Genomic DNA, 60,948 nt, shown 5'->3' on the forward strand with positions numbered 1-60,948 from the left:
AATTTAGTGATTTTTAATATTGAGTTGTTCGGTTGCTATATTTGCTGCTTCAATGCAGCTACAAGGTGTCGCTGACTGGATGACTCTTTGAGTCTTTCGCGATCCCTCGTCTATTGCAACAAGCCGATATCCGTCTCCGTAATTTGTTATAAGTCTTTTTTATTTTTTCATATCGTATATTGGTTTTGCATGACGAAAATAAAATCTGAATCTGATATTTATTGTAGTAAAAGCGTCTTTTCTGTAAAACGTGCAACTTTGGGAAGTGGGAACAAGGCAATATTTGTTACTAAATTTCTAAGGAACATTTTAAAATCATATTCAGGTAGTTACCTTATGTGCGCTACGAAACTGAAAGATAAATGGCCTCGGCTCGCGGCCTAGTTGAACTGCTGGGCAGAACAGGGGTGACGAAACAGTGCCCGCTTGCTGTTCACATAGCGACCCACCAATATTCTTCGCCGACACGCAATGTTACGAATTAATGCATTGATACTAACATTTTAGCGATGAAAAACCCTAATTCAATCTAACAATAAGTGAAATAGTTTAGTATACTGAAATGCAGCTAATGAAATTACTCCAGTTACATCATTTATGTTTAAAACATTAACTTTGAATTTGTTACGCATTTTCTCCACCTCGTGCCGGTAAGAAATTGATTTTATAGTCGTTCGCCTCTATAGAGTATACCATTTTATCATAAAATGTTGTATGCTTTTTATGCAACAGTATGTGACTTGATGGGTCCCCAAAAACACGCTAGGTCACTTAATGGCCCACGGGTCAGTGGGTCGCCATTCCCGACCTGAGGCCTCTCATAAGCTAAATCCGCCGTGGGTATCCGCCCCCTTAGGTATTTGTTGTTTCAGATACATGGACCTGATAGTGGAGGAAGCCGTACCGGCAACGTTACGTGAACCAGCCAACAATCCTCTTGCACTAGTTTAACCCCACCCCCACGGGATTCAAACTAGAGACGAATAATAAATAATATCGAGTATTGGGTTTATCTGCCATATTGCCGACGTCAGTGATTGTATCGTTATCGACTGAAAACAGCTCGTTACTTAGGATAGGATAGGATTTACATATTTATCCCGGGGGAGAGGAAAGCCGATAAGACGGCTTATCCATATGGCGAACCACGGCCCCTCGTCCGGTTACCATTCCAAGTCGGGTATGGAATTAGTTTTACTGTATTGTTTGTTTTGGAAGCATGGACTCGGTGGTGGAGGAAGCCGTAACCGACCAGCGGTTACGTGAACCACCCAACGACGGCGAGGAGTCCAGCAATCCTCTCGCACATAACCATCCCTGCATGGGATTCGAACCTGCGAACCCACGCAGAGTAATTAGAGGTGTGGTGGCGAGCGTATTCCTAACGCTTAGCCCGTTGAGCCACACCGCCGCGCCACTTCCGATATATTCAACTCTTTGATCTGATCTAGAATGTTTTAAAATCAGAAGTCAGTATACGCGGATGACACATGTGCGCAGTATCTACCGCCTCAAGGATTGTTACTGAATGAATGGGCATGTATATATATATTTGTATTTCACTCAACATGTATTTAGTAGATAACTTGCTTTGAGGGTTCTAAGCTAGCTCAGCGAATCCTAGCACTTGTTTACAACGAAATGTTGGCAAGTGCTGAGCGTCTCTGCATACGTACATAAAAAGTTAAAATGCAGTTAATTCAGATTTTTTAATAAAACCATGGTGATAAGTCATGTGACTCGCCATTTATGCATTTGAATCGCAAATACGAATTTGAAGTTGCGCGTTACCGTGTTTTTGGATATCTTTTCTTTTAGTTGAAATGTTCAGGCCGCAGGTGATTAGAAAACCAGCAATTTCACATAGCTGCGTATCGGTATCAGCGCTTTTTATTAGTATCAATACCAAATTTTTGAAATTACTGTTATATCAGACAAAGCAACAAACAGAGAAAGTCTTGGACAAATTCAGATATCTCATTTAAGTTTGATAAAGGCATCTGAATCAAGAACCTGTCGTTTATTCTTCAAAGAAAATTGCCCCATAATAACTCGCGAAGGATCCCGTTCAATGGACAAATATCATCTCTTTTTGTACACACATGGTTTCAGGATTTCCGAGCTTGGTTTTATATGAGATTGTGGAGATTTTATCTTACGAAAATCAAACATTGAAAAATGAGAATTTTCTCGATCCTGTAAAAAATAAAAATTCCGTAAATTAGAAATGAACGTACAAGAAAATACAGAAACCCAAGTCTCTAGTTCAGTTTAGGATAAATAGCGATAGCTAACCAGTTAATTGTTCCAGATGCATGAACATGGTTAGTGACGGAATAGGACCATGAGGGCGAATTGGAGCTCAGCAATAGCTGTGTCGTTAGATATTTGAAGCATCATTAGAATCGCAGAATAGATAATAGAATCGCAGTAACCCCAATGCTTGGAATCTGAAATTTATCTATTCATGTGCCATGAGCCATGTGCATCTGCAAGAATTAGTACTTTCGCTAGTAGATTACAATTGGGGAAATAGGGCATGACTATTCCCTCAAATTTAGACAGAAAATCCTGCATACTCAAGACATAATAAGCCAGCACATAAACATAATTAGATTTTTGTACCCCTTGTATGAAAATTTTATAATTTCCAAATAGAGCATCATGGAATAGCATAAGGTCACATGCCCATTTTTGATAATGCTTGCATTATTATACAGTGGTTGGTTAGATCAAAATAAATATAATATGGCTTGGTAGTTTTCTATTTTGAGTAAGTGTGTCATGTAACTCACGTTTACCAAAATGTCCTATAAAACATACCTGACGTTCCAACTCAAATCCTAATTTTTTCATCAACATAACAAATTTAGAAATATTTGTAAATCGACTTGCCACCTCTGCAATCTTTAAAACCCCCCTAAAACAAATAACAGTTACACACAAAGTTGACAATAAAAGCTGTTATGATATTATCTGTAATGCATGGTAATATCTTGCTGTGGGTTAAAAATAGTCAAAAAAGGCTGTAGTCTGTAATCCCCAGGTAAAAGTTTACTAATATGTCTGAAAGGTTTTTCCAATCTTTTCATATTCGTTTATTTGCATTCATATCCTCTTGATGCAATGATGACTGCTGATCTGAGTTATTGAACCCGGCAATAAAAAGTTGGACAAATGGATAATGAATTAGATCAATTCTTCTACTAGAACATTGAATTTCTCTCATTAGAAAATGACACAATCAATGTGAATAAGTGAACAGAAATGCCGAAGTTGATAAAAACACAGATGTTAATAGGTGAGGTTACTACATGTTCGAAATATATAGTAATCTGTAATACGTAGAAAAGAAGATATAAATACTTGTGACGAAGTGTTCTATTTGCTTCCATGAGGAATTCTACATAATTTGTTCCCATAAGTGACAAACATAAAACAGCAACATCAATGCTTCCATTAGGTAGTGGAACCTAGAGTGAAAAAAAACACAATAATCTATGTTTCTAAAAAATTATTATCAGAAGCAAGGTGCCAAAAATGGGGTCGATGGAAATCTATCACTGGTGGAACAAAATGGGGTACCAATTTTCTGTAACCTATTTCTGACAAGGAAATCTTTTAATATGCTAGAAATAGTCATTTCAGTACTGCTATGTCAAAGTTAAATTTTCAATGACCTGAGATATATCCGCAACAGTGACTCTAGTATTGACAGCAACCAAATCAAACGAGTAAACTTTGTTTTTAATGCTTGCAGCAAGTCTTGCATCACCACATCCGAAGTCCCCAATGACCCAATCTGAAGGTCTTATAAAATAAGAAATACCATTTAGCTTTGCAGCGAATTGATAAGATAAAAACATTGGCAAAAGCAAAGTAAGTTTTCAAGAATAATTATACAAACAATTGATGAAGGAAAAAATAAGATTCAGTCTTTGATCAACAATTGTTGCAATAAAAACGCTAAAATAAAGTCATTGTCTTTATAGCTTACATATTTTTTATTTAAATATAATTACAAATACAAATTTTAAAAAGGTTTATGTTCTGCAAAATGTTATTATTGTACTGACAGGCAATAAATGCCAATTATGATAGATGTTTCACAATATAACATGCCTCATCGCAAGGATGTTTAGAAATGTGACTTTCAATTTTCTATTAATAATAAAAAGCAATATAAAACATGAATTGAAATTTTACCTTTTTTTCAAATAATTTATGATAAGATCCAGAGGATTCACAGGCCACTTCGATACTTGCTTTTTGAAACCAGCATGATATGACTGAAATGATTTTACATCGCTTGTAAACAGTTGTTTTGCATCCTTGCTTGTTCGAGTATATAACTGAAAATTAAAATATATTCAGCAAGATTTGGTTGGGGCATATATAATTCAAAATTTTCGACAATGCATAAAACACCCTGTTTGAAATAATCATGATACTCAAAATAAAACGAAAACCAATTTCAAAAAACCAAACCCATATGATTATTTATTGTAAGTGAATTTTAAAGGAAAAAAGACAAGAGTATTGATTTCATAGTTTTATTCTAAATTGTTAGATAAGAAAATCAAACTCCAATCAAAGCCATGTGAAAATATCACAAATGAAGCAAAAATACCAATATTTGGCAATTTTTGGTGCATTTTATTTGTTACCACATATTATACACAATTTGTATTTTGTCTCAAAAAAGAATTTTTTTTTGTGTTTCCAAATATTGAAGTTTTTCATTAATAAACAGAAATTTTGTCAAGGTTAGATCAGACACATGTTCGTTTACGCTTATGTTTATTGCATGCCAGTGTTTATGTTTTCGCTTCATTTACTGCATTGATACAGCTGAGTATGAATCAGGCGAACAAAAGAAAAAGTGCAGAGATTTATCTTCTGCCATCAAAATTTAGCAGTGTTTTATCTCCGAGTATACTTTTTACTTTTTGCTAATTCAAACACTTGATGACAAATAAGAAAAAAACCTGTTCATTTATAAATCTAAATTGCGAAGATTCCAGCTTAGATGTAACAGTATTTCTCAAATCATCAGATCTTTTATCGATGGCAGTAGAATGTGGTTCACTTTTTGTATTGCTAGTGACTGGTTTCAGCTGATTTTGTTGAAACCTTGACGAACTTCTTTCTTTACAAGGTTTTTCGAACTTAACAAGGCCAATACCCAGCATTTCAGATAATTTTCTTCTTTTCCGATCCATTTTATCAGGTACGATTAGTGGAGTGGTAGTTCTCAGTGTGTCTTTTTTGTTTGAAGATTCTTCATCAACATCTTTCAAGTTGTTTAGTAGCAAATTCTGATTCTGTAATGTATTACATGGATCTCTCTTCTTACGTTTTCTGCTTTTCACTTTTCTTACATGGTGTATTTCTGGAGGCGATTTGCTTAATTCTACATTTTTTGGGCTGAATTCACTGCATTCTGTTGTTGGTATAACTGACTTGACACTACAACTTGACTTTTTAACTTTTTTTCGTTTTCTTCTATTAGGAACTGTATTAATTTGTTTTAAATCTATAGCGGTATCATGTCGCCCATCAAAGAGTGAGGTCTTCAAGTCTATCCCTCTGTTATCATCTTTCCAGTCTTCTTCATCAAACAGCATTTTTTACTGTTTCAGTATTCTTTTATTGCTCTAGGATTTAGTTCAATAAAATTTCTTATTTCAGTATTTACCGTAACTAGAAAAAAGTATATATATAACTTATATTTACCAGTAAATGCTGTACGCGTCCTAACACAAAAATATAACCACTAGTCTTACTTAAACAATATATATTATCATCATATTAGCAATTTTCTCTGCTTTGAACATGTTACTGTTTGGAGATTATTTTTTTAAGGTCAATTCAACACTGAAAGGGAGAGCTGTTGATTATTTGGATTGAATGAACTATCAGGAAACTGTCCTCCTCTTCAGTCACCATAGACCAGCTGACAATTCCAATAACTCCACAGGATACTTCACCCGGACTCAATATAGAACAATGGACTGAATTAATAACTAGCACACCATTCTAATTTCATTATCATGAGTAATTAGACAACAACAAAAGCACAGCAATTTAGGTTATAGATAGTACAATTCAATAGAACTTCAATGCTCAAATAGTAGGGAGTGGGGACAATGGTTTTTGTTTGAGTAGCATGCTGTTCAATTTATTTCCATTGTTGCTACCTATCACCGAATCACACTTTTTCTTCTGCTCATCCCAGGATACCATATAATTTTATTATTTTAATTTACATTGGAAAATCCATGACATGGTAAAATGGCTTCTCTTTATAGGCTACCTTATCATTCCCTATCCCCCTGTACCTTTATACCTTTCTAATCTTCTGGCTGAAATGCAACCATAATAGGTTTTGTGGAAATGCTGTTTACTAATTTTTTTTATTTTTGAAACTTCATCGTTTTTGGCTGAATCCAGAATTCCAAAAAAAAACTTACAATAGTGAGTCATTTGATACATACCTTTATCATATTTCACCAAAACCTGTAGGGTCACATTTTGGCCAGAACAGCCATAGACCACTTATAACACTGTCGCCCTTGAGTGGTGCATACCATATATGTACACACCCTTTAAACTTGACCATTCCCGCGTTTTATAGTATGTGGTATCATCACTCAATGGTGTTGTACATTCATCCAAATTCTTAATTTTATTATTATTATTACTATATTCATATGCAGTGTGTTTCATGTTGTGTAGTGTCTCTATTTATAGATGTTGTTTTGTCTAACAAACTCCTTTGTACAAACAGTTTTGTACACTCCACCCTTATCCCTGTTACCGCATCCACCCACCCTCCTTGCACAACCAAAGGACCATATTGTACATATTTGATTTACCCTATTATAATTTATATATATCAAAAGGGGTGTATGCCGCACATTTGTGTTTTAGGCCAATACGGTCTTGTGCATACATCCCATCTTCAGCATTTATAATTACTTACTCTTTTATATTGATTTTACGAGACGAATAAACATACATACATACATAGTCTCAAGTCATTGCAACTGGGATAGCTAGAGAAGTACCAATTTACGAAAACCAGCCTATGTATAGGTACTTTCCCCTTTTACCACGCGTGCGCACTGCGCAACCGCTTGACCTCTCCCCGACCCCTGAAAGATTTTCCCCATACTTTATCATTGCAAAATTTTTGAACAATGATTTTGAGATTGTTTTGGTGAGTTGGCGCTTACGAACTAGCTCACATGTTCAAAACTAATATTTTCATTCAAAACAAAAATTCACGTGCCCCCAACGACTAACATACCCCTTTCTCGATACTGATAGCTAATTTTAGGCTAGTCTATCGCAGCGTTTGCGATATGAATTTGTGATCATTGCTGTTAAACTAAAGATTCTTGGAATACACAATGACAATCAATTTGTTTGATCACTAACTATTTCCTGGAAACACAACTGAAAACTGACAAATAACACGCAAAACTACCAAAAAGAGGCAATGTTTACACCACGCCCAAATATCTGTACAGAGACAAAAATGTAATAACTATGATCTGTCTGAGCGAAAAAAGTGCCTAAGCGTAGGTATAAATTTGAGTTATTACGTCATTGTTAACCCTTTGCTGATTTGTAATTGTTACGGGAATAAACAAGGAAATCGGTGGTCGGGGAAACATCCATAACTTTAGAAGTGGGAATTTTTTTCATGAATTTGATTCTATTTATTTCTTCAGAATTTTTGACGCTCAGTATTTACCATAGAGTCAACAGGGATGCATATATATCTCAAGTAATGTATGGAATAACTCAGATAAGACAGAAAACAAGTTGTGCAATATGACAATTTCTTTTCTACTGATATGTGTGTCATGCAGCACAGAGTATCTCATATAATTTTACTTGGCCTATTATTCTTGCATAAATGACATGACTAGGTGTCAAATATCCTCTGAGTCGATCATGTTTGCCGACGGAACCAGTGGCGTAGCCAGCCCGAAATTTGGGGGACGGGCCGAATTTGAAAATTTCAGAAATTATATTGGGTTTAAGACACCCCTTCTTCAAGCGCAAAACAACAACAGTGTATCAATAAGCAAACTGATTCAACAACTCAGCTGGCTTTTTGTGAATACAAAATCCATTTTAATAAACAACTTTTTATTATGTTACCAGAAGCACAGAACATGACAGTCTTGACATTGGAAGTCAATATTCGTCTGTTTTCTTTTGTTTGCGTTTTTCGCAGCTATAGCCTAGTTGATTCTCGGGGTCTGGTATAGTTTAGTACCACAAGCATAACCGTAGCATAACGAACTTTGCATATGCTATTCCTGACCCCCACCTGACTATGCCATCCAAAAATTACGTCACTACCACGTCACCATCACGTCATAGGGATTGCCAAAGTATAATTACGATCGCCCGAAATGTCATCTGCGCCGCCGTTAACGAACTTGCTAAAGCCGGCGATCTCTCTCCCATCGTGATCGTTGTGACGAGAAAACGAGAGAAATTGCTTGCTCGATTTCGAGTGATCGTCTGCGCGTTTTGGACGACCATTCGCATACTTCGGTGGACCCTATGACGCCACTGTGACGTCGAAATGACGTATTTTTTCGGTGACGTAGTCAGGTGGGGGTTAACCAACTGCAAAATCTGGGGACGGACTAAAAGTAGGCACTTGCAAATTAGGCTCTTTGGAAAAAAAGTAAAAAGGGCGTAATACCTTTTAAAAACATAATTAATTAGTTAAAAATGGTCAAATTAAATGTTGAAAATGCAAATTGCAACGGGCAAACTCAATAACAATATTTAAAACGTAGTATTAAAGGCAGTCGCACGCGCTTGGTCACCACATATGCTAGGCACATATTTAGGCACTGCGAAAAATAAAGAAAATGGCAATTATCACTAATAAAAGACAGAGACATAAACATATTACCCACACTGATTAGCCTAGGTAAATATCCAATAGATGCACTTGAGTCTAGTACTGGAATTTAGAAATAATAAATTGTTACCGGTAGGCACTTATTTAGGCACTTCGGAAAAAAGGTGAAATGGACGTAGTAACTCCTAGAAAGGTAATGAATTAGTTCAAAATATTTAAATTAAATGTTGAACGCAAAAATTGCAACAGTTAAACCCAATAATGATTTTTAAAACTTAGTACTAACTTTTAAAATGATAATTAATTAGTTAAAAATGGTCAAATTAAATGTTGAAAACGCAAATTGCAACGGGCAAACTCAATAACAATATTTAAAACGTAGTATTAAAGTTAGTCGCACCAATGACATTAAACAACATGATAGGCAACTCTGACGTCACTCCATAAGACTACATGCGAAAGATTGTATTTCATGATACGCTCCAATGCACATATTTCTCGTCGCCTTTCGCGACGGTTTTCCGCTTGCTTTTGCTACTCGGCGTCTTCTTTACTTGTAGTACCTGCCTTTTTGCGCCTGTAACGAAAGAAAATAATCTCTATATCTGAGAAGTTTTGCTCATTTGGAAAGCTGGAATGGCAGACAAGCTGTAAAGAGTAATTCTGAACATCATAGACGTTTTTTTATCAGAGAATATTACAAACGCGATAGCGTAAAGATTTGTGTGAAACATTTTGCAGATAATGACAAAGTTCAAAGTTAGTAATTTTAATGTTTGCGCTTAAACATTGAAATTTCATTTAAAGAGGGTGTCATACAAAACAGCAAAACTGTTTTTACTTCTCTTAAAGGTGCTGTGATACAATTCCATAACACAAAGTTTGCACCTATCGAACTTGTTTTAGTAGGTGAATTTATTAGACATATCACATATTCAGTTAATCGTAGGTAACATTACTGGTACATAATGCCTCGTAGATAGGTTTGTGTCTAAATTTAGGAATTTAGCTCATAGCCCGCTAATTAATATTATCTTCTATGCAGGAGATTGCAGGGCTGATTCAACTTGCAGCCTTACCAATCACCTGACGATGCTCATTTAGTTTGTCTCGAGCAAGTCTTCTTGAAAGACTTGTGTGAATGGAAACTACCTATATGTTTTGCCTTCCTCGGATTTTAGAAGACAAATTCAATCTGAGGAATTTTGCATATAATTCTCATTGATTGTTGGCTGTTTATAATTCCTATTAAATGTGAATTCTGATTATATCAAAGAGTTAAACATTTTTTACGTAATTTACGGGCACTTTTTTCTTGTCAATACTCCAAGCTGAGGTAATAAGCAAGACAATACATTCATGTCATCTGCAAGCAAAATATACACACTAATTAAAAGTTTGACACATTGAGATAATACATCATGACAGAAAATACAAAGATACAGTATGTATGACCATCACATGGTAATTAAAATTAAAAAAAAATTAATAGAGGCTGTGGAGTATGAAAAGTTCAAGACAAAGAAAAGAACAAAAGTTCATAGCTCATGAACTCTCAATTCTGCCTCCATTGCTTTGTGAAGGCCAATATATTCCGAGTGGCTGAATTGGTTTACCTTTATGATAGCAACGGTTTTGTATTTAATATAGCGAGATTTTTTTTCAATTTAATTGAAGTTATATTATTTCCCAAAGCAATGCTTGAATCGTCTAGAATAGATCAGTGGTGTCAAACTCATGGGTTTCGAGAGCCGCATTGCATGTTGGAAATTGTAAAAAGGGCCGCAAACAGTTTTTGATAATGTATACTCGCGAGATATTTTTCAGATAGTTTTAGTTTGTGACATATATTGTGTTGCAACTAATCAGTTGGATTAAGTTTTATTATTTTCTTTAATTTCAAATGCAATTACATATTAATATTTGCATTCCACTATTATTGCAAGTTACTGTATTTATTACAAAAAATCATAAAATTCCATGTACAACCATCAAAATCATTTTTGAACAAGCCTTGGTTAAGGAAAGAATAATATATACACTAAAAATGACTTAATCTAAATATATGAACCTAAAATTAACAAAAATACTACAGTATAAACTCAATGTTTTTTTAATTACATTTGTCCTGACGTTTGGCATCTTCTTTGTGTCACCAGCATACTAGGGCCAGGCTGAAATGATTTTATAGTACCAACTCTAACTAACGAGGTCACATGATCATGGGTTAATCTGTATCTTTGCAAAAGTTTAATTAATTCCAGTAATGCAAAAAAGTTACTTTTATCATTTCATGTATAGATCAGTAAAAAAACAAATGACAGATTTTTTTGTCAAGACATTTCACGCTACATTGCATGGCATAGGATTGCTTGAATTATTATTGATATTGATTTTTAGTAACTAAGTCGTTGTATATTTATATTAATATACAAACACATGGAAATTTTCTGTTCGGAGTTGGTCTTCGAATTTGTCATATTGACTGCTGAGCTTATTGTGTTTTTCATTGTACTGATGGAAATATGACAAATTAAACAATGTGCTTCAGAATTTTGTGAAATGCAGAAATATTGCAACTCCCATTTTCTTCGAAAATGCCACCTTCTTCGTGTACTTTAATTTAATCACTCAAGTGTTTTATTCAGTATTCTTTTGCTAGCTTGATGTGTATTCTTAATTGAGTCAAAATGTGAACAAAAAAAAATTAACTTTCTACAACTACTTTCAGTAAATTGTTTTCTGTGTGAATATTCAATTTCACTTTAAAAGGTTTGAAAAATCTTTTACATTTAAATAAAAAAAATTCCAAAATACTATTACAATTATTGTTAAGCGTTCGAGGGCCGCACTGAAAGTCTCTGGGGCCGCGAGTTTGACATCCCTGGTCTAGATTGAAGTTGTCCAAAATATATAACATTATTTTATCATGAATTATGATTATACCCTTTTCTGAATTTCTTCTATAGTACTACCAAAATTTGATGAACCAAATATAACACAGGTGTAGTCAGTGAACCGTAATCCTCACTTTTCAAAGCTGTTTTAAGTATGTCTGGCATATTTTGTGCCTTTTTACAAAGAAGACCGCTTATGCAATCTTACGCTTTGGAATTTTTAGTTATTTCCCTCAAGCCCTGCAGGATGTAGGGGCCATACACAACTTTACCGGAGGGTCAAATGTCTTTGCATTCCTCCATAGGTTGTTCTTCTATTGCAAACATTTATGGAGTATTCTAATCATATTTCTTGGAATCAAACTGTCACTGATATGTCGCCAGACTTCTGATATCTCCCCTTCAGCTACAGTTGTCCTGTGAATAAATAATAGGAAATTGAGGTTAGACGAATAGTTGAAAGTTTTGTTTTATGTCCGCCTAATTTCTTGATTGATATACTCACTATTATTGCTATTGCCTCTTGTGCTGCAGGAGTTTCACAATGCCTAGACAGGTCTGTCCACAACTTTCACATCTGTAGGAGAGGAGATGTATTAATTTTCGTCAAGAATATATAAAGCAGTCTATATGATTCAGAATGAAAAAGCTAATAAATCCAATATCTCATGTTTTTTGTAAAAAATGTTTTACTGAATTTGGTATATAAACCAACTAATAAAGGGGTTTAGTCAGAAAATTATAAGCATTCGTGGCTCCAAATACTTGAGAGATCAGACTATACAATATGGACCGGTATGAGTGAAATTTTAGGTGAACTTGTTAACCCGTTGATTCAATACGCAAATAAAAGTGAATGAGCAATAGTATGTTACAGCAATAAGTATATATCCTCACTGATTAAAAAAATCTAAATGGAGGTGCATGAACTATTTGAAACCATAAGGGGTAAGTAAATATGCAATTTCGGCAAATGGGCAACTACGTACCGTACTGAATTAATAACTTCGTAGTATTTGACAAAAGCTGGCTTTCCCGCATGTACTTAACAGTGCGATGCCCGGGTGTGATAAACAACAATAGTATTTAACTTACTTTTTTCCGATTTATTTTTACCTTCAATTTTCCACATATCATTAAAAACCACAACAATTGTCGAAGCAGGCTCGAACACCATTTGTGCTATGCCTTGAAAGCAAGACACATCCGCTCGTTTTCGTCTTGTCAAGTATGTGCATTGGAGCGTGCTATCGAATACGATCTTCGGCCAAAAATGCCGGAGTTGCGCATCATGTTGTTTAATGTCATCGGTCGCACGCGCTCTGTTACCACATATGCTAAGCACATATTTGGGCACATCGAAAAAGAAAATGGGAATAATCACCAATAAAAAAAATAATATAAAAATATTAGTCAAAATGATTAGCCTGGGACTGGGTGAATATCCAATAGATGCACTTGAGTCTAGTATTGGAGAATAATAAATTGTTACCGGTAGACACCTTTTACCGTGTTCCCCCGAAATTAAGACAGTGTCTTACTTCAAATTTCTTCCTAAAATTACCACTAGGGCTTATTTTCGGGGGATGTCTTATATTTTAATTTATCAAAAACAAAATTACAAAGTAAAGAATTAAGATATTTTCAAATATGCAAAATATGAAAACCGATATCAATTTACTTATGAATAACACGTTTTTATTGAAAATATCTGTTAAACGTAGATTATTAGGTATTTAAAACGTGTAGGAGAGATTTCTTGCTATCCACTAGGTCAATTAATTCGCGTTTTTGACTAGGTCTTACTTTAATGGGAGGGCTTATATTATATATAATTCTTAAAATCTAAGCTAGGTCTTATTTTCAGGGTAGGTCCTATTTTCGGGAAAAATCGTTATTGGGGATACCTGTTGCAATTTCCGCGTTCAACATTTAATTTAAATATTTTGAACTAATTCATTATCTTTTAAGGAGTTACTACGTCCATTTCACTTTTTTTCGAAGTGCATACCGGTAACGATTCATTATTCCTAAATTCCAGTACTAGACTCAAGTGCATCCATTCGATATTTGCCCAGGCTAATCAGTGTGGGTAATATGTTTATTTCTTAGTCTTTTATTAGTGATAACTGCCATTTTCTTTATTTTTCGAAGTGCCTAAATATGTGCCTAGCATACGCGGTGACAGAGCGCGTGCGCGTCCCTTCAATACTACGTTTTAAAAATCGTTATTGGGTTTAACTGTTGCAATTTTTGCGTTCAACATTTAATTTAAACATTTTGAACTAATTCATTATCTTTCTAGGAGTTACCACGTCCATTTCACCTTTTTTTCGAAGTGCCTAAATATGTGCCTAGAAAAGTGCCTACCGGTAACAATTTATTATTTCTAAATTCCAGTACTAGACTCAAGTGCATCTATTGGATATTTGCCCAGGCCTAGAAAAGTGCCTACCGGTAACAATTTATTATTTCTAAATTCCAGTACTAGACTCAAGTGCATCTATTGGATAAAATTGTGGGTAAAATTTTTAATACTCTGTCTTTTATTGGTGATAATTCCGATTTTCTTCTTTTTTCAAAGTGCCTAAATATGTGCCTAGCATATGTGGTGACCAAGCGCGTGTGACTCCTTTTAATACTACGTTTTAAATATTGTTATTCGGTTCACCCATTGCAATTTGCGTGGTATACATTTATTTCACAATTTTTAACTAATTAATCATCATTTTAAAAGTTATTACGCCCATTTCACCTTTTTTTTTCGATGTGCCTAAATAAGTGCCTAAAAAAGTGCTTACCGGTAACAATTTATTATTTCTAAATTCCAGTACTAGACTCAAGTGCATCTATTGGATATTTACCCAGGCTAATCAGTGTGGGTAATATTTTTATTTCCCTGTCTTTTATTAGTAATAATTGCCATTTTCCTTATTTTTCGAAGTGCCTAAATATGTGCCTAGCATATGTGGTGACAGAGCGCGTGCGTCTCCCTTCAGTACTACGTTTTAAAAATCATTACAGTATTGGGTTTAACTGTTGTAATTTTCGCGTTCAACATTTAATTTAAATATTTTGAACTAATTCATTATCTTTCTAGGAGTTACTACGTCCATTTCACCTTTTTTTCGATGTGCCCAATGGGCATATATACAATGAGTGGAAACTTGCAAAGATTTGCTCATTTTGGTATTGTTCCCTGCATTTTTACGTCGTCCAGCTAAATGGTTCGTTGCATATTAAGAAAACGCATTCTTCAGCCGAGTCGGGTGCGAAATTGGCCGTATTGAGGTCTGTAATTCTTCAATACATATTTGGTTTTGGGTTTCGAAGTATGGTACGCTGAAAGCATACAACTATGCATGAATGCATACCGGTATCTATTAGGCAGAAAACGTCTACAGAACAGAATATGAACCAGTCGCCGAGAGGGGTGCGGTTATTTATGTATTTATTCATTGATATAACATGGGATTTACATATTTATCCATGGGAGAGGAAAGCCGAGAAGAATGCCTAAATATACCACGGCCTCTCACAATCATAGCTCTGTCCTCCATATGAATCACATGGCTCTGCGAGCTATTCGTTTACTTATTAAAAATACTGATTTTAACTATAAATTACTCTGGGATATCTTGCCTTTGAAAACAAAAGCCAGAAATTGGAAGAAAATCAGGGAATGAAATGTGTGTATTAGAACCTGAGTTTGTTTCACATATTTTCATGTATTGTAAATTACAAAAAATATTTATGAAGAATTTGTTTTAGATATATTAAAATTGATTAGAATACATTTTGTTATCAATATGATTCTTGCATATCATTTTATTTTAACGATCCTTTATATAGTCTGATACTGTTGATTTGGATGCAATTATACTTTTGTTATCAATAGTGAGAAATATTTCAGGACTGCTTTTAACTATGTGAGCTATTTTTTCTGCAATGCAAAATACATCTTGCTACGTCTGCTATTTACTATGTGAATTAATTTTTCTGTAATGTAAAGTATATCCATAACTGCTTTTACTATGTGGGCTGTTTTTTCGGTACTCTTGTAGTATGTGTACCAGGTTAGGTTACGATTCTCCTTATTTTTGTTCTATTAAAAGTTCGGGAATTGTCTGTGTTACACAAGTGAATATCCCCTACCGATAGAATTTAGTCCATTTACACAACTTGATATAAAATAGGCGAACAAAATTAGTTACCTTCATATTGGTACACATACTTCTGGAGCACCATTTTTTTTGTAATGTAAAATATTTAATATGTGAACTAATTTTTTTGGAATGCAAAATATTTTCTACAGCTTCTGTATTTTTTATATGTCACTTTTCATTTCATCGATAATACACATGGTCTGGCACATTGTTCATTCTTTGTGGAGATTTTGGTAAATTTACAGATGGAATAAGACCGACATTCAGCTTTTTTCTGTTTTACCACTGTAATTCAAATTGAAGTATGTAAACCCAGTTGGTAGACACCGGAACCACGTGTACCAGGTTAGGGTCTACTACATACAAACATTCCCAAACTTTTCAAGCCGCACCCCCTTTTTAGAATTTGTGAAGTCTTGCGCCCCACCTCAAAATAGTTAGCTAACAATAATAAGCTACAAATAACAGTAGTAACAGTAAGGCATAAGTACGTTTTATTGGAAAAACAGTTGAAAATACATGGATGGAACGAAATAAATGACAAGTTTTGATATGCAAATATTTACAAGTTTTGATATGTATAAAATTAGCCAAGTCCAGAAGACAGTATTTTAAACTAATAGAGAGAGAGAGTTTATTTCGTTCGTCAAACCATGAACATATATAAATTATAATAAAAAAAAACAGATGCTCAGGTGTTTGACTGGGAGACAACGTTACAACATTTGGGGTCATTTAACAGGTTCGGCGTTAAATTCTTCAATAGCTCTCATATACCGTATTCACTATATACATTATTCACAAGAATTTTTGATTTGGAAAGTACTAAATAATCATGTTTTGTCCTAAGATCATCATTTATTCAGCTGATAAGTTGACATGTATTGCATATCAACTGCATAAAAATGGGTTAGCAAGGATACCTATTATTTGGAAAATTTGTCTACTAAAAATGAATGTGATAGGACATGGGTTTTTTATGAGCAAAGATGAGGAAAATTCTATTATTATAGCACTTTAATTATAAACATTCGATAATAGTAATGAAATCATGAGTATATTTCTTTATACACTATAATTTGAACACATCAAATTATAATACTTGATTATGACTGGCAAGTGATTTGGAGGATAGTGACAAACAATAATACATGATCAGGATTTGACCCTTCTCCAGCAGATATATATATGAAATAAAGTGCTCATGTACCTATCTATATTCGGCTACAGAGCACGTATCATAGAATGAATTTTTAGGCGAAATATTGATAATATACTGAAATAGCAATGATAAACAATAGGTTATTTTTAAATAAGTATTACCGGTACTAAAAAATAAATAAAGTGCTCATATACATATAGATATTTGGCTACAGAGCAAGTATCATAGAATAAAATTCAAGGCAAAAAACTGATTAAATACCAGAATAGCAAGTATAATAAACATTAAGATACTTTTAAATGAAGTATTACTAAAAAATAAATAATGTGGTCATGTACATATTTATTTGGATACAGAGAAAGTGTCATAGAATTTAGGGCGAAATATGGATGCAAGTATGATAAACAATTTGATATTTTTATAAAAGGTGTTACTAACAAATAAAATAATAGATTATGGAGTTCCAGCAAGTGTGCTCATAACAAATAAAAAGATAGCAATTCATTTACCACAGTGAATTAAATTCATTACACATTACTACTTGCTATAACACGGCGGGCACATGATACTCATCGTGTTTTAAACTTTTTTAAAGGTTTTGCTCGCTCTCCAGAACTTTCCATTTTTTATTTGTTTGTATTGTCAGATTGTGGACTTTTCAAAATAAACTATCTCTATCTATATCAATGAATACAATATCCCAGGTCACCACTTGGCTGGTTCATATTCTGTTCTGTAGTTAAGTTTTCTGCCTAATAGATGGTATGTATTCCCAATAAGCATTACAGTATGCTCATTCGTTCACTCAATGAGTGATTTTGATTACGGTTAATATAAAAAATTATATATAATATAAATAAGTTCATATTCCATTTTGCATCCATGATTCAGTATTTATTTTGTTCAATTCCAGTAGTAATCCATACCATAATTAGGTTATTTTAATAAATGCATTGATATAAAACAATAAAAATGAAATTAGTAAATATAAAATAAATATCATAAACATATAATTTTCTTTTTGAAATAACGCTTTACATAAATTTTTCAATTCCCTCTCAAATGGGTTGTTTATTCTATAATTCTCTATATTTTTCTACATATTATGGCCATTTTATCTGCTTTTTGAGAAAGGCAAAATGGGGTGTTTTATTTTCGAATATAATAGAATTTCTCATGGTCAAAATTTTATATCTCACTATTGATTACAAAAGTATAATTGCATCCAAATCAACATTATCTATATGACTATATAAAGGATCGTTGAAATTAAATAATATGCAAGAATCATATTGATAACAAAATGTATTCTAATCAATTTTAATATATCTAAAACTAAATCTTCATAAATATTTTTTGTAAATTTACAATACATGAAAATATGTGAAACAAACTCAGGTTCTCCATTACATCAGGGATGTCAAACTCGTGGGTTCTCGTGGGCCGCATTGCATTTTTGGAATTGTTCGAAGGGCCGCAAACATTTTCTGGTAAATATTTAATAATGTATACTTGGAGTATATTTTTAGACAGGTCTAGTTTGTGACATATATTGTGATGCAATTAAACAGCCGAATAAAGTTTTGTTATTTTTTTGAATTTTAAATGCCATTTACATATTAATTTTTCCATTTCACTATTACTTCAATTTACTGTATTTATCATAAATATCATAAATAAAAATCATAAATTTTTATGTACAACTATCCAAATCATTTTTGAACAAAGTTTTGATAAAGAAGGAATAATACCTACACTAAAAATGACTTAATCTAAATATATAAACTTAAAATTTACAAAAATACTAACTAAAGAATAAACTCAGTGTTTTTTTTTTATTACACATGTCCCGACGTTTGGCATCTCTTGTGTGCCACCAGCTTACTAATATCAGGCTGAAATGATTTTACAGTAGCAACTCTAATTAATGAGGTCACATGATCATCGGTTACTCTGGATCGTTGAGAATGTTTGATTAATTTCAGTAAAGCAAAAATATTACGTTTATCATTTCATGTATAGATCAGTGAACAAGCAAATGACTGACTTTTCGGACCAGACATTTCCCACCACATTTCGCGACATTTCCTACCATTACGTGGCATCAATTTCACTTCGAAAAATGTGATATATATCTATATTTAGATAAAAAAAATATTACAATAATTGTTAAGCGTTCGAGGGCTGCATTGGAAGTTCTCTGGGGCCGCATGCGGCCCGCGGGCCGCGAGTTTGACACCCCTGCATTACATAATACACACATTTCATTCTCTGCTATTCTTCCAATTTCTGGCTTTTGTTTTCAATGGCAAGATATCCCAGAGAAATAGTTAAAATCAGTATTTTTATTAAGTGAACGAATAGCTCGCAGAGCCATGTGATTCATATGGAGCACAGAGCTATGATTGAGAGAGGCCGTGGTTTGCCATATGTTTAGGCATTCTTCTCGGCTTTCCTCTCCCATTGGATAAATATGTAAATCCCATGCGCGGCGGTGTGGCTCAACGGGCTAAGCGTTAGGAATACGCTCGCCACCGCACCTCTAATTACTCTGCATGGGTCCGCAGGTTCGAATCCCATGCAGGGATGGTTATGTGCAAGAGGATTGCTGGACTCCTCGCCGCCATTGGGTGATTCACGTAACCGCTGGTCAGTTACGGCTTCTTCCACCACCAAGTCCATGCATCCGAAAACAAAGAATATAACTAATCCCATACCCGACTTGGAATGGTAACCGGACGAGAGGCCGTGGTTCGCCATATGGATAAGTCATCTTATCGGCTTTCCTTTCCCCCGGGATAAATATGTAAATCCTTATCCTCATTATCCTAATAAATACATAAATAACCGCACCCCACTGGGCGACTGGTTCATATTCTGTACTGTAGCTACGTTTTCTGTCTAATAGATATGCATTCCCAATAAGCATATGCTCATAGTTGTATGCTTCCAGCGTACCATACTTCGAAACCCAAAACCAAATATGTATTGAAGAATTAAAGACCTCAATACGGCCAATTTCGCACCCGACTCGGCTGAAGCAAGGGATTTTGGCAGCGAGCAATGCGTTTTCTTAATATGCAACGAACCATTTAGCCGGACGACGTAAAAAATGCAGGGAACAATACCAAAATGAGCAAATTTTTGCAAGTTTCCACTCATTGTATATATGCTCATTGATGTGCCTAAGTAAGTGCCTAAAAAAGTGCCTACCGGTAACAATTTATTATTTCTAAATTCCAGTACTAGACTCAAGTGCATCTCTTAGATATTTACTCAAGCTAATCAGTGTGGGTAATATGATTATTTCTCTGTCTTTTATTAGTGAATATGCCATTTTATTTATTTTTCGAAGTGCCTAAATATGTGCCTAGCATATGTGGTGACCAAGCGCGTGCGACTGCCTTTAATACTGCGTTTTAAATATTGCTATTGAGTTTGCCCGTTGCAATTTGCGTTTTCAACATTTAATTTGACCATTTTTAACTTATTAATTATGTTTTTAAAAGGTATTACGCCCTTTTTACTTTTTTTCCAAAGTGCCTAAAAAAGTGCCTAATTTGCAAGTGCCTACTTTTAGTCCGTCCCCAAAATCTGTCATCGTCATGCCATTTTTTGAGAAATTTACGACGACTTTGTCTAACGGTATCCAGAATCGTCATGTTTTTTGGACCATTCAAAGTTAGATTCCTGTATCTCTCCGCATCGGTAAGCTGCGTATGTTTCTTAAGAATAAATCCAAGATCGTTTGTTTTTCCTTCTTTGAATATTAGTTTATCTTCGGGAATAGAAGTGATAGACGTAACTGACGTAACAGGTGCATCCACAGCCTGAGTAGCGCTTATTGATGTTTCTGAGGGAAGCGACTCTTTATTTCGCTGAAAAAAACTATCGCATTTTGCCTGTTTAAATTTAGCCATCGAAGTAATTTGGTCATCAAAATCCAAGCGTTTCGAATATAAAACCAGCGAGAACAAACCAAGACCGAGTGACTGACCGAAAGCTAACGAAAAGGTTCTAATAAGAGCGACGACCAAGTGTTTGTGACGTAACAATGACAACCAGCAAGCGTGACGAGACAAGATTGCCACAAAACTGGTGGATTAAGGATAGAATTTTCGAAAAATTTTTTGGGGGGCCCATGGCTCCTCTTGCCCCCCTGACTACGCCTATGGACGGAACTAACTTGATTCACTACGGCAAAACCGGGAGGGTCCAGTCTATTTACATTTTTTTTCCCAGTTGCAAAGCAACAACTGACCAACATTCATAGCTGGATGTTGAATTTTAAATTATCTCCTAATGCCAACAGGACTAAATTTATATATTAGTCCACCCGAACAAAAATAAAAGTGTGGGTCATACATATATTTACGGTTATACAAAAACCATTGCTACTTGTGAAAGTGAACGAGTGGCCGAAATAAAATTCTTAGCTTTGGTAATGGTAAAATAAAATAAAAATTCAGAGTTGCTTTCGAAATATTTAAGTCAATCAATCAGTCTCTCTAGCACTATCAATGTTTCAATCGATACTACTCGGCCACATCTAAAACTGCTGCTCAGTCTAGCGTCAGGGGAATGAAACATTTGACTCGAAAATATTTGTATTCGTAATAATTTTTTTTAAGAATAATTCAAGTAAGTAGTAAGTGTGAAAGTATATAGGTCTACTATTATTTTAAAATGCTATATAATATATATATACTCAAAGTTGAAGATATGATGAAATTTGAAGTATTATCTATAGTTTATGAATTTCATAACAATTCACTACCAAACTGCTTTGACGACATATTGACAATCGAAGGAGTAATTCCAATTTGTTCATACCTTTCATGAATAAATCTGTGATCCAGCATTTCCTATGTTATACTTCCGGCATGTCTAGTCATACTTAGTATCCAAATATTAAAAATTATTATTGATTATCATACTTTTTTGTATGTAATAGGCTACAATGTTCTGATAGTTCAAACACAATTAGGGGCGACCCCCCACCAAAAAAAATGAAAATAAACGAATAAAAATCTTGTTGATAGACCACGTCAGAAAGTTAAAGCACACTTTACTTGCACATACGTATTTCTATGGAAGTGTTGAACAGTTATAATATTGGTATTGTTCCTTTCCATACTAATTATTGCCAACAGAGAGCTGTTTTTACCTACTTCAAATTTCAATTAGTTATACAGTATATCGGATACTATAACATGTGCGCAGGACCTGTTTGGCTGGTAATGTTTAGCTTATCCAACAATAATTGACATACTTGTATAAGGACTTTTTTGAATTCACATTCCGACTTTTGCATGCGCATGTTTTTTATGTTGGACCTACGATATTACACAGCATGGTTTTTGTTTTCTATTTGAGTCGATGTAATTTTCTATGAGTGTTGTAGACAAAATAATACAGTTCTTGCAAGATAACTAATAATTGTAAATGGTTGCTACTTCTGCCGTTGTCCGCAGAGAAAACCGTTCCGCAAAACCCCATATGAGGTCTCAAGTTCATGGTAACTAAAGTGTCTTCGTGGATGTCGACTGAGAAGATGGACGCATTCTCAGTCGACATCAGTTGGAAGATGTTTTGTCCTTTCCCCAAGGAGTCTATAATGGATATTACGTAAATTGGAGGATTTCCGTTCATCGGTTGAAAAGCCTATTCTTTTAAAACGATTAAACCTTATCAACCAAGGTTCAGGTAGAGATGGAACTTCAAAAATATGGAATAGAACGAGAGACCAGATGTTTCATTTTTTCAACTTGGCAAGCAGAAATTTTAGTCCTAAGACTAATAATGCCCTTCATTGGTCCTCCAACAATCTCCATTGGTCCAAAAAACCAAAGAAAAAATGGATCTTTCAATTGCCTGTATAATTTTGGGACGGTATTGCAACCGACCTTGCTTTATACAGGACCTGTGACAAGATGAGCGAATTTATTACTGCAATCTTGCCATACCAGAAGAGAGACCGAGTTTTACTAAGATTAATTATTTTATTAATAGTATAAATTTTCTTTGCCAATTTTTGGCTACTTGGTCTTTACCAAATTAAATGCCTAAAATTTTTACAGAGTCTTCTACAAACCAGTTATGGACCGAGAAAGATATTAGATCTCTGGCTTGTTGGTTTGTACAAAAGATCTCTGTTCTATTTTTATTAATTGCCTTACCTGTGGAAGAACGAAAAAGACCCAATTCTATGAATATAGCATCAACCGAGTATGCATGGGATGCAACAAAAGTTGCATCATCCGCATACTAGTCCCTTTTATGTTCGAATTTACCAATCCCTATGCCTTCAAAATACATTTGCGTTAACATGAGTCTTCATAAAAATGATATTAATAGAACCAAGAATTAAAGCTGTAAGTTTGTAAAACTTCGCGATGACAAAGAGTTATACCCGGGACCCCCAGAAGACGAGAAATCAGATTTGTATCCGGATCCCTCAAACATCAAAAAATTAGATTTCAATCCTGGACCAGAAATAAAAATGATGACTCTGAAGACGTATCTTGCAAGTGCTTCACTACTTGGTGCTTCCGTGATCTACGAACAAAACGGGAAGCTATACGAAAAAGATTTTGTCATTAAGGTGCGTTGTTATTGTAATTGACTGATTGAATAATGTTTTGTAATCCACTAATTTCAGATTTTCATAGTTTGAAAGTAGTTGTTAAAATCTATTTGCTTTTAGTCTGCAAAAAAACTTTTTCATTTTCTTTTATTAGTATCTCTATTCAATCTTACATAAATATACGCTTAATAAACATCATTGCAACAAAAATGTTAAATTAGTTTTTGAGCAGTGTCATGCAAGCCTCGAATCTAAGATTTGATTAGCCTACAACAGGGGTCGGCAAACTACGGCGGAGCAATATCATCCGGCTCGCGACGCTTCACTGAATTATAATAACAAAACAGCTGTATTGACGATTATATTCTTTACGTGACAGAACTTGTTTTGAGACACTAAATTATATTATAACCCAACAAGTATATAATTCACAATCACTCGTTAAATCAGTCCATAATTGAATATAATTAGACAAATGGCAACAGAGCGTAAAAAAGTTGATGCTGAGTACAAATGGTTCAATGACGCAGAAAATATTCAAATGATCAGTCTTCGCGCACTGCTTGAAACTTAACTGAAATCTGTGTGAAAAAATGTGATTCATTGGTCATTCCTTTGAATTTTTAAAAATATGTGCAGCCCGCCATTGACTTGCAACCTTTAAAGTGAACGGTAACCGAGATGCAGATATTTGTTAAAATGATAATTGAGTTTTTGAGTTTATCGTGCTTTTCTATGGTGTTCGTGTTATTTTAGTATTAAATAGATAAACCTCGCAAATTTGCGATTGCGTGAATCCCGAATGATGATTTAAAATAGCGATTAAATAAATGATGCCACAATAAAGCTTTTGACAAACAACACAACGCTTCCTTTATGAAGTCCAAATAAGACAAAATAAGGACACGCAAGTGTTTTTCATACATACCAGCTTCTGAAAAAACTTTGACTGGTCATTTTGAAATCCATGCTATTTATATAACTCCAGTTTTCTAACCACTTAATATCGCCTTTTTCACAATGAAACTCGTCGAAAAGTCATTTTAACATTTAATTTTATTCAATTTTATGTTCGGGTCATGCAAGAAATGACTAATGACATGTTACTAAGCATGCGGAGTTTAAAATCTGGGGAATTTATTTTAAATACCTAATCTGGTTTGACATTTCTAAATTTACGGAACGGTCGGTACGTTTTTTTGCAAAATATAGAATTGAAATGATACGTTAAAGGCAAAGCATAAAACAGCATAACGCAAAGACAACGGACTTTTCAAATTTGTCGCTTTTTTTCTGATAGCGAGCGCCGTGGGGAAATCTCGCACATTTCACGACTGAATTGGATACGCGCGAGTTCGGTGTCCAAGCAGAGCGGCGCAGATCAAGTGGTACCGGATATTCTAATGGTAAAATGGCTTTCGAATATTTTATTATTCGATTCGTTATTCGAATATTTTGCCCAACCCTAGTTGTTATGTGCGTTGTTCGTGTGCGGCTCTTCACAAACTTTGAGGTTAGAAATTTGGCTCTGGGACTGAAAAAGTTTGAGAACCACTGCGCTAGACTCTAGTCTAGACTAGAGCGTACTTGCGGTTGTGTAATCCCGTGAATACTCGATGTAAAATACAGTATTGTATATCGCATAATAAACAGGATGACGTGGTCATTTTATTTCAGATGATAATACCTTGACTTACGGGTTTGTACTCATACAATAAATTAGGATAGTTAACTGCAGATAAACAGCATATCAAAAAATATTAATTTGCATTTACTGTTTTACGAGATGATAAAAATTAAAAAAAATATATTTTTTTCATGTTTTTTCACCGTTATTTGCCAGATGCAATCCCACGGACACAAATTTATGGTGATATTGCAATTCTAACCATTTAATAATTACCAAATTTGTTGATAGAGAAGCATAAAAACAACTTGTATTTTTTAGTGTGTATTACAGAATCTTTTCTAGCTGCAAGACATTTTGATATGAGACAACCATCAGTGTATGACTTAATGGTACTCCCGAAGTATGCGTACTAAGATGGCGGACACCAGATCGTAGTATGTGTACCAGGTTAGGTTAGGCCATAATTGTAGGTGCAAATACCACGGGAGTCACTTGGTTAGTCCCCGAACTCGTAATAAAAACAAAGAAAAAAATGGAATAAAATCATGGCCTAACCTGGTACACATACTACGTGTCCACCGGTACGCATACTTCAGAAGCACCGCCATTATTTTTTGTGTTATGGAAGTAGATATCGGTTGACACTAGTCATAAATAATTCCGAGTTAATGACTTGCGAGGACAGATTGTCAGAATGATTTATCAAAAGATGATGCGTTGACCCACTAGGGCAGAGGTCCCCAACACGCGGCCTGCAAAGCATTTTTTGCGCCGGCTTCGTGTTTGAGATTTTTTCAGAAAAAAACTAAAATAGTACGATGTCAACTATGCATTTTATCGTGTTATTTAACATCAAGAGTCCGGTACAACAAACTGTTAAAAGAAAACAAAAATTCCCCCCGTTATTCCACTTTACCACGTTCATATTTTATTCTATTGTAATGATAAAATTGTAAATTCAACCATTTCATTTCGCGTTTTCATTATGAGGAAAAAAAACAAGTTCCGGTCAGATCATAGAAGTGTGCAGTTGGGAATCATTATATGATTATGAATCATATATATATGCAGTTAACGCAAAACTAGATTAATATACGAGCGTATGGATTATTACACAGGGAAAAATACCATGTTTATACTGAAACAATTTGTCACGAAAAGGTATCGCAAATAAAATTTTCACTGATGAAACAGAGAAATTTTTCTCAGACACAAACAAAACTTGTGAAGATTCGATGAAAGCAAGCTTTGCCATAAGTAAGATGATTGCGAAATTGTCGCGTCCTTTCGTTCGTTCATACATTCACCTAAGTTATGCATATTTATTTGGGCAAATGCTACAATTTATCCAGCATTCGATAACGTCTAGTAACTACCTTTCAGCTACTAACATCGGTTGGTTTTCATTCACAAATCTGTTCTGCTATTCAAATGCCTCGTACTATTTTTCTATTGTCTTCTATATGTCGCTTTTGATATGGCCCATTCTTTTGTTTGCAGTATTGTTAGAACAAATTTTACCAAGATATTGATCATGAAATTGTTCATCTACTCTATAGATATCTGTTTTTGTAAATAAAAAGTCTTAAACCTAATTCCTTCAGCATTGATAGTATACATTTTGTGAAGCTGTTCCAAAATTATGCCATTCCCTCAAAGCTATAGTGGGAATGGACGACTATTGCGCACAGTGCTAGGGGCACTGTATAGAATCTTTTACGCTGCTTCAGTTTTTTTTTTAATAATATTTTGCGACAACAGCATGCGTTCTTCAACCGACAAATATTTTTCTCTGACAACGCCACAGGCAAGGTACCGATATTGATTTTCTGATTAATCATCTGACGTAAATAAGACGAGACTCATTAGTACATTTATTATAATCCACATGTAATTCAAATCATTTATTTTAATTCTGTAAATGGAGAAATATTCATAAAACTTGTCTATTTCATTGAAAAATTCATCCTTTTCATCCGCCATAAGTACAATTACCATTCCTGCAGTCGCATCCACACGGTGTCTGGAAATTAATATTTGGTCACTTCGGTATTATTATTAAAATAAAATACTTAAGAAAAACTGGCATTGGACAAGCGTAGTTACAGCTCGCAATAGAATACATTGAAAGCAAACGATTCGAATCTTAATTAGCACTCTGAAAAAAATGTCTGCCATGCTTTAAATTTTTTGGCTTATTGCTAAATAAATCTTCGATATTTAATTTGAAATCAACGTGTTGATATGTTGGCATAACATCATGTAAACAATAGTGGGTTTTGACTTGGAAATCATTGATTTAATGATGGTGATCAATGATCTATACTAGATCAAAGCTACTCCACTATTTTCACCAATGGTCTGTACACAAAATTTAAAAATTACCGGGATCCTGCCATTCCAAAAAATTTGTTTCAACTATACTGCACATAAAATTTCAAATGTATCGTTTGACAAAATACACGAGCAATGCTCAATATCGCGCTTCGGTGTCGGTATCACAAGGTTTCAGCTATGTAGCTGATTGCCGAATTTGCTGAAAAGATGGGAAATTTTCGCCCCCATAGCACCCGTAAAATGAATATATTCAAAAGTCTTCCAGCGACTTGAATTATCTTGAAGACTGAAAATTTGAAATATATTGTTGCTGAGAAAATTTTCCGATTTTTTCAACGAATATTAATTAAGAAAAACCACAACGTCCACAAGAATTTTAGCAAAACAATTCATTAGTCAACTTCGTGTCCGATAGCAAAGTTTTTTCTCAATCGTTAGTCTTGGAAATTACATTTCTTCATTTTTGCCAATTATTTCAATCTTGGTTGTATAAAGTGAGAGTATACTATTTTGCGAAATTGAGTTATTCGATCTACTTTCAAATTTCAAAAATAGATTGACAAATAGCACGTGAAGACACAAGAACAAGCTAATGTTTACCACCATGTCTAAAAATATGTGAAAAATGTATCTGAAAGGCCGCTAAAATTTCATTTTTTACACCACTATTGTCATCCTGCTGATCAGCGAATGCTAGGACAATAAACAAGTGAGTCGATTATCTGAGAAACTCATATTGCTATGACAATTTTTATTCTCAGTGGTTTAGCAAAAATGCATTATATCACTATTGTGAAATACAAAAGAAACGTTATATTCAATACCCGAAAAGTCGGGATTCGGACCGCGGTCCGCCAGTTGAGTAGGCCTGATCTAGAATATTGTGGGATCCGATATGCTTAAAAAGGTAAACAGGAAGTTCATTTGCATACTAATAACATACCGCTCTTGTAAACTGGATTATACAACATTGAACTAATCAGTTACCATAACAACATACCTTTATAACAACATCTCCTTTGTAAAACTTTCCGTTCTCCTCGTAGATTGTGTATATGTCACGGAAGCACCATATAGTGTAGCATTTACAGGAGATCTCTTCACTATTTTCATCTTTCTCTGGCTTGGGATACAGATGTGGTTCTTCATCTTTCATGGGTTCCGGATACAAATGTGGTTTCCCATCTTTTGAGGGTTCCGGGTACAACTTTTTGTCATCATGGGGTTTTACCAATTTACAGCTTGCAAGCATTTCCCTTAAAAATTGATTTTTTCAAAATTAAAGTTAATACAACTATATCTCAAAATGTGAAAATTCATGCGTGGCGTAAAAACATAAATATAATTTAATATATTTAAGATGAAAAATGCAATTACGACAAACTTATAATTTTCTTAAATTATAATGCCCCGGAAACATTACTTTTTTAATATGTATAACCAGGATAATTTGTTGCCCTGGCGTTAACTTTTAAATTTTTAATATCAGAGATATTTTGTTAAAAACAAGTTTTACATTGATAATTTTGTGTATTCAAAGCGGCGCATATCAATTTTATAAAATGCTCTCTCAATGTTGAATCAAACATTACATAATTGAATGACCAAGCAACTTACTTGCATTCAACTGCAGTGTGAGGGAAAGGCTTAAATAATCGAACCACTTTTCTGCATTTTGTTGAACCGTAGGAGGATTTCTGAATACATTTTCTTTCCTTGCAATCAGAAACCAAGTCACCGCTGTAGCCGATGCGTTTTGGAGCAGGACATGAATCTTTCGGGTTGGGGAATTTTCTGTGCATGAAATTATTTCATCATCGGTTCAGTAAAAATATGGAATAATTTTAAAATAAATACAAATTACTTGAAATCTCCGCAATCTGGAGTATTTTTAAAATGGATTCCATTTTCTTTCGGGAAATCAAACTTTCTTGCAGCAGAGTAGACGTAGATCTTAAAATGACATTTCAATGTGAAGAAGATAAATAGTAGATTTTAGGTCTACTTTTCTGAGAGTGGAATTTGAATAATCGTCGTGATATACTCATTATTTTAGTCTTGCGCAATATAGCACTTGAGTATGAGTGCGAAACATATTCATCATACCAACATACCTCAGGATCGAATTTAGCATAGAAATCTTCAAGATTGACTTCTTTCTTCTTTTTGTATCCGCTGACTCCAACAATCAGGAGAACAAAGATTACAATCTTCATTATTTGATATATTTTTACACAAACTTTTATTGAAACATAAGTATACAATTACAATTACATAACCACGATTGAAAACGAAATCAACAATAAATTCGATATCTTTTTCGAATCTCGTTAGCTAAATATCATCAACTTTTTCCAGTAAACTTGAACTAACTAGATGACCGGCGTTTATTATTAAAAATATCCATTAAGATGATCCAATATTAGTGATCAAGACAGACGATGGGAAGATTTAATATAGACGAAAAATAGCGCATATATTCGTGGGCCAATCAGAGGCTGTTTCAATTTCTCTCATTTGATTGAAAAAAGGGTTGATTATTCGTTGAAAGGTTCATGGCGTAGTTCTTGATCATCAGCTTTTGTTATCTAGCTGTCGAGCAACTGACATCGTTATTTTGGTTCTGAGGTTTCCTAATCTTACACAACCCATCCTGTATTGAAGATATTTAAAGTGGTGATTATGGCATAATAAACAGGGTTGTCATAAAATGATGAATTTGTTTGTTGATATCTGTTTGTTTACCCACAAAGGATAACTCGTACATTGAAATAATCACGTTTCTTTCTATTTTCTTAATATTTTATCAGAATGTCATAGATATCTTATTAATATATTAGCTAAAAGTAAGAGCATTAGTTTCTTCTGAGCAATTTTCTCGTTTTTTCATTGAGAGGTTTGTTGAAATATACATCTTGTACGTATAAACACTCCTGAAATTGCTGAATCTATTCAACAGTTTCACCAAGAATATAACACACAATCTTGTCGTATATTTATATATTTCATAATGCCCTATTAACACATATTACATGGAGTGCTTTTAATTTCTCTAAACTGTTTATAGGATTATAAGCTACAGTTTGCCTATACTAACCGCAGCGTTAATATCACAAAAATTTGGATGAACTCTACAACTTTTTAAAATAAGGCGTGGTTTATGACCTCACTTGTGCAAACCATCACCGAGGAATATTGATTGTCATTGAATCTGGCATACACCGTTTCTTATTGCATCTCGCCACGTCGCGGTCAAAGGTGGAGTTGAGCCACCTGGTACCAATGTAGACACACTCAAAGGGAAAATAAAATTCATATCAGATTCGCAGACAATCATTGATAAATTCCGGATTTTTGATTTACGAGACTATCCAAATTTCTTTTTTGTATCAGTATTTCAAATTTACCTGGTGACAAATTGGATTGGAGTTCATCATTTGGCATCGTGTGGAAATTAGCTACACTTGAGATACTGTTGTTATTGTTCCTCGTGATAAATTACTTGTGGTTCAATATTCAATCAGTAACTAACTTTATATAGTTATACTTTTGGTATTTGAAAACCAGCAGCTTACAAGTATATCTCCACAGGATATCACTGCCACTGAAATTTTAATTGATTTAATATTATTGTTGTCATAGAATGCTATTACTTCAATATCATTGAATATATTTTATCCACGGGAAAACGGTTTTTATTCCGCCAAGACGTCTGTCTTGCGTTTCGATTAGAAAATCATGCGACGCGAAAGTGGAAAGTTTTTGATATCGGTGTCGCACTGTAAGTTTGTAGGTAGGCATGGTACTGTAAGTTACTCTAAAAAGTAAAGTACTGTCAATGATTTAATACTGCAGGTGTGAATCATATCATTAAGCCTTTAAATTCTCGTTTGCACAAGACGCAGAAATAATCAATGTTACAGTAGGCTACCGGGAAAAGCTTGGGCAGTCCGGGTACAGATACCGAAGTTACGATGGTCCAGAGTTTCAGCTTCGTCAGGCTGTGGTTTTAGGGGTGATTGTGGGTGAAATATTTCATTTGCCCTTTGTGCCCAAATATTTGACGCATTGCTCTCTTGTTTAAAATGGAAAATCGCGAATACAATTCCCACATTATGGAAAGGAAGCTTCTTGTAATATTATTTTTATTGAGCCAAAATCTCAATACATGATTTAAATCTTATTACTGATATTGCTTATTACCGTTCTAACAAATTGAATATTTAAACACATTTGTTGATGGAGAACCTAAAAGCGACTTTGAATATTTTTTCCCGTTTATTACAGAACTTTTTCCAGGTTCAAGACATTCCGATATGAGACAACCATCAATGAATACCATTTAGTTGTTTTACGACAGCAGATACCGGTTGACACTGGACTTACATTCCAGTTAATGGCATTGCGAACACAGATTCTCATAATGGTTTATCAAAAGAATGATGCGTTGACCCACCATGACTTAGGAATGCATCCCAGTTTTAATTATCTGCATTCAATTTATCTTTGCTAGCTATCTTAGCTCGGCTACAAGCTTGTGCGCATAACTTCAATTTTATTTATGAATTAAATTATTACTCGTCGTCGGCTTGAGCATTCCACATTTCTCACGCCAGATGAACAAACACATCCTTCTAACTTGCGCGTATTCTCTTGGGCAAATGCTACAATTGTTCTGGTATTTCATAACATATCGAAGCGCCAAGTAACTACCTTCCAACTACCAATATCTGTTGTTACCTATCGATCTTAAGATCAGTAAGTATGTTGATAGGTATTTGTCTGTCTGTGTGTTAGATGCACGCGATATCTCACGAAAGCGAGGTTAAATCTGCTCCAAATTTTGCATGTGCATTCATCATAGCTCGGATCAGAAGCCTATTGATTTTGGATGGATTATGTCTTATAATTAGCGAGTTATCGATTAATTAGTGATGGGACACACGGTGTCACTATGGAGTAAGACCACTGTTTTGGGGGATCCGCTAACCCAGTGGTTCTCAACCGCCGGTCCGCAGCAACCTTGCTACCGGTCAGCCAAATATATTTCAATATTAATACAATATAAGCAAATTGCAAAATACAAAGTATTGACGCCATTCATTTTGTGTTTTTTTTTGACTGTCATTGATTCGTAGTACCGGTATTCGTCTAAAATTCAAAATTGGTGAGAGGTCCTCTGCCCATTTGAAAGCCCTGAACGGCTGTATTTTTGTCAAGTCTATGACTTGAGAAATGCGACTAGCGTCATAACAGATGAGTTAAATAATAGCGCATAGTACGGCAGCGCTTCTCAACCGCTAAGCATCTCATAGTGGGCCGCAAACTTGTTGCTAAATTATTCGTATTTCCTTAGTATTTGTCTTAGAATTAAAAATTAATTCGAATGTTTAGCAGGATATCAATTGTTTCACCGTGAAGATCCCAAACGATTCCGATTCCATCAATTTAGCCGCTCAAGTGTGACTATCGGATGCGCCTGCTGTCAAATTTGCCAAAAAGAGTGTAAAAGTAAAAATTATTTTTTGGTATCATTACAATTACAGCTTCACATGATTTTGACAATTTTAATGCAATGAGAATGAATGCGTAAATAAGAAGCCTTGCAAGGCAATGGCGGAAATGCAAATAGCGCAACCCTGCAAAAATGTTCCAACCATATGCGGCGCACACTCGCACAGAAGTTAACAAACGACGAAGTTCCGATTCTATCTCATCGTCATTAATATAAGTGAAAAGGCGCTGAAAATCGTTTGAAGATTTCCCTCGAAAACGAAACACCCAGCTGACGGCGAAAAGTGGCTATCATTTGGAATTATTCAAAAATTTGTCAAAAAAGTATTCGAATATTCGATTTGTTTTGGACAACCCTCCCTCGACTCATTTTACCCTGTGAAACTAAAATGTTAATAAAAGTGGTCGGTGAAGTAAAACTTTCCGTTAGAGCGGGCAGCAACATAAAAAAGAAAGTTGTGAAGCGCTTTAGCGCTTTTAGAACCTGATTGAAAACTTCGCAGTTCCTACGTTCCGTAATTTGACAGTAGGCCTATAATTTAGCGACGTTTTATAGTAAAATAGAGGCAAACAAACAGCAAAGTATTATTCGGTTATTTCAAAAGAAACCCAGCGGTGAAAACACAGTTAGTGGTGTTGACAGGACTGAGGAAGAGACTGTTTTTTCAACTTTATAACATGCCCCGAAACGACCTTGCAGCAATGTTGATAGGGATCACGCAGAAACAAGCAAAAAAACGAGAGGGAGACTTTATTGGGCAGTAAGATAAGAACTATTTGGGGCTAGGTTTCACTATTGTTCCCAGCACCAAAATGTACCACTTCCCATGTGTCAGTCTGAACGAAACCCGCAAAGCTAACGAAATCGCGTGGAACTCAACGCTCTACTTCACCTTGCAGAAACTTTATTAGAACCGTGTTTAACACGTATCCTATCGGAAAGACAGCAGCAAATTTCTCATTAAATTGGATTTTCTTCTTTTGCACCGCCTACTTTTGTCGTAATTGCATTCTTTTGATTATGTTCTGTTTTCATGACATTTTTGGTTAATTTTAAAGATCCGCCGGTCCGCAAAATTAGTTTTGAAATTTTTACCGGTCCGCGAACTGAAAAAGGTTGAAAACCACTGCCCTAACCTTCAATCGATAAGTCTTCGGTTTCTAACCGATATTCTAGTTATTAATTATTTTACCAAGATCATCATTATGAAATCTTTCATCTTCCCTAAAAGTTATTTGTTTTTGTAAGTCGTAAATTTAATTCCTTCAGCATTGAATGTATACATCTTGTGAAATTGTTCAAAATTATGTACCACCTTCAATGCAGGTGGGAATGAACAAATATTGCGCCCGCCTCTAATAGCATTGTATATAATATTTTACGTTGCTTCAAATTTTTATTAAATATTTTTCGACAAAATCATGCGTTCTTCAACCGACAAATATTTTTCTCTGACAATGCCACATGCAAGGCTGCGTTAATATAATAATTGTAATCCGCATATCATTTAAATTGTTTCAAATTGTTCACTTCTCTATTATTATTACAAATATAATACTCAAAACAAGCTGGCATGGGACAAGCGCAATAACAGCTCTGATAAAAACACAATAAAACCAAACGATTTGAACCCTAATTAGCACTCTGAAAAAAAATTTTCACCAAGCTTTATATTTCTTTGGCTTATTGATATGTTGGCATGACATCATATAAATTATAAACAATCGGGAGGTTTTGACTTGAAAACATGAGAGATTTAGTATTCAATGATCTAGATTCTAGATTACCTAGGTATTGATATGCGAACGGATATTCTTATAAAATTTAAAAGCTTCAATGCCCCGAAAACATTACATTTTGAATATGTTCATCCAGGATTATACTAATTGGTTGCCCGGGCGTTAACTTTTGAGTTTTTACTATCAAATAAATGTTGTTAAAAATATTTTTTTTATATTGAGAATATTGTGTATTTAAAGCGGCACATATCAATTTAGAAAATGCTCGTAATAGTGTTGAATCATACATTACAAAATTGAATAACCAAGCAACTTACTATTAAGCTTAAATATTCGAACCACTTTTCTGCATTTTGTTGAACCGTAGAAGGATTTCTGAATACATTTTTTCTTTGCAATCAGAAACCAAGTCACCGCTGTAGCCGATACCTTTTGGGGCCGGACATGAATCTTTCGGTTTGGGGAAATTTCTGTGCATGAAATTTGAATGAAACCGTCACTTTCATTGACAAAATATGATTTTAAAATAAACATATCATATGTTTAATATACAAAATATGTTGTTTTTAAATCTGAAGTTTTTGATGATAGTCTACTGATCTATATATATATTTACCTTCCAAGATGAAAAAAATTTCATATTATTTGGTGATGTATTTAAGATTTAAAACAATACGCAGGAATAAAATGTTTCCGATTCAGTAAAAAATGCAATAATTTTCAATTGAGAGCAAATTACTCGAAATTTCCGCATTCTGAAGTATTTTTGAAATCGATTCCTATTTATTTCGGGAAATCAAACTTTTTTGCAGAATAGACAGAGATCTGAAAATTGCATTTCAATGTGAAAAAGATCATTGGTAGATTTCAGAGCTACTTTTCTGAGAGTGGAATTTGAATATTCGTCGTGATATACTCAGTATTTTAGTCTTGCGCAATATAGCGCTTAATTAAGTATGAGTGCGAAACGGTTCCATTACATTTGAACCCACGTACATTTGAACCCATGACAATTGCACCTGCATACTATTGCACCTATGGAAATTTTTTTGTTGTACGGATAGTTGAACCCATACTAACCCTAACCCATGGGTTTCAGCACCCGCATATTGATTGAACCCGCGGATATAGACATGGGTTCAAATGTACGTGGGTTCAAATGTACGGTCACCGTGCGAAACATATATATACATCATACCAACATACCTCAGTTTTTTCATCTTTTGTAAAAAATCAGACTCGGCTTCTTCAATTTTAGCTTTTTAATTTTATATAATCCAGTTTTTCATTTTGATGAAGAAGAAGTTCCTGACGTAGTGTGGTAATATCATCGTTGTCAGTACTTTTTATAAGTGGATAATCCAAGTGTTTTTTCCCCTTTTATTTGTTTTTTCTATGCAAAAAGCAATTGATGTTTTTTAAGGCTATATATATTTAACGAAGTCCCATCATTTCTGGATATGGGAAAATTTATCTATTTGGTGGACTAAATTATTATATTTATGTTTTATTATATGTATTATAGTTTACGCCACCATAAAAGCTGGTGTTATTTTTCCACGCCCTCTTGCCCCACTTTATTTTCTTAGAAGATTTTAAGACAAGGACTGGGGCAAGGGTGTGGCCAAAAGCAGTGTTCATAATGTGGTGGATATCTTTAATACTGGTCACCAAGTTTTCAGAAACATAAATTATATCAATCCTGCGTGACTGTGTACCAATTTTTGCATGTGCAAAGTTGGCCGGGAGGATATTAACTACGGAAGATAGACAACATGCTAGAGGCTTGCATGGCGAAGCCTACTATTTTCTCTGTCCTTGATAGTCATAGTTAAGTTTATTTTTCTCATCCAGTAAAAAAAAATTAACATGCAATATTAAGACGAATAATATTGAATACACATTTCACTGGGGAAGGGAATACGCGGGGAACGCGAAGATGGTTAACAAACAGCGACGCCCAAGTCAAGCTTAAGTCGCCAATAATTATAATATACAAGGAATAGAGAATACAGGGTCTGGATCACACTGCGCATCTTCTCCATAAAGTGTATCTGGATTTGGCCTCTGGCAGACGGGACATACGAATAATTAATACAGGTACATCGAGAGAGCTGATGCGAGGTGTTGTGTCGCTACGTTGTTTTTCATCTGATGGTATTGCTGGAAAATCAGTACTCTCTTTGTACATGCCTCGATTTTTTGCAGAGACGTCAGGATGGTGGCAAAACGCATTCTCGGAACAGATGCCCGGATTGAAAACAGTTTAGGCAGGATTTAGTATATATATATAGCTCCGTGAGAAGAAAGGTCTTACATTGTATTCCACCAACCTTGATGCAGCCTGTGAACTTAGAGACATCAAACTCGTCAACGATGGCTTGCACGTAGCCATTGTAAACTTTTGTATTTTTTGAATATATTTTATAGACCCACCTAACTTTTACAATATTTAAGAAATCTAGCATGGATTTGATCTGGAATATCGTGACTTCAGTTGGTATGCCCCGCACACTGATGCGTGTGCCAAGGCCACGACGAAGACCAAATTTCAATTAACCCGAGGGAGTGTCCAAGATTTTGCCGACACTGTCAAGAAAATTATCGCGCGTGGAACCGCCATCCGTGGACTGGAAAGTTAAGATTCAAAGGACTTGCCGGATGGGTAAAATACCCCGGGGATTTAGAATACCGTAGTTTTTCAACGGAAGTGAAAAGCTCGGAGAACGACGTAACGGTCCTTATGTCTTAAAAGTTAAGACGTCGACCGACTCGCCGAGAAAGACCTCCACTCCTTTTACGCTCAGTCGCTCACTACCCTAGGCAATGAAGCCGCCACGCTTGAAAAAAGCAGTTTGTCCGTCACAGAAGATCCCTTGGTGCAAATGGCCTTTGGCTTCCGACTGCCAGAAACACTCCAATTTTTCTCTCTTTCTATTTTTCAAACTGAACCCGATATTTAGACAGAGAATATGCGCATGAATTCTCGATGACAATATTATGGTCATCGAAGACAGCCGGGATGGCTCTAAATATAGGCCTATGTAGTAAAATCGGAAACTGTAAAGTTACAGGATCACAGCTAAGGGGTCGTGTCTTTGGAGGCGTCCCGCTTTGAAATCAAAAAAATATGGTAACCCTATCTATGGATATTTATTTTCGGTGAATCCCCTTATATCCAATTTTTGCATCATGATTTTTGAAGCATGTTTTATAGGAAATGTGTAACTTTCATTAGTGGGAATAAGCTGTAATGCGTTCAGTATGTGCATTTTCACATAAAACTAAAGTATTCAATTAGTTACCACGTGCGCTACGAAACTAATTTTCTGGTTGTTTTTCAGTGGCTCGTCACACGGCCTAGGCCCTATAGGGAGCAAAACCAAATATTTTATCATCAATTCCCCGAAAATCATATGCGGTAACTCAACAAAAAGGTACCTGTATCATGGTAACGGGGACTGTCCTAGCTGTCACGTCTTTTGATTGATAAGCCCGCAATCTATATAGACTGGAAACAATGAAAACGTATCAAACGCGCCACTCTCAGCCCCTTTATTCACAAACAAGACGCAGGCATAAATCAGCTCCTTCTTATATACTTGGCAAAGATCAGCGGTTTTCTCAAATGAATAAAACACAATTGATTAACTCAAGTCACAATACATATATCAACAACGAAGGGCAAAAATTTTACCAAACGTTTTCCGATCCGGTTGGCTAATACAATTTCAATATATATATATCAGATGAAAAAACAGTCCACAATATGTACAAATATAAGCGGCTATCACACGCCGAATACGTGATGCAAAAGTGACAAGGAAAACGCTACACCAGACAACATATAAAATTACTAATTTAGGCTACGACCAAAGAAAAAGGGGTGATAATAGGTCTTCAATAATTGGGTGCAAGGCAGCGCACTATGAACTGCATACGGAGGCAAAATGTACAATCATTTCAAACCTAATCGTTTACAACGAAACACTAGCTTTGCCAGGTCCTGTGGCAATGATCCATTCTTCGCGATTTAGTATCAACGTGAATTGAAATACTAACTTATCCGAGTCACTTCTGTATTACCAGATCAGGTACCGCAGTCTTTCGTACCCAATTAAAAACTTCCCACTTTCGCTAGGCACAAATCCACCAACGTTCGCTGAGCAAGAGATCCGTTGATATGCGTTCGCGGAACCGCCGCAAAGTCTGCAATTTCTGATGACGTCATAACACACAAAAACGAATTCCATAAAATATCCTCACAGAAATATTTGAAATACATAAATAGCCCTCTAGCGGAAAATACAATCTTTGACCAATGACAATTTTAAAGCAATTGGCCCAGTTATCAAAAAGGTGAACGATATTTAAACAACGATAAAATTATATAATAAAGAACAAGAACAGCAACAGCATAATATCAAAACAATTTTTCTGTAACTTCGTCCAACTAAATTTTCATGGAACCTAGTTGCAGTGCAGGTGGCACCGATCAGAATGTGTCTTATATATATTTAGGTATGAAATGCTGGCCAAAACTCTCGAGTGAAAAGAATGACAATTGAAACAAAGCCAAGTCTCAAGTAATCAACGTATTGGCCATCATTAAGTCCACAATTTTGTACCAAATAACTGGTTAACTATTCCCTTGATGACAAAACATGGGGCATCATATATGATTAGGCCGTCTTATCGACTTCCCTATACCCTGGATAAATATGATAACTGTAGAATGAATATCAGTTACCACTGCTGACATCCATGCATTAAATTCCATTACTTGCTTTTTATTATTTAAAAAAAATGAAACAATATTTCAAGAATTAATATTAATCAACAATGCAGACACAATAAAAAAATTGAATAGATTCCACATAGTACAGTTTCTTTATTTTTGCTATGTTCGAGTATTTACCCTTTTTCAGTGACAATATTTGTCTTTATTTCTTATAGTGTCAGTTAATTTTTGTAAATATTCAAACTATGGCTTTCTGTTATCAATTTTGCATTCATAAAATCGGCCAAAAAAATGGACATTTCCCCGATCCTTCGAACCCAGAAAAATTCTCCCTATACTTTACCATTGCAAAAATTTTGAGAGCGTTCCGGAGAATTGGCGCTTACAAACTGGTTTTTCTGGTAAAAACCATCATTTTTTAGAAGCGTATTCAATCACATGTCGCTTACAGGTACTGAGAGCTAATTTTATCCCAGTCTATCACAGCTCTTCCGGGACTAATTTTTAAATACTGGAACCAAACTAAAGCGTCTCAAAAGACAATCAAGTTATTTGATTTACAGCTGATTTTTGGGAGCACAAGTGAAAACCGGCCAACAACACGCAAAATCACGAAAAAATGGCAACCTTTACACCCATGATTGTAAGTCTATCCGACGACTAACATACCGTCTGTCTGAGCAATGACATTAAACAACATGATGCGCAACTCCGGCATTTTTGTCCGAAGATCGTATTCGATAGCACGCTCCAATGCACATACTTGACGAGACGAAAACGAGCGGATGTGTGCTGCTTTCAAGGCGTAGCACGAATGGTGTTCGTGCCTGCTTTGACAGTTGTTGTCGATTTTAATGATATTTTTGAAAGTTGGGGTAAAAAGAAATCGGTAAAAGGTAAGGTGAATACTATTGTTGTATATCACACCCGGGCATCGCACTGTTAAGTACATGTGGGAAAGCCAGCCTTTGTCAAATACTACGAAGTTATTAATTCAGTACGGTACGTAGTTGCCCATTTGCCGAAATTACATATTTACTTACCCCTTATGGTTTCAAATAGTTCATGCACCTCCAGTTAGATTTTTTGAATCAGTGAGGATATATACTCATTGTTGATTGCTGCTCATTGTAACATACTATTACGCATTCACTTTTATTTGCGTATTGAATCAAAGTGTTAACAAGTTCACCTAACATTTCACTCATACCGGTCTATATTGTATAGTCTGATTTCTCAAGTATTTGGAGGCACGAATGCTTGTAATTTTCTGACTAAACCCTTTTATTAGTTGGTTTATATACCAAATTCAGTAAAATATTTTTTAAATAAAACATGAGATATTGGATTTATTAGCTTTTCCATTCTGAATCATATAGACTGCTTTATTTATTCTTAACGAAAATTAATAAATCTCCTCTCTTTCCTCAGATGTGAAAGTTGTGGACAAACCTGTCTAAGCATTGTGAGACTCTTGCAGCACAAGAGGCAATAGCAGAAATAGTAAGTATATCAATCAAAAAATTAAGCCGACATAAAGCAAAACTTTCAACTATTCGTCTAATCTCAATTTCCTATTATTTATTCACAGGACAACTATAGCAGACGGGGAGATATCAGAAGTCTGGCGACATATCAGTGACAGTGTGATTCCAAGAAATATAATGCAATTGAAAATAGAAATTTGCAATAGAAAAACAACCTATGGAGGCATGCAAAGACATTTGACCCTCCGGTAGAGTTGTGTATGGCCCCCACATCCTGCAGGGCTTGAGGAAAATAACTAAAAATTCCAAAGCGTAAGATTGCATAAGCGGTCTTATTTGTAAAAAGGCACAAAACACGCCAGACATACTTAAAACAGCTTTGGAAATGAGGATTACGGGTACCTCACTGCACCTGTGTTATATTTGGTTCATCAACTTTTGGTAGTACTATAGAAGAAATTCCGGAAGGGGTATAATCATCATTCATGATAAAATACTATCATATATTTTTTGAACAACTTCAATCTAGACCAGGGATCTCAAACTCGCGGCCCCAGAGAACTTCCATTCCAGTGCGGCCCTCGAACGCTTAACAATAATTGTAATAGTATTTTGGAAGTTTTTTTTTTATCTAAATGTAATAGATTTTTCAAACCTTCTAAAGTGAAATTGATTATTCACACAGAAAACAATTTACTGAAAGTAGTTTTGGAATATTAATTTTTTTGTCCACATTTTGACCCAATTAAGAATACACATCAAGCTAGCAAAAGAATACTTGAATAAAACACTTGAGTAATTAAATTAAACGCAAAGTACATGAAGAAGGTGGCATTTTCGAAGAAAATGGGAGTTGTAACATTTCTGCTCTTCACAAAATTCTGAAGCACATTGTTTAATTTGTCATATTTCCATCAATACAATCAAAAAACACAATAAGCTCAGCAGTCAATATGACAAATTCGAAGACCAACTTCGAACAGAAAATTTCCATGTGTTTGTATATTAATATAATTATACAACGACTTAGTTACTAAAAATCAATATCAATAATAATTCAAGCAATCCTATGCCACGCAATGTAGTGCGAAATGTCTTGTCGAAAAAATCTGTCATTTGTTTTTTACTGATCTATACATGAAATGATAAAAGTAACTTTTTTGCATTACTGGAATTAATTAAACATTCGTAAAGATCCAGATAAACCCATGATCATGTGGCCTCGTTAGTTAGAGTTGGTACTATAAAATCATTTCAGACTGGCCTTAGTATGCTGGTGACACAAAAAAGATGCCAAACGCCAGGACAAATGTAATTATTAAAACATTGAGTTTATACTGTAGTATTTTTGTCAATTTTAGGTTCATATATTTAGATTAAGGTATTTTTAGTGTATGTATTATTCTTTCCTAATTCAAAGCTTGTTCAAAAATGATTTTGATGGTTGTACATAGAATTTTACGATTTTTTATAATAAATACTGTAACTTGCAAATGTTGCAATAATAGTGGAATGCAAATATTAATATGTAATTGCATTTGAAATTGAAGAAAATAATAAAACTTAATCCAACTGTTTAGTTGCATCACAATATATGTCACAAACTAAAACTATCTTAAAAATATCTTTTAAGTATACATTATCAAAAACTGTTTGCGGCTCTCGAAAACCCATGAGTTTGACACCACTGATCTATTCTAGACGATTCAAGCATTGCTTTGGGAAATTATATCACTTCAATTAAATTGAAATAATCTCGCTATATTAAAAACAAAATCGTTGCTATCATAAAGGTAAACCAATTCAGCCACTCGAAATATATTGGCCTTCACAAAGCGATGGAGGCAAAATTGAGAGTTCATGAGCTATGAACATTTGTTCTTTTCTTTGTCTTGAACTTTTCATACTCCACAGCCCCTATTAATTTTTTTTAATTTTAATTACCATGTGATGGTCATACATATCTTTAACTTGTATTTTCTGTCATGATGTATTATCTCAATGTGCCAAACTATTAATTAGTGTGCATATTTTGCTTCCAGATGACATAAATGTATTGTCATGTTTATTACCTCAGCTTGGAGTATTGACAAGAAAAAGGTGCCAGTAAATTAGGTAAAAAAATTTCCAACTCATTGTAATAATCAGAATTCACAATCAATAGGAATTATAAACAGCCAACAATCAGTGAGAATTATATGCGAAATCCCTCAGAATAAATTTGTCTAAAATCGGAGGAAGGTAGTTTCCATCCACACAAGCATTTCAAGAAGACTTGCTCGAGCCAAACTAAATGAGCATCGTCAGGTGATCGGTAAGGCTGCAAGTTGAATTCAGCCCTGCAACCTCCTGCATAGAAGATAATATTAATTAGTGGGCTATGAGCTAAATTCCTAAATTTAAACAAACCTATCTACGATGCATTATGTACCAGCAATGTTACCTACGATTAACTGAATATGTAATATGTCTAATAAATTCACCTACAAAAGCAAGTTCGATAGGTGCAAACTTTGTGTTATGGAATTGTATCGCAGCACAGTTTTGTATGACACCCTCTTTAAATGAAATTTCAATGATTAAGCGCAAACATTAAAATTACTAACTTTGAACTTTGTCATTATCTGCAAAATGTTCCACACAAATCTTTCCGCTATCGCGTTTGTAATCTTCTCTGATAAAAAAAAAAAACGTCTATGATGTCCAGAATTGCTCTTTACAGCTTGCCTGTTATTCCAGCTTTCCAAGTAAGCAAAACTTCTTAGATATAGAGATTATTTTGTTTCGTTACAGGCGCAAAAAGGCAGGTACTACACGTAAAAAAGACGCCGAGTAGCAAAAGCGAGCGGAAAACGGACGCGAAAGGCGACGAAAAATATGTGCATTGGAGCGTATCATGAAATACAATGTTTTGCCTGTAGTCTTATGGAGTGACGTCAGAGTTGCCTATCATGTTGTTTAATGTCATTGGTCTGAGCGAAAAAAATGTCTGAGCGGTTACACAAATTGCAATTGTTACGTCATTGGTAACTTATTGCTGATTTGTAATTGTTACGACTATAAACAAGGATATCTATGATCGGGGAAACTGGTTTATGTTGCCAATGACATTAAACATGACATTAAATGGCCAATTAAACATGTTTAATGTCATTGACATGTTTAATGTCATTGATGTTGCTGAAAATCTCTTGTTCTTATTTAAAAAAAATTACGACTCCCAGTGGCGATAATAAATTGCATTGAATAGAATGTCTGAATGTAGATGTAAAAGAACTGAGAGAGGCCCGAGCGAGAGAACGGAATAGCCGACGACCCCAAAATCACCAAACACAGAAGCAGGCTAAATAGATGTCTTTATTTTTTTTATTTAATAATAATTCACTTTGTGGAACCATAAAAAAAGAATAGAACCAGACAGGTATTTCTCAGAATACATAGCATTATCGCTCGTAGCCTATTCGGTTTCTTTCTGCAGACTGATTCATGAAGTCTGGGGAGTTGTACCGGTACCGGTACCGGTACCGTATTCTCGAAACTTGACTGCTCGCGATACTGGTACGGTAACGGCATACAAATTTTTCACCCTCCAGCAGTTTGAACTTGCAAACTTGACTGCATGAGCCTGTAGCTGTACCGTACCCTAATCCTGTACTCCATTAAAACAGCTGATACCGTACTGTGATAGATTGTCAGTGCTGTTATTTCTGTATTTAGTGACCGGTATCGTATCTGCTGATCTGGTTATTGTGGCAATTTGGTGTGGCTACGACAAAGAGAAATGATGATTTTGCTTGCTTAATTATATTAAAATTAATTAGAATAGGTACATTTTGTTATAAATTAAGATTCCTGTATTTTATTTTAATGATCATTCTGTCATTTATTTAGCTATATAAATACTGTCAGATTGTAGATTCTGAGATTTCAGGATTCTGGGATTGTAATTCAATTATTCTTTTGTTATCACTAGTGTGATATAAAATTTGAATTATGAAAAATTCTATCATTATTGAAAATAAAACACCCAATATTACCGTACTATTTAAAAAGCAGATAAAAATGACCATAACATACGGTATAGGCTAGGTACTGTAAAATTTCAGAGTAAACAAACCCTTTGCAAAGCAATTACAAAATTTGCGTTTAGCATCAATTTAAAAAGTAGACTAAATTATGTCCATGTTAAGTTTTTTGTATTTGCTTATTTTGTATTTATGAAAGTAACGCTGGAATTGCCCAGCATTAAATTTTTCATATCCTAATACTGCTGCACTGTAATAACTTCTTCAATAATATAAGTGTGTCGCAATGGCTGAAATGAGAAAAGACTACTTATGTGGCTATTCAACAAGTCAGTGAGTACTGGAGTAGCAGTAGCCTATAGCTGTGTAGCAAAATAATGAATATGAATATGGTGTCTGTAATGAAATAAGATATTCAATTTTCTCATGGTACAGCAACAAATTAATAGCATATTGTATTAAATATACATTTGAAAGTGTCACAAAATTAATTATATATGCCTTTGATAACTTGAAAAGTTTGATGTTTTATTCTTCCATGAATATGGATGCCGATCTTCCCATCAATGGCCAAAATGGGAGCGGAAATCAAGATGATCAACACGTGAGTATATTTCAATACTTTATTAATATAGAAAATGGAACAGACCCATTTCAAAGTATATTTGAATAGTAAATCATTTGGTTTTCGCAACCACTGATAATATTCATTTAAAATGTTGTAGTTTACTGTGGATATTAGTTCTGTATTTTTTTCTGTAAACACTGCATGCAGTTGGAAAAATAACAAAAACATCATTCATTTCAATTTATCCCCTTCCCAATTTGCTAAACAACAAGTAAAGATAGAACTAGATGAGTGATATTTTGTTGAATAAATAAAGTTCTGTCCATTTTCACAGATTGTTTTGTTTAATTTTAGGTTGAATTAAAATCAGGATATACAATGCCAGGAATACTTCACTTCATTCAGCATGAGTGGTCCAAGTTTGAAATGGACAGAGCACAGTGGGAAGTGGAAAAGGCAGAACTACAAGTATAAATGAATCCTTGTTATGCTGTACTCAAGAAACATCTCAAGATTTATTGACATTGTTATACCAGACATACAGCGACTGTAGTATTGATACTGACTGACATTAATTAAATTTGGACTGATATCTAGCGGTATTCATGGCTGTGAAATGCAGTGCATTTTTCACTCCTCTTACTCTATGAAATTATAAATTTGAACTCGAATCATTTTGAAAATATGACTCCAGTTAAAAAACATGCCAAACTATGGCTCCACATCCCCGCTTGGTAATAGTGGTCACAACTGGGGCAAGGTCATTTATCCCATTTGGAAGTCTCATCTATGCTTTATCTCCAGATATGTTTATTGAATACACATTGTTGATTCAACCAGATATGTCCTAACTAATCACCTTTTGATAACAATGTTATAGAATGTAAAATGTTGATAATTGTTATGTTTTTAGGCTCGTATTGCATTTTTGCAAGGAGAAAGAAAGGGCCAAGAAAATCTGAAACGTGATCTGGTCAGGCGTATCAAAATGCTAGAGTTTGCACTGAAACAAGAAAGGTTGAAAAAAATTCTTTTATTGCATTCAATGATTTTATTTTTTCATATTTCAACTAATTTTTAAATAATTTATTTTCATAAATTCAATTGATCTGTTATAATACTTGTCACTTCAATGGACTAAATCAATTTTTACCTCTTTAATAAAGTGCACAAATTATTAGTAACGTTTTAAATTAATAGTAAGATTTCGTGAACACTGATCAATTTTTATGTGCAACTTTGCTAATCTAATTCCTCATTTAAAAAAGTAAAGAGTAGACGAAGTAGGGAGTAGCATAGCATCTTTGTCCTTAATGTTTCTTCATAAGTTCTTGCTTTGTAAGAAAGTTTCTATTAGCTATTCTCACGAGCCTGTACATATTTACTGTAAGAGCCTTAATATTTAATACATGCATCTTTCTTTCTTTCTTTAAAAATATGTTTTTTCAAACAATTTGTAACATGTTCTGATACATTTAGAGCAAAGTTACATAAACACAAGTTTGGTAGTGATGGACCAGAGGACGATAGCTTGAATGAATCAACAGGTAAATTCAATAATTTCTCACAAACCAACCATATTTATAGCCTATATAACGGCCTGATATCAGTGTCCTCGTATCAATCTTTAATATTAGTTTCATTCCGGGTCAGTAAATCTGTAACAATATTGCAATATTCAGTCCATTCCGTTCATTTTGATATTGGTCATTTTGCCTCTTCCTGTAAATCACATGGGCAAACAATATTTTTGATGAATATAATTATCTATCTACGGATAAAGTGTGTGTCAAAAGTTCCAGTTACCCCTATTGGTCTTTCAATAATAGCCTGACTGCAAATTTGTATTTGTTGGATGTTGTTGTACATATGTGGATATGAACATCAAATATGAATTTAATACATTCCATTCATTTGTCATAGTATGGCCTCTCACACAAATAATAACGATTTTGGTATTCTTGTGAATCTGTGATCTCTATCAAAGAGAAATTGCTAACATCATAGATATCAACCTTTTTGGTTCTTTTTATTTTTGATCTTTTTTTTTTTGAGTTTTGTACTACCATTGTTAGGAATTATTATAATTATGCCATTTTATATTGTGTTCTTCAGATCTTTTGTCATGATTTGTGTGATTGAGTGGAATACTATTTTAATTTTTCTTTCAACTTCCACCAGACATCACTGATTTTAACCATTTGTATTTCAGAATTTAAGCTTGGTGAAGAAATCTCACAAGGTAATACGCAGATGTCATGGAGACAAGGAAGACAACTTTTAAGACAGTAAGTTTGTTATATCAATATATTTGTTTCATTGAAATGTCTTGCTTACCCAATTGGTATTGATATGAAAACAATAGAAGATCAACACTCATTATATATGACAGGAAGTACTCTTTTGGTAATAGATTTCAACAGGCATGTGCGTATGCTTTTCATTGAATACAAGCTATATTTATATAAATAGCATAAAGGGGGTAAAATAATGAACCCACTCAAGTACTGCTGATTGGAAAAAATTAAAAGCAAAAAATAGCATGGTAACGACACCGTTAATTAACTGCTAAAACATTTATAGGAAATGGTATCGTTCTAGTAGTACAGTGCTTATTAACCTGGGTTCGGTGGAGCTGTCCCAGGGGTTTGACGAAGGTGCATTGAAAAAATTTTTCACCATGTGGTCATTTCATTACCCAGTTTTCACTTACCGGTATGTGAAAATTATTATATTCCACGCAGACAGGCTCGCAAAGGTTGAGAAACACTGGTCTAGTAGGTGAAAAATGGATAGGCTATGATTTTATTACAACAGAAACAGGGCAACCAGATACTAACAGAGGGTACTAGGCTAAAACTGTATTGAACTGCAAGTCTTTTCTCATTCTTAGACACAAACAGTTTCAAAAAAAAATATCTTCAGATTTATGCAATGTGAGGTTAACTTCAATTAAGCAAGCGATTTTAAATTCAACTTAATCAAAAGATTCATGGAATGGTCATATGACAGCTGTTATTCCATAATACCAGCTCTAGAGATAATCTTAAAATTATATCATATTATGATGACTTCCACACAATTTCTGTCAGTCCTCACATGTATCTTTGAACTTCAATGATCCTTCAGGTTCTTTACATTGACCTACTTTCTTTCACTCAGACCAAGGGCTAAATTGTTCAAGTGTCCACTCAATGCCTGTTCATATGATGTGAATGTACAATGTACTCCCATATTTCCCTTAAAATGTCAATAAAGTAATGCATTGTGTACCTGATCGCTGTTATTTCAATGTTATTTTATATAGAGTGCAAGTGAAAGAAGTAGGCTTACTATTAATAATATTTTTTACTGCATTTAGGTATCTTCAAGAAGTTGGTTATAGTGATACAATATTAGACGTGAGATCACAAAGAGTACGAGCATTACTTGGTAAAAGTTATGAGGTTGCTTCACCCGGTGCTCAAAACAAAAGCAAAATTGTAAATGGAATCTCAGAGAAAGATAACAATGTTTCTGTCAAGTATGTTTTTTTTCTATATGTGTTATTCTATTAAGCACTGTTCAAACACTGGTTTTGTTTTCTATTTTGTTTATTTAAACTAAAAATTTTCTCGAGTGAAGTTGCATGATCACTGATAGTGATAGCCGAGGTGCACTTAGATGCTAATAACTACATGTGTAGTTGTTATTAGAAAGAATATATTTCGGACCGTGCAATTTTCTCGAAGATATTTGAATTGAATGAAACCTCTAGTCATTTTTAACAATGCAAAATTGATCATTCTGTAAAGTGTAAACCATGCTTTCATGATTCTACGAATCGAAATCGAAAAATTTATACGAACGAATACCATGGTCACAGAATATGGATATTGAGTACCACACACACGTGTGAGCCACGGAAATGAACCTATAATGAAATAAATGGAACATTATGGAGCTATTTTTTTTTCTCATATTGTGCGACTTTGATTGCTCGAAATAATAATTCTTCAAATGAACGTATTCTGAATTATTTCGATAATCAAGATTTGAAATTTCTGGAATAAATTAAATCTTGAATCGATTCAATTAGCAGAGTCATTCTTGATCTTGACTATACATGAACCATTTTTTGTTAAGAATATTTCAATATTCTCTCTCTTTCTGGATTTACACAGCCCTTCTGAAGCAGACATAATGACCAACTTCGATTTTTTGACTGGATCGCTACATGATGAGATGGGCGATGACGATGATAATGATTCTGATCAAATAGACTCTGGAGCAGGAGACCGACAAAAATTATCCAGAATCAAAAATGTATCTGTTTATTATTTCTTTACAAGTTTATAGACCAGTAAATTTTGAAAGCAATCCTATATCTGCAAATTGGACACGTTATTTATTATGCATGTCAATATGTGTTTCAAGTACGCATACTTTTAAAGAAATTGTAATTCACGTCAAAGACGACCAATTTCCTTGTTAATAGGAGTGTTTTCATGCAAAAGGATAAAACAGGGGTGGGCACGGTTTTTGAATCAGGGGCTAAAAATTTTGCCCACTTGGACTGGCGGACAAAGTGGGACATAGAAAAAAGTAACATTTTATGAACAATATTTACAGTATTACAAAGCAAAGGTGGAAAAAATGCGTCTCATGCCATAACTATTTTTAACTAAAAATCTCAACAAATTCCAAGAGCTATTTTTAGCTAAAACATCAAGATTTGATTTCAGTTTGGCTGTGGCAGCATCGGGTGGGCCGGATTGAATTACTCAACGGGCCGTACTTTGCCCGTGTCTGGGATAGAATATACTTTGTGTCTTTCATGCCTACTTATTATTCAATTTCCGAAGCTGAGTTATAATATTATTGTTAGCTTGTCGATGATGATGATGATGATAATGACGATGATGATGAAGACCGATTTCCAGAAGACCTAGAATGTGATATAACTGAAACTGATTCTGCACTTGCTGAGTTTGATTTTTTATCTGCCACCGAAGGAAATGATGCTGGTATGTTATTTAATTAGATGTGAACTAGGTACATACCATGCTAATTGTAAATCACAGAAAATTTACTTAAGATTTTTAAATATTTCGCATAGAATGAGTGTGAACCAATCAATGCCGACTAACTGGAAATGTTAAAGTGATTTTTTCATTTTCGAACAATACTTGGTCAATCAGAATTTATTGGTTATTATTAAAACACTTCCTGTGTAGTGTATACTTTTCGGTACTCTCGTTGTGTATGTACCAGGTTATGGTTAGGCCATAATTTTATTCCTTATTTTAGTTTTACTACGAGTTCAAGGACTGTCTGTGTTAGCCAAGTGAATATACCCCCTGTCCATGGCTTTCTGTCCCTTATTTCCCATATTTGTACACTCTTCTGGAGCGCCTACTGTTTTACATCAAACAATTTTTTTTACAGTGGACTCTGGGCTGTTGGTATGGCAAGTTGATAGAAACAAGCTTAATGCCAAAAAAGAAAAATTTAAAGAGGAGAAAAAACAGTCTAAGAAAAAGGGGCTCAATCGTAAGTCGTAAAAAAAATGAATATATTTTTAGCATTTATTTCAAAATCGTATACTCAAGAAGGTGATTCTACCAAGATCATACATTGTATCTCAGAGTAAGTAATCAGTGATTTGGCTTTTATGTATATGTAAAAATAGTTTAATTAGTCCTGCTAAGTGCTATGTATTAGAGTTGTACCGATACCACTTTTGTCGCCGATACCGATACGCCGATACTACAAAAATGTCGATATTACCAATATTCCGATACCGATACTATGTAATTATTACCTAATTAGGTGTGCTGTGTAGGGCAGACGGGTTAAAACAATAGTCTATGAGCGTTGTTAATAGTACACATTATTTCAGATCGAAAAAAGATATATCACAAAATATGAAATTGATGTTTGGTATCCATATGTTTTAACTGATTAAGATACATTGTACAGTAACGCTAGTAATCTCGGTGTTCAATTAGAAAACTCATAAGCCGGGATGTTTAACTTGAATTTAATGTGAATATCGCAACATTCGAATATCGTTATTCAAGTTCAAAAGAATATTGAATATCACCTACACATTCTAGCTCTGCCGTCCTACGTTCAAATTAAAAGCATTTTACTAATATTTTATTACGTGGCTAATCGTAATCGTCGACGCAATAAGTCAAAGCCAACATGAAAGAATATCAATCAGCACCGACAATAAGAAAGCCTACTATCTATAAATAACCATCGAGGATGTTTTTTTACTTTACTATTTTATAATATTTTACAATTGCTATCATATATTTTGAGACAGTCTAGGGCTAGACGGTCATGTCAATATACATCGGTACATCTCTACTATGTACAAGTACTACTATGTACTCGTATCCATGATCCACGAATGTAAATAAAAAATTTCCAGTTGGATTAAATATTGATTGCACAAGAATAGCTTTGAAGCCCAACCTTCAAACTGACTGTCCAACTGAGCCCGAATTGATAATTGTTTTCGCTTTTGTATCACAAAATGGTCACAACTTGTTTCATTTTATCAGGGCCAGTCAAGAAAGATCTTCAAAGTATGTTGGAAACACTGCAAGGATCATCAGATGGATTACCCCCATCTCGTCTATCCTCTGATATTGATATGAAAAATGAGGAAGGTATCGAAAATATTTTTTTCTCTTTGTATTTCATATCAATTCTAATGTAAATTTGAAAATTGTGCTTTTATTGAGAAATAATATTATTCATAGGCAACTTTTTTTCAAATTTTTGAAATCATGTGTATTGGTGATATTTTCTGTATGATCAAAATACTGAAACTCAATATAGTTCTTCTAACTGAATAGAATATTTCACTCCTGGATGAGTTCCCAAACAATCACACTTTGGTCCTTAGAACATGAATGTGAATGTGGATTTGAATGCCTTTATTTCAAGCCTGTATATGTCAGAACAAGCCGTTTGACCATATGACTTACCTTACGTAATGTCATTGAGCTTTTCGTTGTCACAAACATCCCAGTATTTATAAACTATACGTGACATACAGGAAAATTAGATGGGTTCCTCACTAGAAACGAATCTCCCTCAAAAGTATATGGTTGACTCAGATTCACCTGATATGTAAAATTAAGGAAAGAAATTTCACATTTTGGTGATTGTTGTTGAGGACTCTACTATTAGCCATTGGTTGCCACTTGGTCCTATATTGGTATACTTCACTAGTAATTAGTATTATAAATGATGTAAAAGATTTTTGAGACTGCAATCCAAGTCCAACTGAAAACGAAATTCTCATTTTTAGAATCTCGAAATGCAGGAAACAGATGTTTTTGTAACATGCAAAATGTTTAGTGTTTTATTGACTCAATACTGCATTTCGCATAGAGAATTGAGGTTTTCCTGACATTTGTATTACAGTACCTCTGGCGTTTTGTATGTGGATACATATACATTTCCAATTTGTTTTATCTGACCGTTTAGGATCATCTGTGGCACGAGCTGATTATGAACAAGAGACGAACGTAATTTCACTCATTAAATATAGAAAAAAATGCACACAACATTTTCAATACTTATAATAAAAATATTCATGTATTCTCTTCAGAATCATTACCATTTTCAGTAGGTGGATCACGTAATGTGCTGGGTGAAGAATCTGATGCTTTGAGACTTGGTGAACTTGCTGGATTAACAGTTGCGAACGAAGCTGATCCTTTAACATATGATGTGAGATTTGTCCCTAATTTGTTAAATTGGGTGATAGTGACTAAAATATGTCTCTCAGCAAAACTTAGGAATCTTGCAGCTAAGTGGCCAAAGGTTTAGAAACTAAGTCTTCTGAATGAATTTTCATGCAATTCAGATTACCCAACATATTACTGACTGACCAACTTCTAATATTGTTAAAGCATAATATGAGTGGAAAATTTTCTATATTTTGATTTTACTCCTTTCTACTTAGATATCTTCAACTAAAGATTCTTTCAGAAAAACATGGACACCTAAGTTCACATTGAGAAGGTCAATTCGTTTCTTCATTCGTCAGCCGTTGTAGTTCCATTGAGTGGAACCAAGTATTTCTAGAACTAACAAAATCTTATGTTTTGCCTGTTAACTAATAAGTCAGCCTATTCTCAGCAATCAGTTTGTACGCTCTAAAGAACGTAACTGGCATGAATCGCACTTCAGGTCATTAAAAAGAGGTATTAGTTGTGTGTCCTGCTGTGTTTGAGTCTCTTAAATATAAATTGGGATTGGCTATGCGAAAAAAAAAACACTCGAAGACCGTGTTGTGGTAACAAGTTATTAGACCTTGAATATATTTATTGCTATGTATGTGCATGGCTTCGATATTCATCATTGTAATCACAATATTTGACTAAGTCTGGCCATGAAAAATTCAATTAATATAGATAGGCTCAATAGTTAGTGTCAGGATTTGATTAGATTCTGATGCAAATATGAAGTTCTCAGAATTACAAATTAAATATTTTTATCTACAGTCACTTTGATGGAGTTCGCGACATAGCTTTCTTACCAGTTGACTCTGCAGTCATAACTGCTTCAGAAGACAACACTTTGAAATTATGGAATTTAAGTAAAACCTTGCCAAGTAAAAAATCTCAAGCTCTTGATGTGGAACCTATATATAGTTTCAGGGGGCATATGTAAGTTCCAACTTCTCTTTATTTTGTCATGGCTGTTTGTATCTGAATTTTTATGATTTCTGGACAAGATATTGAACTAAAATTTCAATATGCAATGCTTGTCATCAGAAACTATACATAATTTGAAATGATAGTGTTATATTTATTATATCTTTGCATAACAAATAATGTTTTGTCTGTGTCAAATTTTTAAAGAGTTCTGCTTTGTGGGATTTTCTTTTCTACGAAACTGTAAACAAATTGACAAGATATCCATTGTCCATTGTAAACTGTCCATTTTACTTTCAGTGGTGCAGTACTCTCTCTAGCCATAGACAATGAAGGTGCTATGTGTTACAGTGGAGGTGTTGACTCAAGTATTAGAACATGGACCATTCCAAGCCGACACATCGATGCTTATGATTCCTATGGTTTGATATTTACATGTTCATAATCGAAAAAAAAAAAATTGCAAATTGCATCGCTAAGCATGGTGTAAACAGGAAATCTGTACGTTATATAAAGTTATCGTTCGAGAAGTTATAAAACATAATTATGAATTAGCGTATCGTTGCTTTTGGTTTTGTCAAAGTGATTTAACTTCGGTAATATTGAATATTTTCATACCTGTATATTACCTAGATCAGGGCTTCCCAAACTTTTGAGATCGCGGCCCCTCGAAATATGCATTTTTAATATTTTATTGACACAGCTAATTCTCAACTTTTAGTAGGCCTACTCAATAACAAAAACAAGCACATATTTACTCAGGTTAATGGGTGCAAATACTTTTTGCTGCATAACAAGTTCAGCCATGGCTCAATGTTTGTTTATTCAGGCCTAAATGATGAATTACGATGTCTGGCAACCGATATCATCAACCGATATTATCTTATTGATCAAATTTAGCATAAGGCAGCGATTTGTGCGACGCTAAATTATCAGGGAAACTCGCGGCGCACCTACACAAAAAATATGCTGCCTCATAAAAAAAAAAATTTGTCGTCGTTATTGTGTACCCTATGTCTTTTAAGTTTTATAAACATGTAGGCCTAATGAATAGAGGCAAAGGTTAACTTTGATTTCTTATCCCTGCCTGGTTTTTTCTTAAAATGCTAAAAAATCACCCATGTTCGATAATCTCGGTTCAGCAAATGAATAAAGTGCAGCCTACGAAATTGCAGCTCTTCTGTTACGCAACAATAGACCCTAAGTAACAGAAAGTGAACAACATAGAATGGTAAAATGAATTTGATTCATAAACACATCATTTGCAATAATGAGAAAATGAATGCAAAATCCGAAAATGAGACTGAACCTGAATTTTAAAAGTACAACAGATAGAGTACTTTGTGTAAATTTGATGTTCTCTTTGCGGCCCCTAAAATTCGTTTCGCGGCCCCTTCGAGGGCCGCGGCCCCTAGTTTGGGAAGCCCTGACCTAGATGACACAACAATTTGTAGTTTGTACGTAAATATTATAATCACATACAGCTAGATAAACTATATTTGGATTAGACTTGAAAATTGTCCATTTGCATGGAATTGTGCACTTTTCAAATTGAATTGATAGTGTAAATCATCTGTGTATGTGTGAATTGATTTATTCTAACTTTTATATTTAAATTTTGCAGTCTCTTCTGTGACGGGAAAAGTGTTAGTTGGACATACAGACGCTGTTTGGAGTTTGTCATACTGTGGTACAAGGTGCCATTTATTGTCATCTTCTGCTGATACAACAGTAAGGTTGTGGAATCCTCAATCCACTGACCCATTGATCAGAACTTTTGCTGCTCCTGGTATGGTATTTCTCATTTGTTTTGGTTAAGTTAGTAATAGGGCCTTGTAGTTTAGTAAAGTGTTAAACAGTGTCTTGTTATGCATAAACAGAAATATACAACTGAAATGTGCAGCACATACTGGCAAATTTGCAAATTCAATTTGCCAACCGTTACAATGTTCTCTGTTTATATGTTCTTTTTCTAGTTTTCTTTTTGTTTACTAAGTCAATTAATCTTAAGTTTCTCGTGTTTTCTCATTCTATTATATCTTTATCATCGTATATGTGTGAGTGTGTAAATTAATTAATGTAAAACTGTTAGGTGAGTAGATGCTTACCACTCCTTCTTGGCAGAATCTTCTAATTTAAATTCTCTTCGCTTCACACGTTACCCAAATTCTTGTTTGCTCTACTGATTCTTTAATTAGTTTTTATTTATTTGTTTTTATCAATTATTTTATCTTCTGTTATGCTGAGTGATTATGGAGTCGAAATAAACTTATGCTAATAATAATATTTTTTAAATATCAATTTATACTTCACATTTATATTTATGATTTTCACAGGTGGTTCTACACCTACATCTGCTCAATTTATTTGTTGTGATCCAAGTCAAGCGGTCGTGTCACATTCTGATGGAAAAATACTTATTTATGATTTGGAAACAGGACAAGTACCAACTACTCTGGCAGAGTCGGATGATTGTAAGTTGAAATTGGTATTAAATAAATTAATCGCTTTGTTCATATAGGTTCATTTTCTTATGTAGACGCAAAATGGGACTACTCTACGTCTCGTATTCAAAAATTTGCCAACTTTTAATCCATTCCAGTTTAACAATTCTAACTACCGGTAGTATATCCCAGGGTTACTCAACTGGCAGACCGCGGTCCGAATCCGCTCCTTTCGAGTATTTGATTCAGACCGCACCTGATTCTTCATTATGAATCATTAGCCCCACTTTTGAAGTTTCCTTTTATAAAATGACTTTTATAGATTTGAATATTTATGAAAAGAACTATAACACAATAATAAACAATCTTGATTAGCTAAGAAATCATAGCCGGTCGAGGAAGCGTGCGTTTAAGGATGCCAAAATACAATTTCTGGAAAGACCGAACCCAGATAATTTTGTAGTTTTGTATGCGGAAATTTGGTAAAAATAGTTCAGTAGCCCTGGTATATACAATTGTCATTCTCTCATTGTAACTAGTAAAAGAAAATATTTATCAATTCCGTCATCTCACTTAAGGAGGGAATATTTTGAGTGGGTATTATGAACCATGTTCAGTGTGATGAAATAAGTTAATATCCCCATATATTTCCACAAAAAGCTTTGATTCAAAATTTCAGAATACTTTGAGAAAATTTTTCGTGGTGTGTTTATCAAATTCTTAAGGAAATTTAATAAAACGGGTTGATTGAACATGAATCCTCTTCCGCAGTAGAGTGAAAAGAGTACACAATTTTTATATTAACTTGATAAATGTTGCCCCATGTTCAAAATACCACTGAGGTTTGTTCATGTTCAGATTTCCGAACTTTGAGTTAAAAAATACTAAATATATCTGATCAATTGATTCTTCACATTTTTGGTTTCGGGTACTGTCAACAAAAGTATTTTAAGTTTTGATTTTAATTTCTTTTTATACTAAAAGGATATGTGTCTATATTAGTTATAATTTCAGTTTTGAATTTTCTCCATATCATCTAGAAATTGTGATGTAACGTGCAGCTATACAAAACTTGTTTTAATATTTACAGCTTATGTCAATTGTGTCGCAAGTCATCCAACAATGCCAATTTCTATCTCAGCACACAATGACAGACACATACGATTTTATGACAATAATTCAGGTATACATCATGTCAGTCTATGGAGTTTTTTCATCAAATGATATAGTAATTAGACAATATACTAGATTGAAATGTTCTTTTTTTTATAAAAAAACGTTTTTTTATTTTCATTGAAAAAAATTATTAATATTTAATGCTATTTGACTTGACTATTTTAAGGTAAACCAATACATTCGATGGTTGCTCATCTAGATGCAGTAACAAGTTTAGCTGTGGATCCTAATGGACTGTATTTGCTCTCTGGAAGTGAGTGTTTTATGGTTTTATTTTGAGGGCAGCAGATGTGCTAACGCTGCTCTCACTCTTGTTTTGTCCGATCAGTTTTTCTGATGGGAAACAAAAATTGTCAGCAAACTCTTGATGAATATCGCCAGTCTGTTGTATGGTTTTTTTCATATATTGAGTCAGGTCTGACAACTTTAACCATCACTGAACCCCTTTGTTGCGCAATAATGCCCAGTTATTTCATCACACATTCGGTTTGGATTATTAATTTAAACTTAGTAGTTGCAAACATGTGAGACTTTTTTTTCTTCTAACAAAAGTTGAATTTTATTTTTGTGTTAGTTTCCCAGGCATCCCTAGTATAACAAATCATGGACTAGTTTTGATATTAATGTTTTTCAGGTCATGATTGTTCTATACGTCTATGGAATCTTGACAGCAAGACTTGTATTCAAGAGCTGACATCTCACAGAAAAAAATTTGACGAATCAATTTACTCTGTTGCATTCCATCCATCTGCTTCATACATAGGCAGTGCTGGTGCAGATGCTTTGGCTAAAGTCTTTATATGAGAGGTGTTTTTCTGAAGATCAAACCTGGATAGGCACAGTACTACGACAAAGTAGTTTCACCATGATTGATTAAATATCTTTTCAAATATCCAGTTGATTCCTGTAAGTGGAATCATCAAATGTGACGGTGTCACATGCTTAACCCATCTTTCGTGTTTGAGAAAATACATTGTAGGCAGTGAAATTGACTGGAAGTTAAAGTTTTACAACTCAAGTATTCTAATAAATATTGTGCTTTATTGAAAGAAATATAATCATTTATTTTAAGGTTGGTCCTAATTAGTTTCATTATCTTTTTGGTGACAATCTATTATTTTTGCTTTGAACAAATCAAAATTTATTTTGTAAATTTGAAAATACAAGATGGCAGCCCTCAAGATGAATGATTAAAATGCATTTACATACTTTTATGCCACTTAGCATGAAGGTGATTTTTTTCACTTTTTTGATATGATATTTTGTTTCATTGTTTTTACTCACAAAAAATTTGATGTTAAACATTGTATGGTAAGAGACGTTGTGAAGTACATTTGTTTTGTAATGTTTGTGTACAAATAATGTTCTTTCTATTTTTCATAATTGAACAGTTCGGGAAAAGTACCCATTATAATCGAGTAAAAGCTGTGTTAACCGGAATTAATGTTTTTTCTTCGGTCATATGTAATCAAATCAGCCAAATATGACCTGAACTAATTGTTGATGGTTGCTTGCACTCTTAAATTTGACCACTTTTCGTCTGTAATATTTCGAATATATCCCCGTGGGCTATGACTGTGTTAATTTAAAAAGACGCATTTTGAAAAGCTGAGGAATTGTGTTTATTTTAATTCAACTTCAGTAACTTTTTATTGAAAATATCTAGTTAATGTTGATTAATACAGTCATTCACTGATGTTGATTTTTCATGTTTAAATTGAAATTTGATGTGAAATACCTAAATTTAGACTCTTGCTGAACATTTTGTCATTTAACGGGCTGGCTAAACTTCTTTGGGATATTTGATTTTAGCTCAAAATGAATAACTTTTTGTTTTGAGTGTTTCAAAAATTCTTTAATTGTCGTTATTGGTATTGCTCTTTTTTATTTTGTCACATATCAAGTGTTTTGATCATTTACATTTTGTGATGACAGACAGTACAAATAAAATTTTGTGAAAGATATTGTTTTTGCCCCTTACAGCATGTGCAAAAAATACAATACACCAAAGGTCAAAATTATAGCTTAAAAAACCTAAATTAACTAGGAGAAATATCTGAATGTTAAGCGATGTAAATTTCGAATAAAAAGTTCAGAATATGCCTTCCATGGATATTCACGATACTATATTCCATCTAACCCAGGTGCAAAATCTTTTTTTCTCATGCTCCCTTTCATGTTGCAGCAATATGCAGTGATTTCAAGCTTTGGAAACCTTGGCGTAACACAATTATGCTCTCATAGGATGCTATATTGATATATTTGACATTAAAAGTGTTTGATCTTAATGAAGATTAAGTATTGACCACTGATGATTATAAATTTATGTTAAAATCCATTTATTATTCACTGTTATGTTGGTTAAAAAGCGGCTGAGATTGGAATACATAGCACGAAAGTCTACACATAAAATCAACGGCCAAAAGTAGTGTGAAGATGGCAAGTAATTATCTTGAGTTAGGATAAATAAATTTATATATATATATATTGAAGATAATATATGTGTACATGAATGGTGGAGGAAGCTGTATCATGTGAACCATGTGGTGTGCAGCAGTTATCTGCCACATTTTCATCACCACAACCCTTGCATTTTAGCAGCATTTTGTAATTATGGTATGTCTACCCTTTTTTCTAGATATATTTGGGGATTGTCTTTAGAGCGATTCGTCGGTATCATCATCTCATAGTAAAATAATGACAATATCAGTCTATTCCTCATGTCAGTCCTTTATTTTGTGCACATGCCTTGTGTAAAGTTTAGGTGCAGTGACGTACTGGTAGCTGCGCAATGGCAACCGACGTCGTTCGTGGACATGTACGGTACCGAAGGCACTTTGTTAATGTATGTCGTTACAGCTTGTATCAGTTATCGACAGAAATTGGATTGACCGGAACTGGGACCATCCAAACTTG

At 34.2% G+C, this 60,948-nt stretch overlaps 3 protein-coding genes and 1 long non-coding RNA gene across 4 annotated transcripts; 2 read left to right on the plus strand and 2 right to left on the minus strand.

Moving 5' to 3' along the window:
* Nucleotides 1–1,690: 1,690 nt before the first annotated feature.
* LOC120328199 (uncharacterized) lies at nucleotides 1,691–6,331 on the minus strand. The gene is made up of 6 exons (XM_039395006.2): nucleotides 4,989–6,331; nucleotides 4,207–4,352; nucleotides 3,681–3,810; nucleotides 3,367–3,473; nucleotides 2,824–2,920; nucleotides 1,691–2,196 (listed from the first exon to the last, which is right to left on the minus strand). Exons 1-6 carry the CDS (start codon nucleotides 5,625–5,627, stop codon nucleotides 2,083–2,085), a joined length of 1,233 nt encoding a protein of 410 aa, XP_039250940.2. The 5' UTR covers nucleotides 5,628–6,331; the 3' UTR covers nucleotides 1,691–2,082.
* Nucleotides 6,332–28,742: 22,411 nt separating this feature from the next.
* Nucleotides 28,743–29,883, minus strand: LOC120330458 (uncharacterized). The gene is made up of 4 exons (XM_039397419.2): nucleotides 29,789–29,883; nucleotides 29,539–29,627; nucleotides 29,292–29,468; nucleotides 28,743–28,930 (listed from the first exon to the last, which is right to left on the minus strand). Exons 1-4 carry the CDS (start codon nucleotides 29,806–29,808, stop codon nucleotides 28,902–28,904), a joined length of 315 nt encoding a protein of 104 aa, XP_039253353.2. The 5' UTR covers nucleotides 29,809–29,883; the 3' UTR covers nucleotides 28,743–28,901.
* Nucleotides 29,884–40,348: 10,465 nt separating this feature from the next.
* On the plus strand, nucleotides 40,349–41,384 carry LOC144430680 (uncharacterized). The gene is made up of 3 exons (XR_013479664.1): nucleotides 40,349–40,565; nucleotides 41,101–41,172; nucleotides 41,261–41,384. It is a non-coding gene; the product is annotated as an uncharacterized LOC144430680 (long non-coding RNA).
* Nucleotides 41,385–45,605: 4,221 nt separating this feature from the next.
* On the plus strand, nucleotides 45,606–60,519 carry LOC120329585 (striatin-3-like). Its single transcript, XM_039396240.2, has 19 exons — nucleotides 45,606–45,785; nucleotides 46,104–46,217; nucleotides 46,663–46,766; nucleotides 47,229–47,296; nucleotides 47,962–48,037; nucleotides 49,111–49,272; nucleotides 49,913–50,054; nucleotides 50,617–50,755; nucleotides 51,177–51,281; nucleotides 52,304–52,411; nucleotides 53,362–53,483; nucleotides 53,719–53,777; nucleotides 54,260–54,424; nucleotides 54,713–54,834; nucleotides 56,037–56,201; nucleotides 56,749–56,886; nucleotides 57,947–58,039; nucleotides 58,199–58,285; nucleotides 58,667–60,519. Exons 1-19 carry the CDS (start codon nucleotides 45,705–45,707, stop codon nucleotides 58,834–58,836), a joined length of 2,220 nt encoding a protein of 739 aa, XP_039252174.2. The 5' UTR covers nucleotides 45,606–45,704; the 3' UTR covers nucleotides 58,837–60,519.
* The last annotated feature ends 429 nt before the right edge of the window (nucleotides 60,520–60,948 follow it).

The sequence above is a fragment of the Styela clava genome, chromosome 12 (assembly GCF_964204865.1).
Source record: "Styela clava chromosome 12, kaStyClav1.hap1.2, whole genome shotgun sequence".
Lineage (NCBI taxonomy): Eukaryota > Metazoa > Chordata > Ascidiacea > Stolidobranchia > Styelidae > Styela > Styela clava.

Coding starts and splice junctions, on each gene's coding strand:
- LOC120328199 (XM_039395006.2), bottom strand. CDS start 5,627: ATGCTGTTTGATGAAGAAGACTGGAAAGATGATAACAGAGGGATAGAC. Junction 3,811..4,206: donor ATAAATTATTTGAAAAAAAG/GTAAAATTTCAA, acceptor TTATTTTATAAG/ACCTTCAGATTGGGTCATTG. Junction 2,921..3,366: donor AATAGAACACTTCGTCACAA/GTATTTATATCT, acceptor TATTTGTTTTAG/GGGGGTTTTAAAGATTGCAG.
- LOC120330458 (XM_039397419.2), bottom strand. CDS start 29,808: ATGCTAAATTCGATCCTGAG. Junction 29,628..29,788: donor ATGCTAAATTCGATCCTGAG/GTATGTTGGTAT, acceptor TGTCATTTTAAG/ATCTACGTCTACTCTGCTGC. Junction 28,931..29,291: donor CACACTGCAGTTGAATGCAA/GTAAGTTGCTTG, acceptor TCAATTTTTAAG/GGAAATGCTTGCAAGCTGTA.
- LOC120329585 (XM_039396240.2), top strand. CDS start 45,705: ATGTTTTATTCTTCCATGAATATGGATGCCGATCTTCCCATCAATGGC. Junction 51,282..52,303: donor TAAGAAAAAGGGGCTCAATC/GTAAGTCGTAAA, acceptor TCATTTTATCAG/GGCCAGTCAAGAAAGATCTT. Junction 53,484..53,718: donor CTGATCCTTTAACATATGAT/GTGAGATTTGTC, acceptor CTTTCTACTTAG/ATATCTTCAACTAAAGATTC.